The sequence below is a fragment of the Sinohyriopsis cumingii genome, unplaced genomic scaffold (genome assembly GCF_028554795.1).
Source record: "Sinohyriopsis cumingii isolate HCF-2022 unplaced genomic scaffold, ASM2855479v2 utg002203l, whole genome shotgun sequence".
NCBI lineage: Eukaryota > Metazoa > Mollusca > Bivalvia > Unionida > Unionidae > Sinohyriopsis > Sinohyriopsis cumingii.
In genome coordinates, this window is record NW_028316157.1 from 251,598 (window position 1) to 315,707 (window position 64,110).

The window sequence follows — 64,110 nt, forward strand, 5'->3', positions numbered from 1 at the left end:
AATACTTGATACAAATAGCTTGTGGTAAATCATAATCAACTCATTTCGTAAAAACATATCACATGTACACTCATCTAGAATACGCTTTATACAAAATGCGAATAGACTATTACTCCTGATGCCATGCTATCACTAAACAATGGTAACACAGTGTGTACCGATGGTACCTATCTTAGTGTTGGAGAGACACCTCCGAATCTGGCACTCTTCATTTCAAATTCACACAGTGAATGGTATTTTATTCTTCCAAACTTTTAAAAGCAAACATGTGTCGAAATGTGAGTAAAGAAAGCTAAACTAAAACAAAACAATAAAACAACTCTCCCAACTGTGGTGTACAATTTTTTTTAACATGGAATCACAAAAAGCTTGTCAAATCCAAAGTATTAAAAGTTTGTTTTGTCTTGGGTAGGTCTTCGAATAATTCAGCTTCGTAAATCAATATTTTTAGTGAACAAGGATGAACTCTGAGCCCATTGTTTTGGAGTTCACTTTTTAATTAACACGTATCACGTGTACTTTTTGTAATACAAAAATGGGTACCTTATACTGTACCTATCACTCCTATGACCTTTCATGAATATTATACTTATTTGTGAAAGGTGTGTTTATGATCAATAATTAACCACGCTCTTCTTGAAACGGCACATTTTTGTCTCATAGTTAATTCCCCGTTGGTGGTTCTCCTGCTCCGCCCACTTTATTGTTTTAATAACTATATGCTATTGTAATGTCTTTCACTGTAGTCTTGTATTCAAACCTTCCTCTTGAACATTTAAACGCGGATATTAATTGATGTGTTGCTTTTTGAATTCTGACGTTGAGGCCATATTCGTGCAAACAATGAACCTGTGTCACTATAGTATTATTATGTAACCACATATCTTCGTTATCTGCAATGAATACCAACTAGTTAACAAATCTTTTAGAGTATCAATCTTATGCTCGGTAAACCCCCTCCTGCCTTGATTTGGTCGTCATTCGAGATTCAGTACGGCTATATTTCAGCGGCCACGTGTTCTACTTATAGCGCGAACGCTAATGCAACTATCGCTATTACTTCAACCTTAACTCAGCTACTACTGCAAAGAATGTATAAGTAAATGTAGGCAACACATGCACTTGGGAAAGAATGTTATACTCCGCTCTTGTGATGCTACGAATAAATATCTTTATCCTGATATAGCTGAAAATTATAAACATGTTTTAAAACACTTTAAATTTCACGTATATCCATGCATAAAAGCACTCCAATTAATGGAACTTTGAAAATCTAGTGAGCTTTTTAGCAAAAAACGCCATCGCAAGGACCAGATTTTAATGAGACTTAAACGACACTTGCAGTGTTGACACATCGATGGCCAATGTAAGGCTGAATTTTCCCTAAGTAGGAAACATTGTCAAATGAAAACTAAACGAATTAAACTGGGTTCAGCAGTTGTTTAATATCAATCATAACTGTTACAAATAGATCTGATTTCGAATCACATGGGTTCACTTAAATGCAGTGCTCATTTAAATGTACTATTGGTCCGCCATGTCAGTTATTACAATATTAGTGTACATTGATTTATAAATTACAACGATTCTGATATTAAGTTTTACGAGTTCAACAGAAGAAAATCCCATAACGTAAGATTTAAACCAAAACAAATACTTTATCACACATCGGCATCTTTTTGTCTTGTTATTTTTGTATATATTACGTATGTTGCGTTAATGATATAAAACCAGATGTATACATTTTTCATTAAAAGTAAGCGAGGCACGCCGAGTTTCCTTTTAATGAAAATGCTATACAACGAATAGTATATCATTAATACAGCATACATAGTATACTTATATTTTATTTATATCACATAGAAATGGATATATTTTCCCAATGAATATAGTTCAGATTTACTAAATTCAAACGTGTATTGACCGAGTGAATGAACTCCGTACATCCTTGCCTAGTGTGGGTTGCTACAAAATGCAGTTGTATGCCTTTTGTGGCTATTCACGATCACCTTGCATATTTCTTACTTGATTCTTTTCTCATTTGAGTCTCTAATTTTCTTCACATTGATTAACTCAACATAATATAAACTTATGATTTAAACTTGAAAGATTGATTCAGTGAAGTTAGTAGAACACTACAAGCATATGGTTGTCTGCGCAGTTCACATCAACGTTAGTCATTCACGTACCTTGCGCATGGAAATTAGCGTGAAATAAGAAACTAAGCAAAATTACTAACCAAAAAGAGGTAATTCAAATATTTTAATATATGTACAGTTGATCTAATGTATTATTCTGCTTTGAGAACAGGACTAACGATCATAAAATTCTCTCTCTCTCTCTCTCTCTATCTCTCTCTCTGTGGTATGTTTGACTTTAAAACTCTCCGTCTGTCTGTCTCTGTCTCTCTCTTTCTGTATCTCTCGAACTCTTTCTCTCTCTCCCTCTTATCCTGTGGTCGGTTTGACGTAAGGTTTACTATCATTAGTAAGTCCAGATACATCGTGGGATGACACAAACAAAAATCCTCTACGCTCGTCTTAAATAGATTTTCACCTCTATCTTGTTCCAGAGAGAGAGAGAGAGAGAGAGAGAGAGAGAGAGAGAAGAAGAAGGGGGTGGTTGCCTTTGGACATTTTCATATTTAACTTATAATACGCAATTGTTAGAACATTATAATATTTTTTTTGACACAATAACAGCATGAAAATATTAAATACATCACAGCATGTGTACCTCGTAACCGAGAAGCTCGTATAATGTCGACAGGGTTGCCACATTTGTATTAATGGATTATATAAACAGTGTAGATTAATCCCAAGGAAAGTCAACACATATCGTTACGATGAAGCAAATACTTTTGTATTTTGCCTCGTGTGAGTTCAAGTTTAAGGTTTTCATCCATCCCTATTTCTTTTTCTCTCTCACTCCAAATTTCTGCTCAGTTTTGAGACGGGAGGGTGGAACAGAAAGCAGAAAGGAATGCGTTGAAATTGTAAACCATATTACATTTATTTAGAAAAGGGATTATTCATACATTGTATCGTTATTTTCGTACGTCAATAAAGATGAATGTTTAGAAATTCATCATTGATTTAGGAAGAACAGCACACGGTTGAGAGTGTGTTATTAATGCGTTTTACTGCGCCATGGGCGATTCCCATTTTGTAATGCCAATAAAATTCGTATATCACCTTGATTTATTCCAACACTTTAAAAAACATGTTATTTTTAAAGCATAAATATATATGTCTATCTATCTATCAAACTAATACATACATACATACATACATACATACATACATCCATGCATACAGGCATGCAACCATGAACGCACACACACATGAAGGTATGATCGCATAACGTAGATAAATTTCTTTAGAAATGATATAAAATCCCGTCTAGCATTTAAGGTCGAATTTCATGGGTTGTTATAAGAAGCGATTGTAATAAAAGTAATCCATAAATATTACAAATCTCAAATAAACTGAATTCGTTTATCACCCAGAACATGTATGATGATGAAAGTTCAAGCACTAATATTTTGTCAGGATTGACTTTCACCTCTGAATTTCATCTCAAATATTAATATTACGACCTATGATAAGATCCAAATACCCTCATGCTTTTGGATTTGTATAACTAGAAAGTGATTCATATGAATACATAAATAAGACAACGGATTTTAAGAATTCACATGTTATCGGTTTGAAAACTTTATATATATATATATATATATATATATATATATATATATATATATATATATATATATATATATATATATATATATATATATATATATATATATATATATATATTTAATACAATACAATAAATGGTGAGTTACCAATCACTGAACTGGATGCTAAAACCATGTTTACTATTTTCGAAATATGTGTGAATCAGTGACATGATCATTAAAACGCGTCATCCTATCTACTTCTTCATCTATTGAATTATTTAGTACTGACCTTTATTTCATTTAAAATAAACATTTAATTCAAAGAAGTAACAGTATTAGAGACTGACGCGCATTGTTTCAGGATCTTGAGGAAAAGCAATGTTTCTATCACGCGATTTTCCCATTCGCTATCGTGTTTTCCTGGCTTGTATTATTGAGTAAGGTATATAGTATGTTGTCCTTGGCTGTGCGGGGTCATGCAAATTTATTCTTCTGCGAGAAGTCATGTTCCACTCAAGATTCGATCTTATCATCTGATTAATAGAACTAAATGCATAATACTTGCATCTAGTGTTATTGGACATTATTTCATGATTCCTGTCTAGCACTGACCAATGCATTAGTTTGCCTGGGAAATAATTAAGAGGATTTCTTCAGTAACACTGATCGATGAATCCTTAGCTCATGTTTCTAAAGTTCAACCTTGTTTATAAATATTGATTCAAACTGAAAATTGGATCATGGTCACGTTTGCTAATTTGATGAAACATATAGTTACGAAGAGACCAAATTTGAAAGCACAGTAAGGTCCTTATGCTGTCTTATATTTTGAAACGAATATTTTTTAAAACGAAAATATCAATACCTTAATTAAAAACACTAGAGTTGTATTTTAGGAGATAAATGAATTCAGTTTAATGACGTGGTCTTTTTGGAAAAATGGAGCAGAAGTTTCAATACACATCATTTCCATATTTACAAGTCTTTATGGGTAGTTCTTTTCAATCTAATATGGTTATTAGGTTACAAATCACAAGTAGTCTCTTCATTGATATCAGGCGCGAGCTACTTAACATATTACATAGTCACGTGTCAACTTTTCACACTGTGCTGTAATGCAATGTATCCACAATTTCTTGAGATAATGGCTAAATTCTTCACAGGAAAATACTTTCTGTCTTGGCCTTCCTCTGCTAAAATCCATGCATATGTGAATGCAAGGGAATGAAACGGCATAGCAGCGCAATCCTGGTTAGATGGTGTTGTTTAAAATAGAAGCTGGCTATCGTACATTCCAGTGAAAAATACAATTGTCTCATCGAAAGAAAGAAACCGGATTTACAGTTTGGTATATCAGTGGAGACATATTTGTATGACATTTATCAAACACAAACTCTTTACACTAGGCTAAGTCAACGCTGTCCCTTGGTTCGCCTTTAGATTTTGGACCTAGTTTGGTTGCCTTTCTTTCGACATAATTCAGGTCATCGCTGTAGTCGTATCGCAATTGCCGATCAGAGGCTCGAGATATGCATAACTGCTGCTGGAGTAATTTAAACGAACCTGTAACCGTTCTTGAGGCAGCTCAGCCTAAGGGACCCAAGAAATGTTGGCATCATGGGTTTTGAGCTGTAGGCAGTTTGTACGACCCTGCACTGTCAGATAGACATTGAGATTTTGAGTGGTGTAAAGATTGATCTCAAAAGAGAATGTTTTGGGGACGACTATTATCGCAGGGATGAAATGTTGCGTTGTCGTCTGCAACAGCGGAATGCCAATATATTAGTGTATGCATTGTAACTGCGAAAAATCCTTCTGAGACAATACTGTAGTTGTATATTCCATGAAACACTCATGTGGCTAGGTACGGGCCAGCCAGTACACCAAATGAGCTCATATTTTCCTATTTGAAAGCTAAAAGCAACAAACATTTTGAACTGAGATAAATTTGGCCCGTCTCTATGAAATGTACATTTATCAATGTATGTTTTTACATGTAGATTTATCACTTTAATTGTATCAGATTTTGACATTTTTAAGTTTTATATGTCAACAAGAAAACCTTAGCCAGTCCCGATCTGCTAAATTTCCAAAGTGAAAATTTCATTGCATTTTTCGAAGTGGATACCTCATTGATTCCCGTCCATTTTTCACATATAACAATGCAGACCGTTTTATTTCTTGTAATGGTATACACGTCAATCTTTAATAAGGATATTGCAGAAATCAATCGTAATAATATACAACTTATTTGTGCAGGATTTTATCGTTACAACTAATATTAGTCGAGAATCTGTTTTCTAAACTAAGGAACGTATCCAGAAACCATCAACATTAATAAAGAAATTCACTAAGCTAATGCTATGAGAAAGAATGGTTTGTGAAACACAGTTTTGCCCTCTAGCGATATAAATAGTGCAAAAAGACTTTCAGCTGTGGCATTTTTTTAATGATCTACGTATATCAAAATATAATTCAATGACATCTAACTAAGCTGTTTTGAAAATCCTCTCCAGTGTTTTGAGAAATTCTGATTAAAAAACAAAGAAATGAAAAGAAAGAAATTTGATACTGAAAATTGTAAGAAACATTTGTAATTAGAATAATCTGACAATTTTGTTTTAAAGCGTGTAATTTTCAACGAAATCAGAAACGCATATATATATATATATATATATATATATATATATATATATATATATATATATATATATATATATATAGCAAAATATCTGGCAACCTCAAGGAACGCGTCTTTTAGAAAAGACTTTGTTACCACCGTATGACCTAAATTTTTGTTAATCATGTATTAACGATGCGAGCACAATATATAGAAAGTGGTCTTAAAAAGGGACGGTTTAAATAACTAGTTTCTTTTCATGTGTGATGTTAAACGACATGCGTTAAGATATGAAATTAGTGGATATGATAATATTGCTGACACACTTAGCTGGTTCACCTTCTTGCTAGTTTATGTTTAAAAATTACTTTATGAGATGTTCATCCATTGAAATGGTAAAACTGAAGTCCATTTTCATCATAATTCACAAAACAGTGTGAACAAATTATTGTCGAAAACTGACATGGGTGACTAATGGTACATTTAAATGAGCGATGAATGGAAGTGGATCGTAATGATTCAAAATCTGCTCTTTTAGTGGTTCAAAACCAGATTTATTTACAAGAACTGTGACTCATATTAAACAGTTGTAGACTCCAATTTTAAACGTTGAGTTTTGATTTGGCCATGTTTTTAACTTAAGGAAAATTCAATCAAACATCGGCCCTCGATGACTGTAGTCCAGAGAGAGAGAGAGAGAGAGAGAGAGAGAGAGAGAGAGAAAGGGTGGGGGTAGAGGAGTGGGATAATCGACATAAAATAATTATATAAAGCCCCTTTGTTTTCTTTGATCTATTATGTTTATTTTTGAAGTATGTACAAATACTAACATAACAAAAATTCTGATACGGCATCATTTTCCGCTGACAGTCCTCTCATGTTATGGATATATTTGTTCCTAATATATGTCAAAAGGGAGCACATTAAAAGCATTTGCACCAGACGACTGGCCAAAACAATACAATATCGATGATATATTTATCTATATATCTTGAAGAGACTATGTGTGTGAATACTTCGAACTGTAAGCGCAACTAGATGTAATGACTCAGTAGAAATTGAAATAGACAAGCTAATGTGTAACTAGTAGAATGAGGCCGTGCTGTAACATGCTTTAGAATTGTTAACGTTGAAGATTAAATACCCTTACTTTATAGGATATCCACCATATCCACCATAACGTCCATATCCACCTTATCAACCATATCCTAGATTCCCACCATAGCCACCATAACCTCCGTATACTCCATAAGCCCCATATCCGCCGTAGCCACCTAACGAATGGGCAGCGACAGTAGCACCTACTAAGCAGACTAGAAGATAATTTGTAGTTGAATGTCTGAATCGCAGAACCTGTATCAATTTGTTGCGACCAGTTATGTATTGTGACTAACGTAAACTCCGCTTACAAAGCATATATAACATTTTTGATCATCGAGATCTGAAAGGACAGTTAAAACAAACTAAAACAAATTTGGATTTATTTCTTGAACATTCATCAATTACAGGCCTAGCATTTTGTCTCTTTGGCAAGTAATTAAATAACGCTACCCTTTATCGGTACCTTGATTAGCACTTGATGTGAGGCGCTTGTGACATACGATATTCTTTTCATTCCCTAATTTACAATGATATACAGCCAAATGCTTCCGAAATAAATGTAGTCAAACGTTACTAATTGTGGGTCACTGGGAATGAAAACGATACCTAAATTGTTTGATTGGCTCGAGATTTATAGATCATTGTATACGACCCTTGACTTGGGAATGGCGGAGAATAAGTGAGTTACAAAGGGAAGGAATTTTACTGTAAACCAGAAATGACGAAAATATATATTTGGATCTATGAATACATCTATGACAGGGTTTCTTGCTTTTAACGTAAAACAATGAATGGTTCAATTTGAAGCTGGCATTGTGTCATACATGATATGAATTGCATCACATAGGTCTTAGAAGTCATGGATGATGCAATCAAAAATAAGCTTACATCAATCTGCTGAACAAATTGCCCCACATCAGCTTCAGAAATCATACAGTGTCGTGCTCTCTTATTTGTCAGTGTTTGATGTTGCAAAGAGACCTATTTGCATTTTGCCAAAGTGAGCAGAGATGCCTAGTACTTGCGTAAACAATGCAGATAACTTTTGTTATGTTTGTGGTGAAGTGACTTTTGCATAACAAAAGCGCAGTGTAACCACTATGGTTAAGACACATATCACCTTTATTTTGGCTGAAACCTTGGAGATCAGGACAAGAGGTGGGCCCCACACATGTGCTGCAACAAAGGGCAACATATCTTCGCCATTGCTTGAAGAGAAAAAGGAAAGCTATGTCGTTTGTGACCACCGTATATAGACCGCTCGTGTGGCCTAGTGGTTAGAGTGTCCGCCTTGGATGCTGGAGGTGTTGGGTTCGATCCCCCTAGTCGTACCAAAGACTTACAAAAATGGTACTAACAGCTGCCTCGCTTGGCGCTCAGTACTAAAGGTTATTGTTAGGACTGGTCAACCTGGTGTCAGAAAATGTGACTGGGTGTCACATCTTGCTACATGCGTGAGACATGATGCCCTTAGTGCTAGGCATCACTATAAACTGCCACACTGCAGACATCGTAGCGAAATGACTGAAAAATTCTTAAAGATACGTTAAAAATCAAAACCACACACACAAACACATACACACACAAACACACACCAACATATATAAATATCAGACAGATCAGAAAGTGATATCAGTGGATTATATATGAGAGTGCTTGATAATTGTTGGCGTAATTACTATTCATTACAAATAATAATATCATGTCAATGTTTTGCACTCTGTGATGATTCGAAAACAGGTCCGCGATATCAACGGCACCAATTGCCTTGCCTGCCCATATTCAATCACGAGTAAGCACCCAGCACCAAAGCACCACAAATGATACGACATCATCTGTGTTATACATACTCGCATGCAGCAGACACACCGGCAAGACGACGAAGTAATTAACGTATGTATGTATCTATGTATGTATGTATGCATATGTATGCATGCATGCATGTATGTATGCATGTATGTATATATGTATGTATGTATGTATGTATAAATGTATGTATGTAAGTATGTATGTTGTATGCATGTATGTATGTATGTATGTATGTATGTATTGATGTATGAATTGATGTATGTGTGTGTTCATTCGTGCGTGTGTGCGTGTGTGTGTGCGTGCATGGTTGCATGACTGTTTGGATGTATGTATGTATGTATGTATGTATGTATGTATGCATGTATGTATGTATGTATGTATGTATGCATGTATGTATGTATGTATAAGTTTGATAGATAGATAGATAGATAGATAGATAGATAGATAGATAGATAGACATATATAATTATACTTTAACAATAATATGTTTTTTAAAGTGTTGGAATAAATCAAGTTGATATACGAATTTTATTGGCATTACAAAATGGGAATCGCCCATGGCGCAATAAAACGCATTTATAAACACACTCTCAACCGTGTGCTGTTCTTCCTAAATCAATGATGAATTTCTAAACATTCATCTTTATTGACGTACGAAAATAACGATACAATGTATGAATAATCCCCTTTACTAAATAAATTTAATATGGTTTACAATTTCAACGCAATCCTTTCTGCTTTCTGTTCCACCCTCCCGTCTCAAAACTGAGCAGAAAGTTGGAGTGAGAGAGAAAAAGAAATAGGGATGGATGAAAACCTTAAACTTGAACTCACACGAGGCAAAATACAAAAATATTTGCTTCATCGTAACGATATGTGTTGACTTTCCTTGGGATTAATCTACACTGTTTATATAATCCATTAATATAAATGTGGTAACCCTGTCGACATTATCCGGTGAGTTTCTCGGTTACGAGGTACACATGCTGTGATGTATTTAATATTTTCATGCTGTTATTGTGTCAAAAAACATATTATAATGTTCCAACAATTGCGTATCATAAGTTAAATATGAAAATGTCCAAAGGAAACCACCCCCTTCTTCTCTCTCTCTCTATCTCTCTCTCTCTCTCTCTCTCTCTCTCTCTCTCTCTGGAACAAGATAGAGGTGAAAATCTATTTAAGACGAGCGTAGAGGATTTTTGTTTGTGTCATCCCACGATGTATCTGGACTTACTAATGATAGTAAACCTTACGTCAAACCGACCACAGGATAAGAGGGAGAGAGAGAAAGAGTTCGAGAGATACAGAAAGAGAGAGACAGAGACAAACAGACGGAGAGTTTTAAAGTCAAACTTACCACAGAGAGAGAGAGAGAATTTTATGATCGTTAGTCCTGTTCTCAAAGCAGAATAATACATTAGATCAATTGTACATATATTAAAATATTTGAATTACCTCTTTTTGGTTAGTAATTTTGCTTAGTTTCTTATTCCACGCTAATTTCCATGCGTAAGGTACGTGAATGACTAACGTTGATGTGAACTGCGCAGACAACCATATGCTTGTAGTGTTCTACTAACTTCACTGAATCAATCTTTCAAGTTTAAATCACAAGTTTATATTATGTTGAGTTAATCAATGTGAAGAAAATTAGAAACTCAAATGAGAAAAGAATCAACTAAGAAATATGCAAGGTAATCGTGAATAGCCACAAAAGGCATACAACTGCATTTTGTAGCAACCCACACTAGGCAAGGATGTACGGAGTTCATTCACTCGGTCAATACACGTTTGAATTTAGTAAATCTGAACTATATTCATTGGGAAAATATATCCATTTCTATGTGATATAAATAAAATATAAGTATACTATGTATGCTGTATTAATGATATACTATTCGTTGTATAACATTTTCATTAAAAGGAAACTCGGCGTGCCTCGCTTACTTTTAATGAAAAATGTATACATCTGGTTTTATATCATTAACGCAACATACGTAATATATACAAAAATAACAAGACAAAAAGATGCCGATGTGTGATAAAGTATTTGTTTTGGTTTAAATCTTACGTTATGGGATTTTCTTCTGTTGAACTCGTAAAACTTAATATCAGAATCGTTGTAATTTATAAATCAATGTACACTAATATTGTAATAACTGACATGGCGGACCAATAGTACATTTAAATGAGCACTGCATTTAAGTGAACCAATGTGATTCGAAATCAGATCTATTTGTAACAGTTGTGACTGATATTAAACAACTGCTGAACCCAGTCTAATTCGTTTAGTTTTCATTTGACAATGTTTTCTACATAGGGAAAATTCAGCCTTACATTGGCCATCGATGTGTCAACACTGCAAGTGTCGTTTAAGTCTCATTAAAATCTGGTCCTGGCGATGGCGTTTTTTGCAAAAAAGCTCACTAGATTGTCAAAGTTCCATTAATTCGAGTGCTTTATGCATGGATATACGTGAAATTTAAAGTGTTTTAAATCATGCTTATAATTTTCAGTTATATCAGGATAAAGATATTTATTCGTAGCATCTCAAGAGCGGAGTATAACATTCTTTCCCAAGTGAATGTTTGCCTACATTTACTTAAATATTTCACTCATTGATTCAGTCCCATTTTACGTCAAGAATCGTTCACTTTAAAACATTTGGCAGTATGTCATCACAATTGCAGTCAAAGTAGAATATAAACTCGTGGCAATATTATAATTGTGTGTGTCAGAGAGAGACAGAGACAGACAGACATACTGACTGACAGACAGAGGAAGTGAGATAATAGAAATAAAATAGTGATAAAGCCAATTTAGTGTCTTCGATCAAATATGTTTATTGATGTAGTATGTACAAATACTGCTAATCTAGTAATCGAGATATGGAGTCATATTCCTTTCGCTCTCTTGTCAGTCCTTGGATCATTTTGTTTGTCTTAATATCTGTAAAAAGGAACAAATTTAGAGCATTTTCGCAAGCTCACTTGCCCAAACAATACAATATTGATAAAATATTGATATTCATCTTGACGAAACGACGTTATGGCTACTTCGAATTGTAAGCACAAAGACATGTAATGAGTCAGTAGAAATGAAGTGGATAAGCTAATGGTTAAATTGTAAAAATGTCGTCATACCGTAACATGTAACAGACTTATCAAGGATGACTAATATTTATTCTTACTTTTTATGGTGTCTACTGTAACCGTAATCAAACTTAGGAAAGTGGTGTCCAAATCCCCAGTTGTATCCCCTGAGTACACCACCTAAGTACGATCCGTATCCACCATATCCACCAGCTAATCCAAAGCCGTATCCACCTAATCCACCATATAATCCATATCCTCCATATCCACCATGTCCAGGATACCATCCATATCCACCATATCCAGGATGCCATCCATAGCCACCATATCCGCCGTTGCCACCATAACCTCCATATCCACCATAACTGCCATATCCGCCACCAAACGGATAGGTAGCAATGGCAGCACCTACTAAGCAGGCTACAAGAACAATTACGGCCTTCATTTTCCTCTGCAAAATGAAATGTAAGTTCACAAAATAACAGTTAGCGTTTAATGTTTTGTATGGGAGCGTAGTTTAGACGGTAAACAGAAAGCAAGTTGATGTTACATTTTCTGACATTTTCAATGAATAAAGACCGGGCGTGAATGCATATTATTTGAATTGTACGGTGGTGACAAATGTTTCAATTGTACACTAGAAACGAGAAAATAAATACAGTTTTAATTTTGAAGATTAGGCTCTCGCTCATACGGGATTTCACTGGCAACCTTTGATTTGTAAACAAAGTACATCCTATACCGTCTCCAGATTGCAAAATATATACGTTCCAAGTTTAGGAGTGGCGCTTTAGGGCGATTGACTGTGCAACGTCTTATGGAAACACACATTCATATCCAGATTTGTAATACTGTGATGCTTGAAAGTAATTGTGTGAGCTGTTCGTATACATTATCTTGAAAAAGGAATAAAGGCGATGGTTGCGAAAGGCCGTATGACCTTTATATGGAAACTTAATGGCGTTTTCAAAAGTGACTTACACTGACAACAATGATTCAGTTTTATTCTATGTTCTATCTTACGATACATAAACTCTAAACATGGCGTAAAAGAGAGTAGATTCACCTGACAGTGAATTGTTATTTTGTGTGACGCAGTGTAATAACTTAGATCAAACCATGGAAAGGTCCACTATGTGAATGATTGCCACAACGTTTCGTGATGTTAGGCAGTATGAAGAATGATACCCAAGTGGACAATAAAATAATTTTCAAACCGGATATTTAAATAAAACATGATTTGGATTTAGGATCACTTTTTTCGGTTCGGTTCTATGAGTAATATATTTTAGATCATCTATTTGTCTATACATGAAATTAAAACAAATTAATTAATTGTAAAGATTGGTTGTCATATATACGCATGTATATCTCTTAAAGACAATATGGTTATACATATATTACCGATAATGTGGTTCTTCTTGTAGAACATATTGTTTTCGTTACAAAATTAAACTGTTTCGCAGTTAGCTGGTATGTAAAATTGATATACTACCAAAATTAGAGACCCTTTGTATGATCCCCCAAAAAGACTTGAATGCTGCTAATAGAGAAAAAACAAAAATAGGAGAGCATGAATATAACTGAAACGTATCTTGCGTCCAGAAATGATAATTCAAATGTATACAAGCTCATGTCTCCACATTCGGAAATTGTAAGCATGGCATAAGTTAAAAGAACCATGCGTGATGTATAGGTTATTAACGAACGATAATTTCTATGTCGCATACAATCACTTACCTGGATGACAACAATGTCAAGCAAATTTTGAAGTAGGATCAGAAATTGTGACACCAGTCTGGCAAATGCCTGTGCTGAATCGTCGAATATCCAGTCCTTTTATATCCGTGAGGACCTTATTTTGCATGCATGTTAACTTAAGTAAACACGATGATTGATAGTTAATACATTCAGCAAATTAAATAATTGATGACTAAGAAATACCAGAAACGTATTTTGTTTATGTTGTTTAATTGTATGGATGTAAATTTCCGTTTGCAATGCAGACATGTTTGTTTTTACAATTATGAAAAAATAATCCATGTGATGGATTTGATAAATCATTTTTTATGCATTTTCCACTTAATATTTTCAAGCAACATTTTGACAAATTTAATTCATACAATGTCTCGATCTATCATGAAGAATTTCCAAAATATAATATATTTGAATTCTATATACTTTATTTAAAATTACATTTGTCAGTAGATTGTACCTGTTAAGCACTGTCTATTAAATTGTCGTGTCGCCTAACAGTGTTACGTTGGGGCATGTTAATGTTGGTACCTCTCTTCCATATATGTAAAACGTTTCTTAAATTGGTAATATTATTTTCTTTCAGCGGTCACATTCCAAGCAAACTTAGTAAAGTAAACACCAATGAGAGAAAAATGTTCGTTTAGAGGTGTAAAGATCATTCACACGCTTCTTGAAAATAATTTTCAAAATCTTATTTCAAAGTACCAGGTAAGGCATTCAATTTTGTCTGAATAATTCTACACGTACGATATGATTCCATTTGTAAGCGGATTGTTTTTTTATTGTGTGGATACATGAACATTGATTGTGTTAATAGTGAAAATATACTGTTCTTTTCCTATTGATTGATTGTGTTAATAGTGAAAATATACTGTTCTTTTCCTATTGATTGATTGTGTTAATAGTGAAAAAATACTGTTCTTAGGGCCGAGAGAAAACCAGTCCTATTGGTCGATTGATGAATCATCGCAGCATATTACAGATCTGTGTCCTATGAATGATTAGAACCAATCAGAATAAACCAGATATTAAATCATTTATGTATATAATACAATTATTGCATAAATTGTGATCATACGTTTGATATATTGCAAGTAGATGTAGGAAGCGTAGAACCTGCATGATTTTGCTCTGACCAGTTGTTTATTATGACTCAAAGTATACTCTACTTAGAAAGCATGTGATCTAGTTTTGATCATCACGATATTACATGATGTAATAATAATTTCTATCAAAGTGTTGTATTTATTCCATGATTATGGATCGATTATTGTCCTTGTAGTTTGGCTCCGATGCAACACTTTATTTAAATAACGTAAACCTTTATTGGCGGATTAGTTCATCGTAATACTTGATACAAATAGCTTGTGGTAAATCATAATCAACTCATTTCGTAAAAACATATCACATGTACACTCATCTAGAATACGCTTTATACAAAATGCGAATAGACTATTACTCCTGATGCCATGCTATCACTAAACAATGGTAACACAGTGTGTACCGATGGTACCTATCTTAGTGTTGGAGAGACACCTCCGAATCTGGCACTCTTCATTTCAAATTCACACAGTGAATGGTATTTTATTCTTCCAAACTTTTAAAAGCAAACATGTGTCGAAATGTGAGTAAAGAAAGCTAAACTAAAACAAAACAATAAAACAACTCTCCCAACTGTGGTGTACAATTTTTTTTAACATGGAATCACAAAAAGCTTGTCAAATCCAAAGTATTAAAAGTTTGTTTTGTCTTGGGTAGGTCTTCGAATAATTCAGCTTCGTAAATCAATATTTTTAGTGAACAAGGATGAACTCTGAGCCCATTGTTTTGGAGTTCACTTTTTAATTAACACGTATCACGTGTACTTTTTGTAATACAAAAATGGGTACCTTATACTGTACCTATCACTCCTATGACCTTTCATGAATATTATACTTATTTGTGAAAGGTGTGTTTATGATCAATAATTAACCACGCTCTTCTTGAAACGGCACATTTTTGTCTCATAGTTAATTCCCCGTTGGTGGTTCTCCTGCTCCGCCCACTTTATTGTTTTAATAACTATATGCTATTGTAATGTCTTTCACTGTAGTCTTGTATTCAAACCTTCCTCTTGAACATTTAAACGCGGATATTAATTGATGTGTTGCTTTTTGAATTCTGACGTTGAGGCCATATTCGTGCAAACAATGAACCTGTGTCACTATAGTATTATTATGTAACCACATATCTTCGTTATCTGCAATGAATACCAACTAGTTAACAAATCTTTTAGAGTATCAATCTTATGCTCGGTAAACCCCCTCCTGCCTTGATTTGGTCGTCATTCGAGATTCAGTACGGCTATATTTCAGCGGCCACGTGTTCTACTTATAGCGCGAACGCTAATGCAACTATCGCTATTACTTCAACCCTAACTCAGCTACTACTGCAAAGAATGTATAAGTAAATGTAGGCAACACATGCACTTGGGAAAAATGTTATACTCCGCTCTTGTGATGCTACGAATAAATATCTTTATCCTGATATATCTGAAAATTATAAACATGTTTTAAAACACTTTAAATTTCACGTATATCCATGCATAAAAGCACTCCAATTAATGGAACTTTGAAAATCTAGTGAGCTTTTTAGCAAAAAACGCCATCGCAAGGACCAGATTTTAATGAGACTTAAACGACACTTGCAGTGTTGACACATCGATGGCCAATGTAAGGCTGAATTTTCCCTAAGTAGGAAACATTGTCAAATGAAAACTAAACGAATTAAACTGGGTTCAGCAGTTGTTTAATATCAATCATAACTGTTACAAATAGATCTGATTTCGAATCACATGGGTTCACTTAAATGCAGTGCTCATTTAAATGTACTATTGGTCCGCCATGTCAGTTATTACAATATTAGTGTACATTGATTTATAAATTACAACGATTCTGATATTAAGTTTTACGAGTTCAACAGAAGAAAATCCCATAACGTAAGATTTAAACCAAAACAAATACTTTATCACACATCGGCATCTTTTTGTCTTGTTATTTTTGTATATATTACGTATGTTGCGTTAATGATATAAAACCAGATGTATACATTTTTCATTAAAAGTAAGCGAGGCACGCCGAGTTTCCTTTTAATGAAAATGCTATACAACGAATAGTATATCATTAATACAGCATACATAGTATACTTATATTTTATTTATATCACATAGAAATGGATATATTTTCCCAATGAATATAGTTCAGATTTACTAAATTCAAACGTGTATTGACCGAGTGAATGAACTCCGTACATCCTTGCCTAGTGTGGGTTGCTACAAAATGCAGTTGTATGCCTTTTGTGGCTATTCACGATCACCTTGCATATTTCTTACTTGATTCTTTTCTCATTTGAGTCTCTAATTTTCTTCACATTGATTAACTCAACATAATATAAACTTATGATTTAAACTTGAAAGATTGATTCAGTGAAGTTAGTAGAACACTACAAGCATATGGTTGTCTGCGCAGTTCACATCAACGTTAGTCATTCACGTACCTTGCGCATGGAAATTAGCGTGAAATAAGAAACTAAGCAAAATTACTAACCAAAAAGAGGTAATTCAAATATTTTAATATATGTACAGTTGATCTAATGTATTATTCTGCTTTGAGAACAGGACTAACGATCATAAAATTCTCTCTCTCTCTCTCTCTCTATCTCTCTCTCTGTGGTATGTTTGACTTTAAAACTCTCCGTCTGTCTGTCTCTGTCTCTCTCTTTCTGTATCTCTCGAACTCTTTCTCTCTCTCCCTCTTATCCTGTGGTCGGTTTGACGTAAGGTTTACTATCATTAGTAAGTCCAGATACATCGTGGGATGACACAAACAAAAATCCTCTACGCTCGTCTTAAATAGATTTTCACCTCTATCTTGTTCCAGAGAGAGAGAGAGAGAGAGAGAGAAGAAGAAGGGGGTGGTTGCCTTTGGACATTTTCATATTTAACTTATAATACGCAATTGTTAGAACATTATAATATTTTTTTTGACACAATAACAGCATGAAAATATTAAATACCTCACAGCATGTGTACCTCGTAACCGAGAAGCTCGTATAATGTCGACAGGGTTGCCACATTTGTATTAATGGATTATATAAACAGTGTAGATTAATCCCAAGGAAAGTCAACACATATCGTTACGATGAAGCAAATACTTTTGTATTTTGCCTCGTGTGAGTTCAAGTTTAAGGTTTTCATCCATCCCTATTTCTTTTTCTCTCTCACTCCAAATTTCTGCTCAGTTTTGAGACGGGAGGGTGGAACAGAAAGCAGAAAGGAATGCGTTGAAATTGTAAACCATATTACATTTATTTAGAAAAGGGATTATTCATACATTGTATCGTTATTTTCGTACGTCAATAAAGATGAATGTTTAGAAATTCATCATTGATTTAGGAAGAACAGCACACGGTTGAGAGTGTGTTATTAATGCGTTTTACTGCGCCATGGGCGATTCCCATTTTGTAATGCCAATAAAATTCGTATATCACCTTGATTTATTCCAACACTTTAAAAAACATGTTATTTTTAAAGCATAAATATATATGTCTATCTATCTATCAAACTAATACATACATACATACATACATACATACATACATCCATGCATACAGGCATGCAACCATGAACGCACACACACATGAAGGTATGATCGCATAACGTAGATAAATTTCTTTAGAAATGATATAAAATCCCGTCTAGCATTTAAGGTCGAATTTCATGGGTTGTTATAAGAAGCGATTGTAATAAAAGTAATCCATAAATATTACAAATCTCAAATAAACTGAATTCGTTTATCACCCAGAACATGTATGATGATGAAAGTTCAAGCACTAATATTTTGTCAGGATTGACTTTCACCTCTGAATTTCATCTCAAATATTAATATTACGACCTGTGATAAGATCCAAATACCCTCATGCTTTTGGATTTGTATAACTAGAAAGTGATTCATATGAATACATAAATAAGACAACGGATTTTAAGAATTCACATGTTATCGGTTTGAAAACTTTATATATATATATATATATATATATATATATATATATATATATATATATATATATATATATATATATATATATATATATATATATATATTTAATACAATACAATAAATGGTGAGTTACCAATCACTGAACTGGATGCTAAAACCATGTTTACTATTTTCGAAATATGTGTGAATCAGTGACATGATCATTAAAACGCGTCATCCTATCTACTTCTTCATCTATTGAATTATTTAGTACTGACCTTTATTTCATTTAAAATAAACATTTAATTCAAAGAAGTAACAGTATTAGAGACTGACGCGCATTGTTTCAGGATCTTGAGGAAAAGCAATGTTTCTATCACGCGATTTTCCCATTCGCTATCGTGTTTTCCTGGCTTGTATTATTGAGTAAGGTATATAGTATGTTGTCCTTGGCTGTGCGGGGTCATGCAAATTTATTCTTCTGCGAGAAGTCATGTTCCACTCAAGATTCGATCTTATCATCTGATTAATAGAACTAAATGCATAATACTTGCATCTAGTGTTATTGGACATTATTTCATGATTCCTGTCTAGCACTGACCAATGCATTAGTTTGCCTGGGAAATAATTAAGAGGATTTCTTCAGTAACACTGATCGATGAATCCTTAGCTCATGTTTCTAAAGTTCAACCTTGTTTATAAATATTGATTCAAACTGAAAATTGGATCATGGTCACGTTTGCTAATTTGATGAAACATATAGTTACGAAGAGACCAAATTTGAAAGCACAGTAAGGTCCTTATGCTGTCTTATATTTTGAAACGAATATTTTTTAAAACGAAAATATCAATACCTTAATTAAAAACACTAGAGTTGTATTTTAGGAGATAAATGAATTCAGTTTAATGACGTGGTCTTTTTGGAAAAATGGAGCAGAAGTTTCAATACACATCATTTCCATATTTACAAGTCTTTATGGGTAGTTCTTTTCAATCTAATATGGTTATTAGGTTACAAATCACAAGTAGTCTCTTCATTGATATCAGGCGCGAGCTACTTAACATATTACATAGTCACGTGTCAACTTTTCACACTGTGCTGTAATGCAATGTATCCACAATTTCTTGAGATAATGGCTAAATTCTTCACAGGAAAATACTTTCTGTCTTGGCCTTCCTCTGCTAAAATCCATGCATATGTGAATGCAAGGGAATGAAACGGCATAGCAGCGCAATCCTGGTTAGATGGTGTTGTTTAAAATAGAAGCTGGCTATCGTACATTCCAGTGAAAAATACAATTGTCTCATCGAAAGAAAGAAACCGGATTTACAGTTTGGTATATCAGTGGAGACATATTTGTATGACATTTATCAAACACAAACTCTTTACACTAGGCTAAGTCAACGCTGTCCCTTGGTTCGCCTTTAGATTTTGGACCTAGTTTGGTTGCCTTTCTTTCGACATAATTCAGGTCATCGCTGTAGTCGTATCGCAATTGCCGATCAGAGGCTCGAGATATGCATAACTGCTGCTGGAGTAATTTAAACGAACCTGTAACCGTTCTTGAGGCAGCTCAGCCTAAGGGACCCAAGAAATGTTGGCATCATGGGTTTTGAGCTGTAGGCAGTTTGTACGACCCTGCACTGTCAGATAGACATTGAGATTTTGAGTGGTGTAAAGATTGATCTCAAAAGAGAATGTTTTGGGGACGACTATTATCGCAGGGATGAAATGTTGCGTTGTCGTCTGCAACAGCGGAATGCCAATATATTAGTGTATGCATTGTAACTGCGAAAAATCCTTCTGAGACAATACTGTAGTTGTATATTCCATGAAACACTCATGTGGCTAGGTACGGGCCAGCCAGTACACCAAATGAGCTCATATTTTCCTATTTGAAAGCTAAAAGCAACAAACATTTTGAACTGAGATAAATTTGGCCCGTCTCTATGAAATGTACATTTATCAATGTATGTTTTTACATGTAGATTTATCACTTTAATTGTATCAGATTTTGACATTTTTAAGTTTTATATGTCAACAAGAAAACCTTAGCCAGTCCCGATCTGCTAAATTTCCAAAGTGAAAATTTCATTGCATTTTTCGAAGTGGATACCTCATTGATTCCCGTCCATTTTTCACATATAACAATGCAGACCGTTTTATTTCTTGTAATGGTATACACGTCAATCTTTAATAAGGATATTGCAGAAATCAATCGTAATAATATACAACTTATTTGTGCAGGATTTTATCGTTACAACTAATATTAGTCGAGAATCTGTTTTCTAAACTAAGGAACGTATCCAGAAACCATCAACATTAATAAAGAAATTCACTAAGCTAATGCTATGAGAAAGAATGGTTTGTGAAACACAGTTTTGCCCTCTAGCGATATAAATAGTGCAAAAAGACTTTCAGCTGTGGCATTTTTTTAATGATCTACGTATATCAAAATATAATTCAATGACATCTAACTAAGCTGTTTTGAAAATCCTCTCCAGTGTTTTGAGAAATTCTGATTAAAAAACAAAGAAATGAAAAGAAAGAAATTTGATACTGAAAATTGTAAGAAACATTTGTAATTAGAATAATCTGACAATTTTGTTTTAAAGCGTGTAATTTTCAACGAAATCAGAAACGCATATATATATATATATATATATATATATATATATATATATATATATATATATATATATAGCAAAATATCTGGCAACCTCAAGGAACGCGTCTTTTAGAAAAGACTTTGTTACCACCGTATGACCTAAATTTTTGTTAATCATGTATTAACGATGCGAGCACAATATATAGAAAGTGGTCTTAAAAAGGGACGGTTTAAATAACTAGTTTCTTTTCATGTGTGATGTTAAACGACATGCGTTAAGATATGAAATTAGTGGATATGATAATATTGCTGACACACTTAGCTGGTTCACCTTCTTGCTAGTTTATGTTTAAAAATTACTTTATGAGATGTTCATCCATTGAAATGGTAAAACTGAAGTCCATTTTCATCATAATTCACAAAACAGTGTGAACAAATTATTGTCGAAAACTGACATGGGTGACTAATGGTACATTTAAATGAGCGATGAATGGAAGTGGATCGTAATGATTCAAAATCTGCTCTTTTAGTGGTTCAAAACCAGATTTATTTACAAGAACTGTGACTCATATTAAACAGTTGTAGACTCCAATTTTAAACGTTGAGTTTTGATTTGGCCATGTTTTTAACTTAAGGAAAATTCAATCAAACATCGGCCCTCGATGACTGTAGTCCAGAGAGAGAGAGAGAGAGAGAGAGAGAGAGAGAGAGAGAGAGAAAGGGTGGGGGTAGAGGAGTGGGATAATCGACATAAAATAATTATATAAAGCCCCTTTGTTTTCTTTGATCTATTATGTTTATTTTTGAAGTATGTACAAATACTAACATAACAAAAATTCTGATACGGCATCATTTTCCGCTGACAGTCCTCTCATGTTATGGATATATTTGTTCCTAATATATGTCAAAAGGGAGCACATTAAAAGCATTTGCACCAGACGACTGGCCAAAACAATACAATATCGATGATATATTTATCTATATATCTTGAAGAGACTATGTGTGTGAATACTTCGAACTGTAAGCGCAACTAGATGTAATGACTCAGTAGAAATTGAAATAGACAAGCTAATGTGTAACTAGTAGAATGAGGCCGTGCTGTAACATGCTTTAGAATTGTTAACGTTGAAGATTAAATACCCTTACTTTATAGGATATCCACCATATCCACCATAACGTCCATATCCACCTTATCAACCATATCCTAGATTCCCACCATAGCCACCATAACCTCCGTATACTCCATAAGCCCCATATCCGCCGTAGCCACCTAACGAATGGGCAGCGACAGTAGCACCTACTAAGCAGACTAGAAGATAATTTGTAGTTGAATGTCTGAATCGCAGAACCTGTATCAATTTGTTGCGACCAGTTATGTATTGTGACTAACGTAAACTCCGCTTACAAAGCATATATAACATTTTTGATCATCGAGATCTGAAAGGACAGTTAAAACAAACTAAAACAAATTTGGATTTATTTCTTGAACATTCATCAATTACAGGCCTAGCATTTTGTCTCTGAGGCAAGTAATTAAATAACGCTACCCTTTATCGGTACCTTGATTAGCACTTGATGTGAGGCGCTTGTGACATACGATATTCTTTTCATTCCCTAATTTACAATGATATACAGCCAAATGCTTCCGAAATAAATGTAGTCAAACGTTACTAATTGTGGGTCACTGGGAATGAAAACGATACCTAAATTGTTTGATTGGCTCGAGATTTATAGATCATTGTATACGACCCTTGACTTGGGAATGGCGGAGAATAAGTGAGTTACAAAGGGAAGGAATTTTACTGTAAACCAGAAATGACGAAAATATATATTTGGATCTATGAATACATCTATGACAGGGTTTCTTGCTTTTTACGTAAAACAATGAATGGTTCAATTTGAAGCTGGCATTGTGTCATACATGATATGAATTGCATCACATAGGTCTTAGAAGTCATGGATGATGCAATCAAAAATAAGCTTACATCAATCTGCTGAACAAATTGCCCCACATCAGCTTCAGAAATCATACAGTGTCGTGCTCTCTTATTTGTCAGTGTTTGATGTTGCAAAGAGACCTATTTGCATTTTGCCAAAGTGAGCAGAGATGCCTAGTACTTGCGTAAACAATGCAGATAACTTTTGTTATGTTTGTGGTGAAGTGACTTTTGCATAACAAAAGCGCAGTGTAACCACTATGGTTAAGACACATATCACCTTTATTTTGGCTGAAACCTTGGAGATCAGGACAAGAGGTGGGCCCCACACATGTGCTGCAACAAAGGGCAACATATCTTCGCCATTGCTTGAAGAGAAAAAGGAAAGCTATGTCGTTTGTGACCACCGTATATAGACCGCTCGTGTGGCCTAGTGGTTAGAGTGTCCGCCTTGGATGCTGGAGGTGTTGGGTTCGATCCCCCTAGTCGTACCAAAGACTTACAAAAATGGTACTAACAGCTGCCTCGCTTGGCGCTCAGTACTAAAGGTTATTGTTAGGACTGGTCAACCTGGTGTCAGAAAAATCTGACTGGGTGTCACATCTTGCTACATGCGTGAGACATGATGCCCTTAGTGCTAGGCATCACTATAAACTGCCACACTGCAGACATCGTAGCGAAATGACTGAAAAATTCTTAAAGATACGTTAAAAATCAAAACCACACACACAAACACATACACACACAAACACACACCAACATATATAAATATCAGACAGATCAGAAAGTGATATCAGTGGATTATATATGAGAGTGCTTGATAATTGTTGGCGTAATTACTATTCATTACAAATAATAATATCATGTCAATGTTTTGCACTCTGTGATGATTCGAAAACAGGTCCGCGATATCAACGGCACCAATTGCCTTGCCTGCCCATATTCAATCACGAGTAAGCACCCAGCACCAAAGCACCACAAATGATACGACATCATCTGTGTTATACATACTCGCATGCAGCAGACACACCGGCAAGACGACGAAGTAATTAACGTATGTATGTATCTATGTATGTATGTATGCATATGTATGCATGCATGCATGTATGTATGCATGTATGTATATATGTATGTATGTATGTATGTATAAATGTATGTATGTAAGTATGTATGTTGTATGCATGTATGTATGTATGTATGTATGTATGTATGTATTGATGTATGAATTGATGTATGTGTGTGTTCATTCGTGCGTGTGTGCGTGTGTGTGTGCGTGCATGGTTGCATGACTGTTTGCATGTATGTATGTATGTATGTATGTATGTATGCATGTATGTATGTATGTATGTATGTATGCATGTATGTATGTATGTACAAGTTTGATAGATAGATAGATAGATAGATAGATAGATAGATAGATAGATAGATAGATAGATAGATAGACATATATAATTATACTTTAACAATAATATGTTTTTTAAAGTGTTGGAATAAATCAAGTTGATATACGAATTTTATTGGCATTACAAAATGGGAATCGCCCATGGCGCAATAAAACGCATTTATAAACACACTCTCAACCGTGTGTTGTTCTTCCTAAATCAATGATGAATTTCTAAACATTCATCTTTATTGACGTACGAAAATAACGATACAATGTATGAATAATCCCCTTTACTAAATAAATTTAATATGGTTTACAATTTCAACGCAATCCTTTCTGCTTTCTGTTCCACCCTCCCGTCTCAAAACTGAGCAGAAAGTTGGAGTGAGAGAGAAAAAGAAATAGGGATGGATGAAAACCTTAAACTTAAACTCACACGAGGCAAAATACAAAAATATTTGCTTCATCGTAACGATATGTGTTGACTTTCCTTGGGATTAATCTACACTGTTTATATAATCCATTAATATAAATGTGGTAACCCTGTCGACATTATCCGGTGAGTTTCTCGGTTACGAGGTACACATGCTGTGATGTATTTAATATTTTCATGCTGTTATTGTGTCAAAAAACATATTATAATGTTCCAACAATTGCGTATCATAAGTTAAATATGAAAATGTCCAAAGGAAACCACCCCCTTCTTCTCTCTCTCTCTCTCTATCTCTCTCTCTCTCTCTCTCTCTCTCTCTCTCTCTCTCTCTCTCTCTGGAACAAGATAGAGGTGAAAATCTATTTAAGACGAGCGTAGAGGATTTTTGTTTGTGTCATCCCACGATGTATCTGGACTTACTAATGATAGTAAACCTTACGTCAAACCGACCACAGGATAAGAGGGAGAGAGAGAAAGAGTTCGAGAGATACAGAAAGAGAGAGACAGAGACAAACAGACGGAGAGTTTTAAAGTCAAACTTACCACAGAGAGAGAGAGAGAGAATTTTATGATCGTTAGTCCTGTTCTCAAAGCAGAATAATACATTAGATCAATTGTACATATATTAAAATATTTGAATTACCTCTTTTTGGTTAGTAATTTTGCTTAGTTTCTTATTCCACGCTAATTTCCATGCGTAAGGTACGTGAATGACTAACGTTGATGTGAACTGCGCAGACAACCATATGCTTGTAGTGTTCTACTAACTTCACTGAATCAATCTTTCAAGTTTAAATCATAAGTTTATATTATGTTGAGTTAATCAATGTGAAGAAAATTAGAAACTCAAATGAGAAAAGAATCAACTAAGAAATATGCAAGGTAATCGTGAATAGCCACAAAAGGCATACAACTGCATTTTGTAGCAACCCACACTAGGCAAGGATGTACGGAGTTCATTCACTCGGTCAATACACGTTTGAATTTAGTAAATCTGAACTATATTCATTGGGAAAATATATCCATTTCTATGTGATATAAATAAAATATAAGTATACTATGTATGCTGTATTAATGATATACTATTCGTTGTATAACATTTTCATTAAAAGGAAACTCGGCGTGCCTCGCTTACTTTTAATGAAAAATGTATACATCTGGTTTTATATCATTAACGCAACATACGTAATATATACAAAAATAACAAGACAAAAAGATGCCGATGTGTGATAAAGTATTTGTTTTAGTTTAAATCTTACGTTATGGGATTTTCTTCTGTTGAACTCGTAAAACTTAATATCAGAATCGTTGTAATTTATAAATCAATGTACACTAATATTGTAATAACTGACATGGCGGACCAATAGTACATTTAAATGAGCACTGCATTTAAGTGAACCCATGTGATTCGAAATCAGATCTATTTGTAACAGTTGTGACTGATATTAAACAACTGCTGAACCCAGTCTAATTCGTTTAGTTTTCATTTGACAATGTTTTCTACATAGGGAAAATTCAGCCTTACATTGGCCATCGATGTGTCAACACTGCAAGTGTCGTTTAAGTCTCATTAAAATCTGGTCCTGGCGATGGCGTTTTTTGCAAAAAAGCTCACTAGATTGTCAAAGTTCCATTAATTCGAGTGCTTTATGCATGGATATACGTGAAATTTAAAGTGTTTTAAAACATGCTTATAATTTTCAGTTATATCAGGATAAAGATATTTATTCGTAGCATCTCAAGAGCGGAGTATAACATTCTTTCCCAAGTGAATGTTTGCCTACATTTACTTAAATATTTCACTCATTGATTCAGTCCCATTTTACGTCAAGAATCGTTCACTTTAAAACATTTGGCAGTACTTTCATCACAATTGCAGTCAAAGTAGAATATAAACTCGTGGCAATATTATAATTGTGTGTGTCAGAGAGAGACAGAGACAGACAGACATACTGACTGACAGACAGAGGAAGTGAGATAATAGAAATAAAATAGTGATAAAGCCAATTTAGTGTCTTCGATCAAATATGTTTATTGATGTAGTATGTACAAATACTGCTAATCTAGTAATCGAGATATGGAGTCATATTCCTTTCGCTCTCTTGTCAGTCCTTGGATCATTTTGTTTGTCTTAATATCTGTAAAAAGGAACAAATTTAGAGCATTTTCGCAAGCTCACTTGCCCAAACAATACAATATTGATAAAATATTGATATTCATCTTGACGAAACGACGTTATGGCTACTTCGAATTGTAAGCACAAAGACATGTAATGAGTCAGTAGAAATGAAGTGGATAAGCTAATGGTTAAATTGTAAAAAGGTCGTCATACCGTAACATGTAACAGACTTATCAAGGATGACTAATATTTATTCTTACTTTTTATGGTGTCTACTGTAACCGTAATCAAACTTAGGAAAGTGGTGTCCAAATCCCCAGTTGTATCCCCTGAGTACACCACCTAAGTACGATCCGTATCCACCATATCCACCAGCTAATCCAAAGCCGTATCCACCTAATCCACCATATAATCCATATCCTCCATATCCACCATGTCCAGGATACCATCCATATCCACCATATCCAGGATGCCATCCATAGCCACCATATCCGCCGTTGCCACCATAACCTCCATATCCACCATAACTGCCATATCCGCCACCAAACGGATAGGTAGCAATGGCAGCACCTACTAAGCAGGCTACAAGAACAATTACGGCCTTCATTTTCCTCTGCAAAATGAAATGTAAGTTCACAAAATAACAGTTAGCGTTTAATGTTTTGTATGGGAGCGTAGTTTAGACGGTAAACAGAAAGCAAGTTGATGTTACATTTTCTGACATTTTCAATGAATAAAGACCGGGCGTGAATGCATATTATTTGAATTGTACGGTGGTGACAAATGTTTCAATTGTACACTAGAAACGAGAAAATAAATACAGTTTTAATTTTGAAGATTAGGCTCTCGCTCATACGGGATTTCACTGGCAACCTTTGATTTGTAAACAAAGTACATCCTATACCGTCTCCAGATTGCAAAATATATACGTTCCAAGTTTAGGAGTGGCGCTTTAGGGCGATTGACTGTGCAACGTCTTATGGAAACACACATTCATATCCAGATTTGTAATACTGTGATGCTTGAAAGTAATTGTGTGAGCTGTTCGTATACATTATCTTGAAAAACGAATAAAGGCGATGGTTGCGAAAGGCCGTATGACCTTTATATGGAAACTTAATGGCGTTTTCAAAAGTGACTTACACTGACAACTATGATTCAGTTTTATTCTATGTTCTATCTTACGATACATAAACTCTAAACATGGCGTAAAAGAGAGTAGATTCACCTGACAGTGAATTGTTATTTTGTGTGACGCAGTGTAATAACTTAGATCAAACCATGGAAAGGTCCACTATGTGAATGATTGCCACAACGTTTCGTGATGTTAGGCAGTATGAAGAATGATACCCAAGTGGACAATAAAATAATTTTCAAACCGGATATTTAAATAAAACATGATTTGGATTTAGGATCACTTTTTTCGGTTCGGTTCTATGAGTAATATATTTTATATCATCTATTTGTCTATACATGAAATTAAAACAAATTAATTAATTGTAAAGATTGGTTGTCATATATACGCATGTATATCTCTTAAAGACAATATGGTTATACATATATTACCGATAATGTGGTTCTTCTTGTAGAACATATTGTTTTCGTTACAAAATTAAACTGTTTCGCAGTTAGCTGGTATGTAAAATTGATATACTACCAAAATTAGAGACCCTTTGTATGATTCCCCAAAAAGACTTGAATGCTGCTAATAGAGAAAAAACAAAAATAGGAGAGCATGAATATAACTGAAACGTATCTTGCGTCCAGAAATGATAATTCAAATGTATACAAGCTCATGTCTCCACATTCGGAAATTGTAAGCATGGCATAAGTTAAAAGAACCATGCGTGATGTATAGGTTATTAACGAACGATAATTTCTATGTCGCATACAATCACTTACCTGGATGACAACAATGTCAAGCAAATTTTGAAGTAGGATCAGAAATTGTGACACCAGTCTGGCAAATGCCTGTGCTGAATCGTCGAATATCCAGTCCTTTTATATCCGTGAGGACCTTATTTTGCATGCATGTTAACTTAAGTAAACACGATGATTGATAGTTAATACATTCAGCAAATTAAATAATTGATGACTAAGAAATACCAGAAACGTATTTTGTTTATGTTGTTTAATTGTATGGATGTAAATTTCCGTTTGCAATGCAGACATGTTTGTTTTTACAATTATGAAAAAATAATCCATGTGATGGATTTGATAAATCATTTTTTATGCATTTTCCACTTAATATTTTCAAGCAACATTTTGACAAATTTAATTCATACAATGTCTCGATCTATCATGAAGAATTTCCAAAATATAATATATTTGAATTCTATATACTTTATTTAAAATTACATTTGTCAGTAGATTGTACCTGTTAAGCACTGTCTATTAAATTGTCGTGTCGCCTAACAGTGTTACGTTGGGGCATGTTAATGTTGGTACCTCTCTTCCATATATGTAAAACGTTTCTTAAATTGGTAATATTATTTTCTTTCAGCGGTCACATTCCAAGCAAACTTAGTAAAGTAAACACCAATGAGAGAAAAATGTTCGTTTAGAGGTGTAAAGATCATGCACACGCTTCTTGAAAATAATTTTCAAAATCTTATTTCAAAGTACCAGGTAAGGCATTCAATTTTGTCTGAATAATTCTACACGTACGATATGATTCCATTTGTAAGCGGATTGTTTTTTTATTGTGTGGATACATGAACATTGATTGTGTTAATAGTGAAAATATACTGTTCTTTTCCTATTGATTGATTGTGTTAATAGTGAAAATATACTGTTCTTTTCCTATTGATTGATTGTGTTAATAGTGAAAAAATACTGTTCTTAGGGCCGAGAGAAAACCAGTCCTATTGGTCGATTGATGAATCATCGCAGCATATTACAGATCTGTGTCCTATGAATGATTAGAACCAATCAGAATAAACCAGATATTAAATCATTTATGTATATAATACAATTATTGCATAAATTGTGATCATACGTTTGATATATTGCAAGTAGATGTAGGAAGCGTAGAACCTGCATGATTTTGCTCTGACCAGTTGTTTATTATGACTCAAAGTATACTCTACTTAGAAAGCATGTGATCTAGTTTTGATCATCACGATATTACATGATGTAATAATAATTTCTATCAAAGTGTTGTATTTATTCCATGATTATGGATCGATTATTGTCCTTGTAGTTTGGCTCCGATGCAACACTTTATTTAAATAACGTAAACCTTTATTGGCGGATTAGTTCATCGTAATACTTGATACAAATAGCTTGTGGTAAATCATAATCAACTCATTTCGTAAAAACATATCACATGTACACTCATCTAGAATACGCTTTATACAAAATGCGAATAGACTATTACTCCTGATGCCATGCTATCACTAAACAATGGTAACACAGTGTGTACCGATGGTACCTATCTTAGTGTTGGAGAGACACCTCCGAATCTGGCACTCTTCATTTCAAATTCACACAGTGAATGGTATTTTATTCTTCCAAACTTTTAAAAGCAAACATGTGTCGAAATGTGAGTAAAGAAAGCTAAACTAAAACAAAACAATAAAACAACTCTCCCAACTGTGGTGTACAATTTTTTTTAACATGGAATCACAAAAAGCTTGTCAAATCCAAAGTATTAAAAGTTTGTTTTGTCTTGGGTAGGTCTTCGAATAATTCAGCTTCGTAAATCAATATTTTTAGTGAACAAGGATGAACTCTGAGCCCATTGTTTTGGAGTTCACTTTTTAATTAACACGTATCACGTGTACTTTTTGTAATACAAAAATGGGTACCTTATACTGTACCTATCACTCCTATGACCTTTCATGAATATTATACTTATTTGTGAAAGGTGTGTTTATGATCAATAATTAACCACGCTCTTCTTGAAACGGCACATTTTTGTCTCATAGTTAATTCCCCGTTGGTGGTTCTCCTGCTCCGCCCACTTTATTGTTTTAATAACTATATGCTATTGTAATGTCTTTCACTGTAGTCTTGTATTCAAACCTTCCTCTTGAACATTTAAACGCGGATATTAATTGATGTGTTGCTTTTTGAATTCTGACGTTGAGGCCATATTCGTGCAAACAATGAACCTGTGTCACTATAGTATTATTATGTAACCACATATCTTCGTTATCTGCAATGAATACCAACTAGTTAACAAATCTTTTAGAGTATCAATCTTATGCTCGGTAAACCCCCTCCTGCCTTGATTTGGTCGTCATTCGAGATTCAGTACGGCTATATTTCAGCGGCCACGTGTTCTACTTATAGCGCGAACGCTAATGCAACTATCGCTATTACTTCAACCCTAACTCAGCTACTACTGCAAAGAATGTATAAGTAAATGTAGGCAACACATGCACTTGGGAAAAATGTTATACTCCGCTCTTGTGATGCTACGAATAAATATCTTTATCCTGATATAGCTGAAAATTATAAACATGTTTTAAAACACTTTAAATTTCACGTATATCCATGCATAAAAGCACTCCAATTAATGGAACTTTGAAAATCTAGTGAGCTTTTTAGCAAAAAACGCCATCGCAAGGACCAGATTTTAATGAGACTTAAACGACACTTGCAGTGTTGACACATCGATGGCCAATGTAAGGCTGAATTTTCCCTAAGTAGGAAACATTGTCAAATGAAAACTAAACGAATTAAACTGGGTTCAGCAGTTGTTTAATATCAATCATAACTGTTACAAATAGATCTGATTTCGAATCACATGGGTTCACTTAAATGCAGTGCTCATTTAAATGTACTATTGGTCCGCCATGTCAGTTATTACAATATTAGTGTACATTGATTTATAAATTACAACGATTCTGATATTAAGTTTTACGAGTTCAACAGAAGAAAATCCCATAACGTAAGATTTAAACCAAAACAAATACTTTATCACACATCGGCATCTTTTTGTCTTGTTATTTTTGTATATATTACGTATGTTGCGTTAATGATATAAAACCAGATGTATACATTTTTCATTAAAAGTAAGCGAGGCACGCCGAGTTTCCTTTTAATGAAAATGTTATACAACGAATAGTATATCATTAATACAGCATACATAGTATACTTATATTTTATTTATATCACATAGAAATGGATATATTTTTCCAATGAATATAGTTCAGATTTACTAAATTCAAACGTGTATTGACCGAGTGAATGAACTCCGTACATCCTTGCCTAGTGTGGGTTGCTACAAAATGCAGTTGTATGCCTTTTGTGGCTATTCACGATCACCTTGCATATTTCTTACTTGATTCTTTTCTCATTTGAGTCTCTAATTTTCTTCACATTGATTAACTCAACATAATATAAACTTATGATTTAAACTTGAAAGATTGATTCAGTGAAGTTAGTAGAACACTACAAGCATATGGTTGTCTGCGCAGTTCACATCAACGTTAGTCATTCACGTACCTTGCGCATGGAAATTAGCGTGAAATAAGAAACTAAGCAAAATTACTAACCAAAAAGAGGTAATTCAAATATTTTAATATATGTACAGTTGATCTAATGTATTATTCTGCTTTGAGAACAGGACTAACGATCATAAAATTCTCTCTCTCTCTCTCTCTCTATCTCTCTCTCTGTGGTATGTTTGACTTTAAAACTCTCCGTCTGTCTGTCTCTGTCTCTCTCTTTCTGTATCTCTCGAACTCTTTCTCTCTCTCCCTCTTATCCTGTGGTCGGTTTGACGTAAGGTTTACTATCATTAGTAAGTCCAGATACATCGTGGGATGACACAAACAAAAATCCTCTACGCTCGTCTTAAATAGATTTTCACCTCTATCTTGTTCCACAGAGAGAGAGAGAGAGAGAGAGAGAGAGAGAGAAGAAGGGGGTGGTTGCCTTTGGACATTTTCATATTTAACTTATAATACGCAATTGTTAGAACATTATAATATTTTTTTTGACACAATAACAGCATGAAAATATTAAATACATCACAGCATGTGTACCTCGTAACCGAGAAGCTCGTATAATGTCGACAGGGTTGCCACATTTGTATTAATGGATTATATAAACAGTGTAGATTAATCCCAAGGAAAGTCAACACATATCGTTACGATGAAGCAAATACTTTTGTATTTTGCCTCGTGTGAGTTCAAGTTTAAGGTTTTCATCCATCCCTATTTCTTTTTCTCTCTCACTCCAAATTTCTGCTCAGTTTTGAGACGGGAGGGTGGAACAGAAAGCAGAAAGGAATGCGTTGAAATTGTAAACCATATTACATTTATTTAGAAAAGGGATTATTCATACATTGTATCGTTATTTTCGTACGTCAATAAAGATGAATGTTTAGAAATTCATCATTGATTTAGGAAGAACAGCACACGGTTGAGAGTGTGTTATTAATGCGTTTTACTGCGCCATGGGCGATTCCCATTTTGTAATGCCAATAAAATTCGTATATCACCTTGATTTATTCCAACACTTTAAAAAACATGTTATTTTTAAAGCATAAATATATATGTCTATCTATCTATCAAACTAATACATACATGCATACATACATACATACATACATACATCCATGCATACAGGCATGCAACCATGAACGCACACACACATGAAGGTATGATCGCATAACGTAGATAAATTTCTTTAGAAATGATATAAAATCCCGTCTAGCATTTAAGGTCGAATTTCATGGGTTGTTATAAGAAGCGATTGTAATAAAAGTAATCCATAAATATTACAAATCTCAAATAAACTGAATTCGTTTATCACCCAGAACATGTATGATGATGAAAGTTCAAGCACTAATATTTTGTCAGGATTGACTTTCACCTCTGAATTTCATCTCAAATATTAATATTACGACCTATGATAAGATCCAAATACCCTCATGCTTTTGGATTTGTATAACTAGAAAGTGATTCATATGAATACATAAATAAGACAACGGATTTTAAGAATTCACATGTTATCGGTTTGAAAACTTTATATATATATATATATATATATATATATATATATATATATATATATATATATATATATATATATATATTTAATACAATACAATAAATGGTGAGTTACCAATCACTGAACTGGATGCTAAAACCATGTTTACTATTTTCGAAATATGTGTGAATCAGTGACATGATCATTAAAACGCGTCATCCTATCTACTTCTTCATCTATTGAATTATTTAGTACTGACCTTTATTTCATTTAAAATAAACATTTAATTCAAAGAAGTAACAGTATTAGAGACTGACGCGCATTGTTTCAGGATCTTGAGGAAAAGCAATGTTTCTATCACGCGATTTTCCCATTCGCTATCGTGTTTTCCTGGCTTGTATTATTGAGTAAGGTATATAGTATGTTGTCCTTGGCTGTGCGGGGTCATGCAAATTTATTCTTCTGCGAGAAGTCATGTTCCACTCAAGATTCGATCTTATCATCTGATTAATAGAACTAAATGCATAATACTTGCATCTAGTGTTATTGGACATTATTTCATGATTCCTGTCTAGCACTGACCAATGCATTAGTTTGCCTGGGAAATAATTAAGAGGATTTCTTCAGTAACACTGATCGATGAATCCTTAGCTCATGTTTCTAAAGTTCAACCTTGTTTATAAATATTGATTCAAACTGAAAATTGGATCATGGTCACGTTTGCTAATTTGATGAAACATATAGTTACGAAGAGACCAAATTTGAAAGCACAGTAAGGTCCTTATGCTGTCTTATATTTTGAAACGAATATTTTTTAAAACGAAAATATCAATACCTTAATTAAAAACACTAGAGTTGTATTTTAGGAGATAAATGAATTCAGTTTAATGACGTGGTCTTTTTGGAAAAATGGAGCAGAAGTTTCAATACACATCATTTCCATATTTACAAGTCTTTATGGGTAGTTCTTTTCAATCTAATATGGTTATTAGGTTACAAATCACAAGTAGTCTCTTCATTGATATCAGGCGCGAGCTACTTAACATATTACATAGTCACGTGTCAACTTTTCACACTGTGCTGTAATGCAATGTATCCACAATTTCTTGAGATAATGGCTAAATTCTTCACAGGAAAATACTTTCTGTCTTGGCCTTCCTCTGCTAAAATCCATGCATATGTGAATGCAAGGGAATGAAACGGCATAGCAGCGCAATCCTGGTTAGATGGTGTTGTTTAAAATAGAAGCTGGCTATCGTACATTCCAGTGAAAAATACAATTGTCTCATCGAAAGAAAGAAACCGGATTTACAGTTTGGTATATCAGTGGAGACATATTTGTATGACATTTATCAAACACAAACTCTTTACACTAGGCTAAGTCAACGCTGTCCCTTGGTTCGCCTTTAGATTTTGGACCTAGTTTGGTTGCCTTTCTTTCGACATAATTCAGGTCATCGCTGTAGTCGTATCGCAATTGCCGATCAGAGGCTCGAGATATGCATAACTGCTGCTGGAGTAATTTAAACGAACCTGTAACCGTTCTTGAGGCAGCTCAGCCTAAGGGACCCAAGAAATGTTGGCATCATGGGTTTTGAGCTGTAGGCAGTTTGTACGACCCTGCACTGTCAGATAGACATTGAGATTTTGAGTGGTGTAAAGATTGATCTCAAAAGAGAATGTTTTGGGGACGACTATTATCGCAGGGATGAAATGTTGCGTTGTCGTCTGCAACAGCGGAATGCCAATATATTAGTGTATGCATTGTAACTGCGAAAAATCCTTCTGAGACAATACTGTAGTTGTATATTCCATGAAACACTCATGTGGCTAGGTACGGGCCAGCCAGTACACCAAATGAGCTCATATTTTCCTATTTGAAAGCTAAAAGCAACAAACATTTTGAACTGAGATAAATTTGGCCCGTCTCTATGAAATGTACATTTATCAATGTATGTTTTTACATGTAGATTTATCACTTTAATTGTATCAGATTTTGACATTTTTAAGTTTTATATGTCAACAAGAAAACCTTAGCCAGTCCCGATCTGCTAAATTTCCAAAGTGAAAATTTCATTGCATTTTTCGAAGTGGATACCTCATTGATTCCCGTCCATTTTTCACATATAACAATGCAGACCGTTTTATTTCTTGTAATGGTATACACGTCAATCTTTAATAAGGATATTGCAGAAATCAATCGTAATAATATACAACTTATTTGTGCAGGATTTTATCGTTACAACTAATATTAGTCGAGAATCTGTTTTCTAAACTAAGGAACGTATCCAGAAACCATCAACATTAATAAAGAAATTCACTAAGCTAATGCTATGAGAAAGAATGGTTTGTGAAACACAGTTTTGCCCTCTAGCGATATAAATAGTGCAAAAAGACTTTCAGCTGTGGCATTTTTTTAATGATCTACGTATATCAAAATATAATTCAATGACATCTAACTAAGCTGTTTTGAAAATCCTCTCCAGTGTTTTGAGAAATTCTGATTAAAAAACAAAGAAATGAAAAGAAAGAAATTTGATACTGAAAATTGTAAGAAACATTTGTAATTAGAATAATCTGACAATTTTGTTTTAAAGCGTGTAATTTTCAACGAAATCAGAAACGCATATATATATATATATATATATATATATATATATATATATATATATATATATATATATATATATATATATATATATATATATAGCAAAATATCTGGCAACCTCAAGGAACGCGTCTTTTAGAAAAGACTTTGTTACCACCGTATGACCTAAATTTTTGTTAATCATGTATTAACGATGCGAGCACAATATATAGAAAGTGGTCTTAAAAAGGGACGGTTTAAATAACTAGTTTCTTTTCATGTGTGATGTTAAACGACATGCGTTAAGATATGAAATTAGTGGATATGATAATATTGCTGACACACTTAGCTGGTTCACCTTCTTGCTAGTTTATGTTTAAAAATTACTTTATGAGATGTTCATCCATTGAAATGGTAAAACTGAAGTCCATTTTCATCATAATTCACAAAACAGTGTGAACAAATTATTGTCGAAAACTGACATGGGTGACTAATGGTACATTTAAATGAGCGATGAATGGAAGTGGATCGTAATGATTCAAAATCTGCTCTTTTAGTGGTTCAAAACCAGATTTATTTACAAGAACTGTGACTCATATTAAACAGTTGTAGACTCCAATTTTAAACGTTGAGTTTTGATTTGGCCATGTTTTTAACTTAAGGAAAATTCAATCAAACATCGGCCCTCGATGACTGTAGTCCAGAGAGAGAGAGAGAGAGAGAGAGAGAGAGAGAGAGAGAGAGAGAAAGGGTGGGGGTAGAGGAGTGGGATAATCGACATAAAATAATTATATAAAGCCCCTTTGTTTTCTTTGATCTATTATGTTTATTTTTGAAGTATGTACAAATACTAACATAACAAAAATTCTGATACGGCATCATTTTCCGCTGACAGTCCTCTCATGTTATGGATATATTTGTTCCTAATATATGTCAAAAGGGAGCACATTAAAAGCATTTGCACCAGACGACTGGCCAAAACAATACAATATCGATGATATATTTATCTATATATCTTGAAGAGACTATGTGTGTGAATACTTCGAACTGTAAGCGCAACTAGATGTAATGACTCAGTAGAAATTGAAATAGACAAGCTAATGTGTAACTAGTAGAATGAGGCCGTGCTGTAACATGCTTTAGAATTGTTAACGTTGAAGATTAAATACCCTTACTTTATAGGATATCCACCATATCCACCATAACGTCCATATCCACCTTATCAACCATATCCTAGATTCCCACCATAGCCACCATAACCTCCGTATACTCCATAAGCCCCATATCCGCCGTAGCCACCTAACGAATGGGCAGCGACAGTAGCACCTACTAAGCAGACTAGAAGATAATTTGTAGTTGAATGTCTGAATCGCAGAACCTGTATCAATTTGTTGCGACCAGTTATGTATTGTGACTAACGTAAACTCCGCTTACAAAGCATATATAACATTTTTGATCATCGAGATCTGAAAGGACAGTTAAAACAAACTAAAACAAATTTGGATTTATTTCTTGAACATTCATCAATTACAGGCCTAGCATTTTGTCTCTTTGGCAAGTAATTAAATAACGCTACCCTTTATCGGTACCTTGATTAGCACTTGATGTGAGGCGCTTGTGACATACGATATTCTTTTCATTCCCTAATTTACAATGATATACAGCCAAATGCTTCCGAAATAAATGTAGTCAAACGTTACTAATTGTGGGTCACTGGGAATGAAAACGATACCTAAATTGTTTGATTGGCTCGAGATTTATAGATCATTGTATACGACCCTTGACTTGGGAATGGCGGAGAATAAGTGAGTTACAAAGGGAAGGAATTTTACTGTAAACCAGAAATGACGAAAATATATATTTGGATCTATGAATACATCTATGACAGGGTTTCTTGCTTTTTACGTAAAACAATGAATGGTTCAATTTGAAGCTGGCATTGTGTCATACATGATATGAATTGCATCACATAGGTCTTAGAAGTCATGGATGATGCAATCAAAAATAAGCTTACATCAATCTGCTGAACAAATTGCCCCACATCAGCTTCAGAAATCATACAGTGTCGTGCTCTCTTATTTGTCAGTGTTTGATGTTGCAAAGAGACCTATTTGCATTTTGCCAAAGTGAGCAGAGATGCCTAGTACTTGCGTAAACAATGCAGATAACTTTTGTTATGTTTGTGGTGAAGTGACTTTTGCATAACAAAAGCGCAGTGTAACCACTATGGTTAAGACACATATCACCTTTATTTTGGCTGAAACCTTGGAGATCAGGACAAGAGGTGGGCCCCACACATGTGCTGCAACAAAGGGCAACATATCTTCGCCATTGCTTGAAGAGAAAAAGGAAAGCTATGTCGTTTGTGACCACCGTATATAGACCGCTCGTGTGGCCTAGTGGTTAGAGTGTCCGCCTTGGATGCTGGAGGTGTTGGGTTCGATCCCCCTAGTCGTACCAAAGACTTACAAAAATGGTACTAACAGCTGCCTCGCTTGGCGCTCAGTACTAAAGGTTATTGTTAGGACTGGTCAACCTGGTGTCAGAAAATGTGACTGGGTGTCACATCTTGCTACATGCGTGAGACATGATGCCCTTAGTGCTAGGCATCACTATAAACTGCCACACTGCAGACATCGTAGCGAAATGACTGAAAAATTCTTAAAGATACGTTAAAAATCAAAACCACACACACAAACACATACACACACAAACACACACCAACATATATAAATATCAGACAGATCAGAAAGTGATATCAGTGGATTATATATGAGAGTGCTTGATAATTGTTGGCGTAATTACTATTCATTACAAATAATAATATCATGTCAATGTTTTGCACTCTGTGATGATTCGAAAACAGGTCCGCGATATCAACGGCACCAATTGCCTTGCCTGCCCATATTCAATCACGAGTAAGCACCCAGCACCAAAGCACCACAAATGATACGACATCATCTGTGTTATACATACTCGCATGCAGCAGACACACCGGCAAGACGACGAAGTAATTAACGTATGTATGTATCTATGTATGTATGTATGCATATGTATGCATGCATGCATGTATGTATGCATGTATGTATATATGTATGTATGTATGTATGTATAAATGTATGTATGTAAGTATGTATGTTGTATGCATGTATGTATGTATGTATGTATGTATGTATGTATTGATGTATGAATTGATGTATGTGTGTGTTCATTCGTGCGTGTGTGCGTGTGTGTGTGCGTGCATGGTTGCATGACTGTTTGCATGTATGTATGTATGTATGTATGTATGTATGTATGTATGCATGTATGTATGTATGTATGTATGTATGTATGCATGTATGTATGTATGTATAAGTTTGATAGATAGATAGATAGATAGATAGATAGATAGATAGACATATATAATTATACTTTAACAATAATATGTTTTTTAAAGTGTTGGAATAAATCAAGTTGATATACGAATTTTATTGGCATTACAAAATGGGAATCGCCCATGGCGCAATAAAACGCATTTATAAACACACTCTCAACCGTGTGCTGTTCTTCCTAAATCAATGATGAATTTCTAAACATTCATCTTTATTGACGTACGAAAATAACGATACAATGTATGAATAATCCCCTTTACTAAATAAATTTAATATGGTTTACAATTTCAACGCAATCCTTTCTGCTTTCTGTTCCACCCTCCCGTCTCAAAACTGAGCAGAAAGTTGGAGTGAGAGAGAAAAAGAAATAGGGATGGATGAAAACCTTAAACTTAAACTCACACGAGGCAAAATACAAAAATATTTGCTTCATCGTAACGATATGTGTTGACTTTCCTTGGGATTAATCTACACTGTTTATATAATCCATTAATATAAATGTGGTAACCCTGTCGACATTATCCGGTGAGTTTCTCGGTTACGAGGTACACATGCTGTGATGTATTTAATATTTTCATGCTGTTATTGTGTCAAAAAACATATTATAATGTTCCAACAATTGCGTATCATAAGTTAAATATGAAAATGTCCAAAGGAAACCACCCCCTTCTTCTCTCTCTCTCTCTATCTCTCTCTCTCTCTCTCTCTCTCTCTCTCTCTCTCTCTCTCTCTCTCTCTGGAACAAGATAGAGGTGAAAATCTATTTAAGACGAGCGTAGAGGATTTTTGTTTGTGTCATCCCACGATGTATCTGGACTTACTAATGATAGTAAACCTTACGTCAAACCGACCACAGGATAAGAGGGAGAGAGAGAAAGAGTTCGAGAGATACAGAAAGAGAGAGACAGAGACAAACAGACGGAGAGTTTTAAAGTCAAACTTACCACAGAGAGAGAGAGAGAATTTTATGATCGTTAGTCCTGTTCTCAAAGCAGAATAATACATTAGATCAATTGTACATATATTAAAATATTTGAATTACCTCTTTTTGGTTAGTAATTTTGCTTAGTTTCTTATTCCACGCTAATTTCCATGCGTAAGGTACGTGAATGACTAACGTTGATGTGAACTGCGCAGACAACCATATGCTTGTAGTGTTCTACTAACTTCACTGAATCAATCTTTCAAGTTTAAATCATAAGTTTATATTATGTTGAGTTAATCAATGTGAAGAAAATTAGAAACTCAAATGAGAAAAGAATCAACTAAGAAATATGCAAGGTAATCGTGAATAGCCACAAAAGGCATACAACTGCATTTTGTAGCAACCCACACTAGGCAAGAATGTACGGAGTTCATTCAATCGGTCAATACACGTTTGAATGTAGTAAATCTGAACTATATTCATTGGGAAAATATATCCATTTCTATGTGATATAAATAAAATATAAGTATACTATGTATGCTGTATTAATGATATACTATTCGTTGTATAACATTTTCATTAAAAGGAAACTCGGCGTGCCTCGCTTACTTTTAATGAAAAATGTATACATCTGGTTTTATATCATTAACGCAACATACGTAATATATACAAAAATAACAAGACAAAAAGATGCCGATGTGTGATAAAGTATTTGTTTTAGTTTAAATCTTACGTTATGGGATTTTCTTCTGTTGAACTCGTAAAACTTAATATCAGAATCGTTGTAATTTATAAATCAATGTACACTAATATTGTAATAACTGACATGGCGGACCAATAGTACATTTAAATGAGCACTGCATTTAAGTGAACCCATGTGATTCGAAATCAGATCTATTTGTAACAGTTGTGACTGATATTAAACAACTGCTGAACCCAGTCTAATTCGTTTAGTTTTCATTTGACAATGTTTTCTACATAGGGAAAATTCAGCCTTACATTGGCCATCGATGTGTCAACACTGCAAGTGTCGTTTAAGTCTCATTAAAATCTGGTCCTGGCGATGGCGTTTTTTGCAAAAAAGCTCACTAGATTGTCAAAGTTCCATTAATTCGAGTGCTTTATGCATGGATATACGTGAAATTTAAAGTGTTTTAAAACATGCTTATAATTTTCAGTTATATCAGGATAAAGATATTTATTCGTAGCATCTCAAGAGCGGAGTATAACATTCTTTCCCAAGTGAATGTTTGCCTACATTTACTTAAATATTTCACTCATTGATTCAGTCCCATTTTACGTCAAGAATCGTTCACTTTAAAACATTTGGCAGTACTTTCATCACAATTGCAGTCAAAGTAGAATATAAACTCGTGGCAATATTATAATTGTGTGTGTCAGAGAGAGACAGAGACAGACAGACATACTGACTGACAGACAGAGGAAGTGAGATAATAGAAATAAAATAGTGATAAAGCCAATTTAGTGTCTTCGATCAAATATGTTTATTGATGTAGTATGTACAAATACTGCTAATCTAGTAATCGAGATATGGAGTCATATTCCTTTCGCTCTCTTGTCAGTCCTTGGATCATTTTGTTTGTCTTAATATCTGTAAAAAGGAACAAATTTAGAGCATTTTCGCAAGCTCACTTGCCCAAACAATACAATATTGATAAAATATTGATATTCATCTTGACGAAACGACGTTATGGCTACTTCGAATTGTAAGCACAAAGACATGTAATGAGTCAGTAGAAATGAAGTGGATAAGCTAATGGTTAAATTGTAAAAAGTCGTCATACCGTAACATGTAACAGACTTATCAAGGATGACTAATATTTATTCTTACTTTTTATGGTGTCTACTGTAACCGTAATCAAACTTAGGAAAGTGGTGTCCAAATCCCCAGTTGTATCCCCTGAGTACACCACCTAAGTACGATCCGTATCCACCATATCCACCAGCTAATCCAAAGCCGTATCCACCTAATCCACCATATAATCCATATCCTCCATATCCACCATGTCCAGGATACCATCCATATCCACCATATCCAGGATGCCATCCATAGCCACCATATCCGCCGTTGCCACCATAACCTCCATATCCACCATAACTGCCATATCCGCCACCAAACGGATAGGTAGCAATGGCAGCACCTACTAAGCAGGCTACAAGAACAATTACGGCCTTCATTTTCCTCTGCAAAATGAAATGTAAGTTCACAAAATAACAGTTAGCGTTTAATGTTTTGTATGGGAGCGTAGTTTAGACGGTAAACAGAAAGCAAGTTGATGTTACATTTTCTGACATTTTCAATGAATAAAGACCGGGCGTGAATGCATATTATTTGAATTGTACGGTGGTGACAAATGTTTCAATTGTACACTAGAAACGAGAAAATAAATACAGTTTTAATTTTGAAGATTAGGCTCTCGCTCATACGGGATTTCACTGGCAACCTTTGATTTGTAAACAAAGTACATCCTATACCGTCTCCAGATTGCAAAATATATACGTTCCAAGTTTAGGAGTGGCGCTTTAGGGCGATTGACTGTGCAACGTCTTATGGAAACACACATTCATATCCAGATTTGTAATACTGTGATGCTTGAAAGTAATTGTGTGAGCTGTTCGTATACATTATCTTGAAAAACGAATAAAGGCGATGGTTGCGAAAGGCCGTATGACCTTTATATGGAAACTTAATGGCGTTTTCAAAAGTGACTTACACTGACAACTATGATTCAGTTTTATTCTATGTTCTATCTTACGATACATAAACTCTAAACATGGCGTAAAAGAGAGTAGATTCACCTGACAGTGAATTGTTATTTTGTGTGACGCAGTGTAATAACTTAGATCAAACCATGGAAAGGTCCACTATGTGAATGATTGCCACAACGTTTCGTGATGTTAGGCAGTATGAAGAATGATACCCAAGTGGACAATAAAATAATTTTCAAACCGGATATTTAAATAAAACATGATTTGGATTTAGGATCACTTTTTTCGGTTCGGTTCTATGAGTAATATATTTTATATCATCTATTTGTCTATACATGAAATTAAAACAAATTAATTAATTGTAAAGATTGGTTGTCATATATACGCATGTATATCTCTTAAAGACAATATGGTTATACATATATTACCGATAATGTGGTTCTTCTTGTAGAACATATTGTTTTCGTTACAAAATTAAACTGTTTCGCAGTTAGCTGGTATGTAAAATTGATATACTACCAAAATTAGAGACCCTTTGTATGATTCCCCAAAAAGACTTGAATGCTGCTAATAGAGAAAAAACAAAAATAGGAGAGCATGAATATAACTGAAACGTATCTTGCGTCCAGAAATGATAATTCAAATGTATACAAGCTCATGTCTCCACATTCGGAAATTGTAAGCATGGCATAAGTTAAAAGAACCATGCGTGATGTATAGGTTATTAACGAACGATAATTTCTATGTCGCATACAATCACTTACCTGGATGACAACAATGTCAAGCAAATTTTGAAGTAGGATCAGAAATTGTGACACCAGTCTGGCAAATGCCTGTGCTGAATCGTCCAATATCCAGTCCTTTTATATCCGTGAGGACCTTATTTTGCATGCATGTTAACTTAAGTAAACACGATGATTGATAGTTAATACATTCAGCAAATTAAATAATTGATGACTAAGAAATACCAGAAACGTATTTTGTTTATGTTGTTTAATTGTATGGATGTAAATTTCCGTTTGCAATGCAGACATGTTTGTTTTTACAATTATGAAAAAATAATCCATGTGATGGATTTGATAAATCATTTTTTATGCATTTTCCACTTAATATTTTCAAGCAACATTTTGACAAATTTAATTCATACAATGTCTCGATCTATCATGAAGAATTTCCAAAATATAATATATTTGATTTCTATATACTTTATTTAAAATTACATTTGTCAGTAGATTGTACCTGTTAAGCACTGTCTATTAAATTGTCGTGTCGCCTAACAGTGTTACGTTGGGGCATGTTAATGTTGGTACCTCTCTTCCATATATGTAAAACGTTTCTTAAATTGGTAATATTATTTTCTTTCAGCGGTCACATTCCAAGCAAACTTAGTAAAGTAAACACCAATGAGAGAAAAATGTTCGTTTAGAGGTGTAAAGATCATGCACACGCTTCTTGAAAATAATTTTCAAAATCTTATTTCAAAGTACCAGGTAAGGCATTCAATTTTGTCTGAATAATTCTACACGTACGATATGATTCCATTTGTAAGCGGATTGTTTTTTTATTGTGTGGATACATGAACATTGATTGTGTTAATAGTGAAAATATACTGTTCTTTTCCTATTGATTGATTGTGTTAATAGTGAAAATATACTGTTCTTTTCCTATTGATTGATTGTGTTAATAGTGAAAAAATACTGTTCTTAGGGCCGAGAGAAAACCAGTCCTATTGGTCGATTGATGAATCATCGCAGCATATTACAGATCTGTGTCCTATGAATGATTAGAACCAATCAGAATAAACCAGATATTAAATCATTTATGTATATAATACAATTATTGCATAAATTGTGATCATACGTTTGATATATTGCAAGTAGATGTAGGAAGCGTAGAACCTGCATGATTTTGCTCTGACCAGTTGTTTATTATGACTCAAAGTATACTCTACTTAGAAAGCATGTGATCTAGTTTTGATCATCACGATATTACATGATGTAATAATAATTTCTATCAAAGTGTTGTATTTATTCCATGATTATGGATCGATTATTGTCCTTGTAGTTTGGCTCCGATGCAACACTTTATTTAAATAACGTAAACCTTTATTGGCGGATTAGTTCATCGTAATACTTGATACAAATAGCTTGTGGTAAATCATAATCAACTCATTTCGTAAAAACATATCACATGTACACTCATCTAGAATACGCTTTATACAAAATGCGAATAGACTATTACTCCTGATGCCATGCTATCACTAAACAATGGTAACACAGTGTGTACCGATGGTACCTATCTTAGTGTTGGAGAGACACCTCCGAATCTGGCACTCTTCATTTCAAATTCACACAGTGAATGGTATTTTATTCTTCCAAACTTTTAAAAGCAAACATGTGTCGAAATGTGAGTAAAGAAAGCTAAACTAAAACAAAACAATAAAACAACTCTCCCAACTGTGGTGTACAATTTTTTTTAACATGGAATCACAAAAAGCTTGTCAAATCCAAAGTATTAAAAGTTTGTTTTGTCTTGGGTAGGTCTTCGAATAATTCAGCTTCGTAAATCAATATTTTTAGTGAACAAGGATGAACTCTGAGCCCATTGTTTTGGAGTTCACTTTTTAATTAACACGTATCACGTGTACTTTTTGTAATACAAAAATGGGTACCTTATACTGTACCTATCACTCCTATGACCTTTCATGAATATTATACTTATTTGTGAAAGGTGTGTTTATGATCAATAATTAACCACGCTCTTCTTGAAACGGCACATTTTTGTCTCATAGTTAATTCCCCGTTGGTGGTTCTCCTGCTCCGCCCACTTTATTGTTTTAATAACTATATGCTATTGTAATGTCTTTCACTGTAGTCTTGTATTCAAACCTTCCTCTTGAACATTTAAACGCGGATATTAATTGATGTGTTGCTTTTTGAATTCTGACGTTGAGGCCATATTCGTGCAAACAATGAACCTGTGTCACTATAGTATTATTATGTAACCACATATCTTCGTTATCTGCAATGAATACCAACTAGTTAACAAATCTTTTAGAGTATCAATCTTATGCTCGGTAAACCCCCTCCTGCCTTGATTTGGTCGTCATTCGAGATTCAGTACGGCTATATTTCAGCGGCCACGTGTTCTACTTATAGCGCGAACGCTAATGCAACTATCGCTATTACTTCAACCCTAACTCAGCTACTACTGCAAAGAATGTATAAGTAAATGTAGGCAACACATGCACTTGGGAAAAATGTTATACTCCGCTCTTGTGATGCTACGAATAAATATCTTTATCCTGATATAGCTGAAAATTATAAACATGTTTTAAAACACTTTAAATTTCACGTATATCCATGCATAAAAGCACTCCAATTAATGGAACTTTGAAAATCTAGTGAGCTTTTTAGCAAAAAACGCCATCGCAAGGACCAGATTTTAATGAGACTTAAACGACACTTGCAGTGTTGACACATCGATGGCCAATGTAAGGCTGAATTTTCCCTAAGTAGGAAACATTGTCAAATGAAAACTAAACGAATTAAACTGGGTTCAGCAGTTGTTTAATATCAATCATAACTGTTACAAATAGATCTGATTTCGAATCACATGGGTTCACTTAAATGCAGTGCTCATTTAAATGTACTATTGGTCCGCCATGTCAGTTATTACAATATTAGTGTACATTGATTTATAAATTACAACGATTCTGATATTAAGTTTTACGAGTTCAACAGAAGAAAATCCCATAACGTAAGATTTAAACCAAAACAAATACTTTATCACACATCGGCATCTTTTTGTCTTGTTATTTTTGTATATATTACGTATGTTGCGTTAATGATATAAAACCAGATGTATACATTTTTCATTAAAAGTAAGCGAGGCACGCCGAGTTTCCTTTTAATGAAAATGCTATACAACGAATAGTATATCATTAATACAGCATACATAGTATACTTATATTTTATTTATATCACATAGAAATGGATATATTTTTCCAATGAATATAGTTCAGATTTACTAAATTCAAACGTGTATTGACCGAGTGAATGAACTCCGTACATCCTTGCCTAGTGTGGGTTGCTACAAAATGCAGTTGTATGCCTTTTGTGGCTATTCACGATCACCTTGCATATTTCTTACTTGATTCTTTTCTCATTTGAGTCTCTAATTTTCTTCACATTGATTAACTCAACATAATATAAACTTATGATTTAAACTTGAAAGATTGATTCAGTGAAGTTAGTAGAACACTACAAGCATATGGTTGTCTGCGCAGTTCACATCAACGTTAGTCATTCACGTACCTTGCGCATGGAAATTAGCGTGAAATAAGAAACTAAGCAAAATTACTAACCAAAAAGAGGTAATTCAAATATTTTAATATATGTACAGTTGATCTAATGTATTATTCTGCTTTGAGAACAGGACTAACGATCATAAAATTCTCTCTCTCTCTCTCTCTCTATCTCTCTCTCTGTGGTATGTTTGACTTTAAAACTCTCCGTCTGTCTGTCTCTGTCTCTCTCTTTCTGTATCTCTCGAACTCTTTCTCTCTCTCCCTCTTATCCTGTGGTCGGTTTGACGTAAGGTTTACTATCATTAGTAAGTCCAGATACATCGTGGGATGACACAAACAAAAATCCTCTACGCTCGTCTTAAATAGATTTTCACCTCTATCTTGTTCCACAGAGAGAGAGAGAGAGAGAGAGAGAGAGAGAGAGAAGAAGGGGGTGGTTGCCTTTGGACATTTTCATATTTAACTTATAATACGCAATTGTTAGAACATTATAATATTTTTTTTGACACAATAACAGCATGAAAATATTAAATACATCACAGCATGTGTACCTCGTAACCGAGAAGCTCGTATAATGTCGACAGGGTTGCCACATTTGTATTAATGGATTATATAAACAGTGTAGATTAATCCCAAGGAAAGTCAACACATATCGTTACGATGAAGCAAATACTTTTGTATTTTGCCTCGTGTGAGTTCAAGTTTAAGGTTTTCATCCATCCCTATTTCTTTTTCTCTCTCACTCCAAATTTCTGCTCAGTTTTGAGACGGGAGGGTGGAACAGAAAGCAGAAAGGAATGCGTTGAAATTGTAAACCATATTACATTTATTTAGAAAAGGGATTATTCATACATTGTATCGTTATTTTCGTACGTCAATAAAGATGAATGTTTAGAAATTCATCATTGATTTAGGAAGAACAGCACACGGTTGAGAGTGTGTTATTAATGCGTTTTACTGCGCCATGGGCGATTCCCATTTTGTAATGCCAATAAAATTCGTATATCACCTTGATTTATTCCAACACTTTAAAAAACATGTTATTTTTAAAGCATAAATATATATGTCTATCTATCTATCAAACTAATACATACATACATACATACATACATACATACATACATCCATGCATACAGGCATGCAACCATGAACGCACACACACATGAAGGTATGATCGCATAACGTAGATAAATTTCTTTAGAAATGATATAAAATCCCGTCTAGCATTTAAGGTCGAATTTCATGGGTTGTTATAAGAAGCGATTGTAATAAAAGTAATCCATAAATATTACAAATCTCAAATAAACTGAATTCGTTTATCACCCAGAACATGTATGATGATGAAAGTTCAAGCACTAATATTTTGTCAGGATTGACTTTCACCTCTGAATTTCATCTCAAATATTAATATTACGACCTATGATAAGATCCAAATACCCTCATGCTTTTGGATTTGTATAACTAGAAAGTGATTCATATGAATACATAAATAAGACAACGGATTTTAAGAATTCACATGTTATCGGTTTGAAAACTTTATATATATATATATATATATATATATATATATATATATATATATATATATATATATATATATATATATATATATATATATATATATATATATATTTAATACAATACAATAAATGGTGAGTTACCAATCACTGAACTGGATGCTAAAACCATGTTTACTATTTTCGAAATATGTGTGAATCAGTGACATGATCATTAAAACGCGTCATCCTATCTACTTCTTCATCTATTGAATTATTTAGTACTGACCTTTATTTCATTTAAAATAAACATTTAATTCAAAGAAGTAACAGTATTAGAGACTGACGCGCATTGTTTCAGGATCTTGAGGAAAAGCAATGTTTCTATCACGCGATTTTCCCATTCGCTATCGTGTTTTCCTGGCTTGTATTATTGAGTAAGGTATATAGTATGTTGTCCTTGGCTGTGCGGGGTCATGCAAATTTATTCTTCTGCGAGAAGTCATGTTCCACTCAAGATTCGATCTTATCATCTGATTAATAGAACTAAATGCATAATACTTGCATCTAGTGTTATTGGACATTATTTCATGATTCCTGTCTAGCACTGACCAATGCATTAGTTTGCCTGGGAAATAATTAAGAGGATTTCTTCAGTAACACTGATCGATGAATCCTTAGCTCATGTTTCTAAAGTTCAACCTTGTTTATAAATATTGATTCAAACTGAAAATTGGATCATGGTCACGTTTGCTAATTTGATGAAACATATAGTTACGAAGAGACCAAATTTGAAAGCACAGTAAGGTCCTTATGCTGTCTTATATTTTGAAACGAATATTTTTTAAAACGAAAATATCAATACCTTAATTAAAAACACTAGAGTTGTATTTTAGGAGATAAATGAATTCAGTTTAATGACGTGGTCTTTTTGGAAAAATGGAGCAGAAGTTTCAATACACATCATTTCCATATTTACAAGTCTTTATGGGTAGTTCTTTTCAATCTAATATGGTTATTAGGTTACAAATCACAAGTAGTCTCTTCATTGATATCAGGCGCGAGCTACTTAACATATTACATAGTCACGTGTCAACTTTTCACACTGTGCTGTAATGCAATGTATCCACAATTTCTTGAGATAATGGCTAAATTCTTCACAGGAAAATACTTTCTGTCTTGGCCTTCCTCTGCTAAAATCCATGCATATGTGAATGCAAGGGAATGAAACGGCATAGCAGCGCAATCCTGGTTAGATGGTGTTGTTTAAAATAGAAGCTGGCTATCGTACATTCCAGTGAAAAATACAATTGTCTCATCGAAAGAAAGAAACCGGATTTACAGTTTGGTATATCAGTGGAGACATATTTGTATGACATTTATCAAACACAAACTCTTTACACTAGGCTAAGTCAACGCTGTCCCTTGGTTCGCCTTTAGATTTTGGACCTAGTTTGGTTGCCTTTCTTTCGACATAATTCAGGTCATCGCTGTAGTCGTATCGCAATTGCCGATCAGAGGCTCGAGATATGCATAACTGCTGCTGGAGTAATTTAAACGAACCTGTAACCGTTCTTGAGGCAGCTCAGCCTAAGGGACCCAAGAAATGTTGGCATCATGGGTTTTGAGCTGTAGGCAGTTTGTACGACCCTGCACTGTCAGATAGACATTGAGATTTTGAGTGGTGTAAAGATTGATCTCAAAAGAGAATGTTTTGGGGACGACTATTATCGCAGGGATGAAATGTTGCGTTGTCGTCTGCAACAGCGGAATGCCAATATATTAGTGTATGCATTGTAACTGCGAAAAATCCTTCTGAGACAATACTGTAGTTGTATATTCCATGAAACACTCATGTGGCTAGGTACGGGCCAGCCAGTACACCAAATGAGCTCATATTTTCCTATTTGAAAGCTAAAAGCAACAAACATTTTGAACTGAGATAAATTTGGCCCGTCTCTATGAAATGTACATTTATCAATGTATGTTTTTACATGTAGATTTATCACTTTAATTGTATCAGATTTTGACATTTTTAAGTTTTATATGTCAACAAGAAAACCTTAGCCAGTCCCGATCTGCTAAATTTCCAAAGTGAAAATTTCATTGCATTTTTCGAAGTGGATACCTCATTGATTCCCGTCCATTTTTCACATATAACAATGCAGACCGTTTTATTTCTTGTAATGGTATACACGTCAATCTTTAATAAGGATATTGCAGAAATCAATCGTAATAATATACAACTTATTTGTGCAGGATTTTATCGTTACAACTAATATTAGTCGAGAATCTGTTTTCTAAACTAAGGAACGTATCCAGAAACCATCAACATTAATAAAGAAATTCACTAAGCTAATGCTATGATAAAGAATGGTTTGTGAAACACAGTTTTGCCCTCTAGCGATATAAATAGTGCAAAAAGACTTTCAGCTGTGGCATTTTTTTAATGATCTACGTATATCAAAATATAATTCAATGACATCTAACTAAGCTGTTTTGAAAATCCTCTCCAGTGTTTTGAGAAATTCTGATTAAAAAACAAAGAAATGAAAAGAAAGAAATTTGATACTGAAAATTGTAAGAAACATTTGTAATTAGAATAATCTGACAATTTTGTTTTAAAGCGTGTAATTTTCAACGAAATCAGAAACGCATATATATATATATATATATATATATATATATATATATATATATATATATATATATATATAGCAAAATATCTGGCAACCTCAAGGAACGCGTCTTTTAGAAAAGACTTTGTTACCACCGTATGACCTAAATTTTTGTTAATCATGTATTAACGATGCGAGCACAATATATAGAAAGTGGTCTTAAAAAGGGACGGTTTAAATAACTAGTTTCTTTTCATGTGTGATGTTAAACGACATGCGTTAAGATATGAAATTAGTGGATATGATAATATTGCTGACACACTTAGCTGGTTCACCTTCTTGCTAGTTTATGTTTAAAAATTACTTTATGAGATGTTCATCCATTGAAATGGTAAAACTGAAGTCCATTTTCATCATAATTCACAAAACAGTGTGAACAAATTATTGTCGAAAACTGACATGGGTGACTAATGGTACATTTAAATGAGCGATGAATGGAAGTGGATCGTAATGATTCAAAATCTGCTCTTTTAGTGGTTCAAAACCAGATTTATTTACAAGAACTGTGACTCATATTAAACAGTTGTAGACTCCAATTTTAAACGTTGAGTTTTGATTTGGCCATGTTTTTAACTTAAGGAAAATTCAATCAAACATCGGCCCTCGATGACTGTAGTCCAGAGAGAGAGAGAGAGAGAGAGAGAGAGAGAGAGAGAGAAAGGGTGGGGGTAGAGGAGTGGGATAATCGACATAAAATAATTATATAAAGCCCCTTTGTTTTCTTTGATCTATTATGTTTATTTTTGAAGTATGTACAAATACTAACATAACAAAAATTCTGATACGGCATCATTTTCCGCTGACAGTCCTCTCATGTTATGGATATATTTGTTCCTAATATATGTCAAAAGGGAGCACATTAAAAGCATTTGCACCAGACGACTGGCCAAAACAATACAATATCGATGATATATTTATATATATATCTTGAAGAGACTATGTGTGTGAATACTTCGAACTGTAAGCGCAACTAGATGTAATGACTCAGTAGAAATTGAAATAGACAAGCTAATGTGTAACTAGTAGAATGAGGCCGTGCTGTAACATGCTTTAGAATTGTTAACGTTGAAGATTAAATACCCTTACTTTATAGGATATCCACCATATCCACCATAACGTCCATATCCACCTTATCAACCATATCCTAGATTCCCACCATAGCCACCATAACCTCCGTATACTCCATAAGCCCCATATCCGCCGTAGCCACCTAACGAATGGGCAGCGACAGTAGCACCTACTAAGCAGACTAGAAGATAATTTGTAGTTGAATGTCTGAATCGCAGAACCTGTATCAATTTGTTGCGACCAGTTATGTATTGTGACTAACGTAAACTCCGCTTACAAAGCATATATAACATTTTTGATCATCGAGATCTGAAAGGACAGTTAAAACAAACTAAAACAAATTTGGATTTATTTCTTGAACATTCATCAATTACAGGCCTAGCATTTTGTCTCTTTGGCAAGTAATTAAATAACGCTACCCTTTATCGGTACCTTGATTAGCACTTGATGTGAGGCGCTTGTGACATACGATATTCTTTTCATTCCCTAATTTACAATGATATACAGCCAAATGCTTCCGAAATAAATGTAGTCAAACGTTACTAATTGTGGGTCACTGGGAATGAAAACGATACCTAAATTGTTTGATTGGCTCGAGATTTATAGATCATTGTATACGACCCTTGACTTGGGAATGGCGGAGAATAAGTGAGTTACAAAGGGAAGGAATTTTACTGTAAACCAGAAATGACGAAAATATATATTTGGATCTATGAATACATCTATGACAGGGTTTCTTGCTTTTTACGTAAAACAATGAATGGTTCAATTTGAAGCTGGCATTGTGTCATACATGATATGAATTGCATCACATAGGTCTTAGAAGTCATGGATGATGCAATCAAAAATAAGCTTACATCAATCTGCTGAACAAATTGCCCCACATCAGCTTCAGAAATCATACAGTGTCGTGCTCTCTTATTTGTCAGTGTTTGATGTTGCAAAGAGACCTATTTGCATTTTGCCAAAGTGAGCAGAGATGCCTAGTACTTGCGTAAACAATGCAGATAACTTTTGTTATGTTTGTGGTGAAGTGACTTTTGCATAACAAAAGCGCAGTGTAACCACTATGGTTAAGACACATATCACCTTTATTTTGGCTGAAACCTTGGAGATCAGGACAAGAGGTGGGCCCCACACATGTGCTGCAACAAAGGGCAACATATCTTCGCCATTGCTTGAAGAGAAAAAGGAAAGCTATGTCGTTTGTGACCACCGTATATAGACCGCTCGTGTGGCCTAGTGGTTAGAGTGTCCGCCTTGGATGCTGGAGGTGTTGGGTTCGATCCCCCTAGTCGTACCAAAGACTTACAAAAATGGTACTAACAGCTGCCTCGCTTGGCGCTCAGTACTAAAGGTTATTGTTAGGACTGGTCAACCTGGTGTCAGAAAATGTGACTGGGTGTCACATCTTGCTACATGCGTGAGACATGATGCCCTTAGTGCTAGGCATCACTATAAACTGCCACACTGCAGACATCGTAGCGAAATGACTGAAAAATTCTTAAAGATACGTTAAAAATCAAAACCACACACACAAACACATACACACACAAACACACACCAACATATATAAATATCAGACAGATCAGAAAGTGATATCAGTGGATTATATATGAGAGTGCTTGATAATTGTTGGCGTAATTACTATTCATTACAAATAATAATATCATGTCAATGTTTTGCACTCTGTGATGATTCGAAAACAGGTCCGCGATATCAACGGCACCAATTGCCTTGCCTGCCCATATTCAATCACGAGTAAGCACCCAGCACCAAAGCACCACAAATGATACGACATCATCTGTGTTATACATACTCGCATGCAGCAGACACACCGGCAAGACGACGAAGTAATTAACGTATGTATGTATCTATGTATGTATGTATGCATATGTATGCATGCATGCATGTATGTATGCATGTATGTATATATGTATGTATGTATGTATGTATAAATGTATGTATGTAAGTATGTATGTTGTATGCATGTATGTATGTATGTATGTATGTATGTATGTATTGATGTATGAATTGATGTATGTGTGTGTTCATTCGTGCGTGTGTGCGTGTGTGTGTGCGTGCATGGTTGCATGACTGTTTGCATGTATGTATGTATGTATGTATGTATGTATGCATGTATGTATGTATGTATGTATGTATGCATGTATGTATGTATGTATAAGTTTGATAGATAGATAGATAGATAGATAGATAGATAGATAGATAGATAGATAGACATATATAATTATACTTTAACAATAATATGTTTTTTAAAGTGTTGGAATAAATCAAGTTGATATACGAATTTTATTGGCATTACAAAATGGGAATCGCCCATGGCGCAATAAAACGCATTTATAAACACACTCTCAACCGTGTGCTGTTCTTCCTAAATCAATGATGAATTTCTAAACATTCATCTTTATTGACGTACGAAAATAACGATACAATGTATGAATAATCCCCTTTACTAAATAAATTTAATATGGTTTACAATTTCAACGCAATCCTTTCTGCTTTCTGTTCCACCCTCCCGTCTCAAAACTGAGCAGAAAGTTGGAGTGAGAGAGAAAAAGAAATAGGGATGGATGAAAACCTTAAACTTAAACTCACACGAGGCAAAATACAAAAATATTTGCTTCATCGTAACGATATGTGTTGACTTTCCTTGGGATTAATCTACACTGTTTATATAATCCATTAATATAAATGTGGTAACCCTGTCGACATTATCCGGTGAGTTTCTCGGTTACGAGGTACACATGCTGTGATGTATTTAATATTTTCATGCTGTTATTGTGTCAAAAAACATATTATAATGTTCCAACAATTGCGTATCATAAGTTAAATATGAAAATGTCCAAAGGAAACCACCCCCTTCTTCTCTCTCTCTCTCTATCTCTCTCTCTCTCTCTCTCTCTCTCTCTCTCTCTCTCTCTCTCTGGAACAAGATAGAGGTGAAAATCTATTTAAGACGAGCGTAGAGGATTTTTGTTTGTGTCATCCCACGATGTATCTGGACTTACTAATGATAGTAAACCTTACGTCAAACCGACCACAGGATAAGAGGGAGAGAGAGAAAGAGTTCGAGAGATACAGAAAGAGAGAGACAGAGACAAACAGACGGAGAGTTTTAAAGTCAAACTTACCACAGAGAGAGAGAGAGAATTTTATGATCGTTAGTCCTGTTCTCAAAGCAGAATAATACATTAGATCAATTGTACATATATTAAAATATTTGAATTACCTCTTTTTGGTTAGTAATTTTGCTTAGTTTCTTATTCCACGCTAATTTCCATGCGTAAGGTACGTGAATGACTAACGTTGATGTGAACTGCGCAGACAACCATATGCTTGTAGTGTTCTACTAACTTCACTGAATCAATCTTTCAAGTTTAAATCATAAGTTTATATTATGTTGAGTTAATCAATGTGAAGAAAATTAGAAACTCAAATGAGAAAAGAATCAACTAAGAAATATGCAAGGTAATCGTGAATAGCCACAAAAGGCATACAACTGCATTTTGTAGCAACCCACACTAGGCAAGGATGTACGGAGTTCATTCACTCGGTCAATACACGTTTGAATTTAGTAAATCTGAACTATATTCATTGGGAAAATATATCCATTTCTATGTGATATAAATAAAATATAAGTATACTATGTATGCTGTATTAATGATATACTATTCGTTGTATAACATTTTCATTAAAAGGAAACTCGGCGTGCCTCGCTTACTTTTAATGAAAAATGTATACATCTGGTTTTATATCATTAACGCAACATACGTAATATATACAAAAATAACAAGACAAAAAGATGCCGATGTGTGATAAAGTATTTGTTTTAGTTTAAATCTTACGTTATGGGATTTTCTTCTGTTGAACTCGTAAAACTTAATATCAGAATCGTTGTAATTTATAAATCAATGTACACTAATATTGTAATAACTGACATGGCGGACCAATAGTACATTTAAATGAGCACTGCATTTAAGTGAACCCATGTGATTCGAAATCAGATCTATTTGTAACAGTTGTGACTGATATTAAACAACTGCTGAACCCAGTCTAATTCGTTTAGTTTTCATTTGACAATGTTTTCTACATAGGGAAAATTCAGCCTTACATTGGCCATCGATGTGTCAACACTGCAAGTGTCGTTTAAGTCTCATTAAAATCTGGTCCTGGCGATGGCGTTTTTTGCAAAAAAGCTCACTAGATTGTCAAAGTTCCATTAATTCGAGTGCTTTATGCATGGATATACGTGAAATTTAAAGTGTTTTAAAACATGCTTATAATTTTCAGTTATATCAGGATAAAGATATTTATTCGTAGCATCTCAAGAGCGGAGTATAACATTCTTTCCCAAGTGAATGTTTGCCTACATTTACTTAAATATTTCACTCATTGATTCAGTCCCATTTTACGTCAAGAATCGTTCACTTTAAAACATTTGGCAGTACTTTCATCACAATTGCAGTCAAAGTAGAATATAAACTCGTGGCAATATTATAATTGTGTGTGTCAGAGAGAGACAGAGACAGACAGACATACTGACTGACAGACAGAGGAAGTGAGATAATAGAAATAAAATAGTGATAAAGCCAATTTAGTGTCTTCGATCAAATATGTTTATTGATGTAGTATGTACAAATACTGCTAATCTAGTAATCGAGATATGGAGTCATATTCCTTTCGCTCTCTTGTCAGTCCTTGGATCATTTTGTTTGTCTTAATATCTGTAAAAAGGAACAAATTTAGAGCATTTTCGCAAGCTCACTTGCCCAAACAATACAATATTGATAAAATATTGATATTCATCTTGACGAAACGACGTTATGGCTACTTCGAATTGTAAGCACAAAGACATGTAATGAGTCAGTAGAAATGAAGTGGATAAGCTAATGGTTAAATTGTAAAAAGGTCGTCATACCGTAACATGTAACAGACTTATCAAGGATGACTAATATTTATTCTTACTTTTTATGGTGTCTACTGTAACCGTAATCAAACTTAGGAAAGTGGTGTCCAAATCCCCAGTTGTATCCCCTGAGTACACCACCTAAGTACGATCCGTATCCACCATATCCACCAGCTAATCCAAAGCCGTATCCACCTAATCCACCATATAATCCATATCCTCCATATCCACCATGTCCAGGATACCATCCATATCCACCATATCCAGGATGCCATCCATAGCCACCATATCCGCCGTTGCCACCATAACCTCCATATCCACCATAACTGCCATATCCGCCACCAAACGGATAGGTAGCAATGGCAGCACCTACTAAGCAGGCTACAAGAACAATTACGGCCTTCATTTTCCTCTGCAAAATGAAATGTAAGTTCACAAAATAACAGTTAGCGTTTAATGTTTTGTATGGGAGCGTAGTTTAGACGGTAAACAGAAAGCAAGTTGATGTTACATTTTCTGACATTTTCAATGAATAAAGACCGGGCGTGAATGCATATTATTTGAATTGTACGGTGGTGACAAATGTTTCAATTGTACACTAGAAACGAGAAAATAAATACAGTTTTAATTTTGAAGATTAGGCTCTCGCTCATACGGGATTTCACTGGCAACCTTTGATTTGTAAACAAAGTACATCCTATACCGTCTCCAGATTGCAAAATATATACGTTCCAAGTTTAGGAGTGGCGCTTTAGGGCGATTGACTGTGCAACGTCTTATGGAAACACACATTCATATCCAGATTTGTAATACTGTGATGCTTGAAAGTAATTGTGTGAGCTGTTCGTATACATTATCTTGAAAAACGAATAAAGGCGATGGTTGCGAAAGGCCGTATGACCTTTATATGGAAACTTAATGGCGTTTTCAAAAGTGACTTACACTGACAACTATGATTCAGTTTTATTCTATGTTCTATCTTACGATACATAAACTCTAAACATGGCGTAAAAGAGAGTAGATTCACCTGACAGTGAATTGTTATTTTGTGTGACGCAGTGTAATAACTTAGATCAAACCATGGAAAGGTCCACTATGTGAATGATTGCCACAACGTTTCGTGATGTTAGGCAGTATGAAGAATGATACCCAAGTGGACAATAAAATAATTTTCAAACCGGATATTTAAATAAAACATGATTTGGATTTAGGATCACTTTTTTCGGTTCGGTTCTATGAGTAATATATTTTATATCATCTATTTGTCTATACATGAAATTAAAACAAATTAATTAATTGTAAAGATTGGTTGTCATATATACGCATGTATATCTCTTAAAGACAATATGGTTATACATATATTACCGATAATGTGGTTCTTCTTGTAGAACATATTGTTTTCGTTACAAAATTAAACTGTTTCGCAGTTAGCTGGTATGTAAAATTGATATACTACCAAAATTAGAGACCCTTTGTATGATTCCCCAAAAAGACTTGAATGCTGCTAATAGAGAAAAAACAAAAATAGGAGAGCATGAATATAACTGAAACGTATCTTGCGTCCAGAAATGATAATTCAAATGTATACAAGCTCATGTCTCCACATTCGGAAATTGTAAGCATGGCATAAGTTAAAAGAACCATGCGTGATGTATAGGTTATTAACGAACGATAATTTCTATGTCGCATACAATCACTTACCTGGATGACAACAATGTCAAGCAAATTTTGAAGTAGGATCAGAAATTGTGACACCAGTCTGGCAAATGCCTGTGCTGAATCGTCGAATATCCAGTCCTTTTATATCCGTGAGGACCTTATTTTGCATGCATGTTAACTTAAGTAAACACGATGATTGATAGTTAATACATTCAGCAAATTAAATAATTGATGACTAAGAAATACCAGAAACGTATTTTGTTTATGTTGTTTAATTGTATGGATGTAAATTTCCGTTTGCAATGCAGACATGTTTGTTTTTACAATTATGAAAAAATAATCCATGTGATGGATTTGATAAATCATTTTTTATGCATTTTCCACTTAATATTTTCAAGCAACATTTTGACAAATTTAATTCATACAATGTCTCGATCTATCATGAAGAATTTCCAAAATATAATATATTTGAATTCTATATACTTTATTTAAAATTACATTTGTCAGTAGATTGTACCTGTTAAGCACTGTCTATTAAATTGTCGTGTCGCCTAACAGTGTTACGTTGGGGCATGTTAATGTTGGTACCTCTCTTCCATATATGTAAAACGTTTCTTAAATTGGTAATATTATTTTCTTTCAGCGGTCACATTCCAAGCAAACTTAGTAAAGTAAACACCAATGAGAGAAAAATGTTCGTTTAGAGGTGTAAAGATCATGCACACGCTTCTTGAAAATAATTTTCAAAATCTTATTTCAAAGTACCAGGTAAGGCATTCAATTTTGTCTGAATAATTCTACACGTACGATATGATTCCATTTGTAAGCGGATTGTTTTTTTATTGTGTGGATACATGAACATTGATTGTGTTAATAGTGAAAATATACTGTTCTTTTCCTATTGATTGATTGTGTTAATAGTGAAAATATACTGTTCTTTTCCTATTGATTGATTGTGTTAATAGTGAAAAAATACTGTTCTTAGGGCCGAGAGAAAACCAGTCCTATTGGTCGATTGATGAATCATCGCAGCATATTACAGATCTGTGTCCTATGAATGATTAGAACCAATCAGAATAAACCAGATATTAAATCATTTATGTATATAATACAATTATTGCATAAATTGTGATCATACGTTTGATATATTGCAAGTAGATGTAGGAAGCGTAGAACCTGCATGATTTTGCTCTGACCAGTTGTTTATTATGACTCAAAGTATACTCTACTTAGAAAGCATGTGATCTAGTTTTGATCATCACGATATTACATGATGTAATAATAATTTCTATCAAAGTGTTGTATTTATTCCATGATTATGGATCGATTATTGTCCTTGTAGTTTGGCTCCGATGCAACACTTTATTTAAATAACGTAAACCTTTATTGGCGGATTAGTTCATCGTAATACTTGATACAAATAGCTTGTGGTAAATCATAATCAACTCATTTCGTAAAAACATATCACATGTACACTCATCTAGAATACGCTTTATACAAAATGCGAATAGACTATTACTCCTGATGCCATGCTATCACTAAACAATGGTAACACAGTGTGTACCGATGGTACCTATCTTAGTGTTGGAGAGACACCTCCGAATCTGGCACTCTTCATTTCAAATTCACACAGTGAATGGTATTTTATTCTTCCAAACTTTTAAAAGCAAACATGTGTCGAAATGTGAGTAAAGAAAGCTAAACTAAAACAAAACAATAAAACAACTCTCCCAACTGTGGTGTACAATTTTTTTTAACATGGAATCACAAAAAGCTTGTCAAATCCAAAGTATTAAAAGTTTGTTTTGTCTTGGGTAGGTCTTCGAATAATTCAGCTTCGTAAATCAATATTTTTAGTGAACAAGGATGAACTCTGAGCCCATTGTTTTGGAGTTCACTTTTTAATTAACACGTATCACGTGTACTTTTTGTAATACAAAAATGGGTACCTTATACTGTACCTATCACTCCTATGACCTTTCATGAATATTATACTTATTTGTGAAAGGTGTGTTTATGATCAATAATTAACCACGCTCTTCTTGAAACGGCACATTTTTGTCTCATAGTTAATTCCCCGTTGGTGGTTCTCCTGCTCCGCCCACTTTATTGTTTTAATAACTATATGCTATTGTAATGTCTTTCACTGTAGTCTTGTATTCAAACCTTCCTCTTGAACATTTAAACGCGGATATTAATTGATGTGTTGCTTTTTGAATTCTGACGTTGAGGCCATATTCGTGCAAACAATGAACCTGTGTCACTATAGTATTATTATGTAACCACATATCTTCGTTATCTGCAATGAATACCAACTAGTTAACAAATCTTTTAGAGTATCAATCTTATGCTCGGTAAACCCCCTCCTGCCTTGATTTGGTCGTCATTCGAGATTCAGTACGGCTATATTTCAGCGGCCACGTGTTCTACTTATAGCGCGAACGCTAATGCAACTATCGCTATTACTTCAACCCTAACTCAGCTACTACTGCAAAGAATGTATAAGTAAATGTAGGCAACACATGCACTTGGGAAAAATGTTATACTCCGCTCTTGTGATGCTACGAATAAATATCTTTATCCTGATATAGCTGAAAATTATAAACATGTTTTAAAACACTTTAAATTTCACGTATATCCATGCATAAAAGCACTCCAATTAATGGAACTTTGAAAATCTAGTGAGCTTTTTAGCAAAAAACGCCATCGCAAGGACCAGATTTTAATGAGACTTAAACGACACTTGCAGTGTTGACACATCGATGGCCAATGTAAGGCTGAATTTTCCCTAAGTAGGAAACATTGTCAAATGAAAACTAAACGAATTAAACTGGGTTCAGCAGTTGTTTAATATCAATCATAACTGTTACAAATAGATCTGATTTCGAATCACATGGGTTCACTTAAATGCAGTGCTCATTTAAATGTACTATTGGTCCGCCATGTCAGTTATTACAATATTAGTGTACATTGATTTATAAATTACAACGATTCTGATATTAAGTTTTACGAGTTCAACAGAAGAAAATCCCATAACGTAAGATTTAAACCAAAACAAATACTTTATCACACATCGGCATCTTTTTGTCTTGTTATTTTTGTATATATTACGTATGTTGCGTTAATGATATAAAACCAGATGTATACATTTTTCATTAAAAGTAAGCGAGGCACGCCGAGTTTCCTTTTAATGAAAATGCTATACAACGAATAGTATATCATTAATACAGCATACATAGTATACTTATATTTTATTTATATCACATAGAAATGGATATATTTTTCCAATGAATATAGTTCAGATTTACTAAATTCAAACGTGTATTGACCGAGTGAATGAACTCCGTACATCCTTGCCTAGTGTGGGTTGCTACAAAATGCAGTTGTATGCCTTTTGTGGCTATTCACGATCACCTTGCATATTTCTTACTTGATTCTTTTCTCATTTGAGTCTCTAATTTTCTTCACATTGATTAACTCAACATAATATAAACTTATGATTTAAACTTGAAAGATTGATTCAGTGAAGTTAGTAGAACACTACAAGCATATGGTTGTCTGCGCAGTTCACATCAACGTTAGTCATTCACGTACCTTGCGCATGGAAATTAGCGTGAAATAAGAAACTAAGCAAAATTACTAACCAAAAAGAGGTAATTCAAATATTTTAATATATGTACAGTTGATCTAATGTATTATTCTGCTTTGAGAACAGGACTAACGATCATAAAATTCTCTCTCTCTCTCTCTCTCTCTCTCTCTCTCTATCTCTCTCTCTGTGGTATGTTTGACTTTAAAACTCTCCGTCTGTCTGTCTCTGTCTCTCTCTTTCTGTATCTCTCGAACTCTT

General features: G+C 34.2%; 4 protein-coding genes across 4 annotated transcripts; all 4 read right to left on the reverse strand.

Annotated features, from left to right (window-relative positions):
- Positions 1 to 12,036: 12,036 nt before the first annotated feature.
- Positions 12,037 to 12,811, reverse strand: LOC149770939 (uncharacterized). The gene is made up of 2 exons (XM_089948966.1): positions 12,409 to 12,811; positions 12,037 to 12,167 (listed from the first exon to the last, which is right to left on the reverse strand). Exons 1-2 carry the CDS (start codon positions 12,753 to 12,755, stop codon positions 12,161 to 12,163), a joined length of 354 nt encoding a protein of 117 aa, XP_089805092.1. The 5' UTR covers positions 12,756 to 12,811; the 3' UTR covers positions 12,037 to 12,160.
- A 14,642-nt stretch (positions 12,812 to 27,453) lies between these two features.
- Positions 27,454 to 28,226, reverse strand: LOC149770940 (uncharacterized). The gene is made up of 2 exons (XM_089948973.1): positions 27,826 to 28,226; positions 27,454 to 27,584 (listed from the first exon to the last, which is right to left on the reverse strand). Exons 1-2 carry the CDS (start codon positions 28,170 to 28,172, stop codon positions 27,578 to 27,580), a joined length of 354 nt encoding a protein of 117 aa, XP_089805099.1. The 5' UTR covers positions 28,173 to 28,226; the 3' UTR covers positions 27,454 to 27,577.
- A 14,648-nt stretch (positions 28,227 to 42,874) lies between these two features.
- Positions 42,875 to 43,646, reverse strand: LOC149770941 (uncharacterized). Its single transcript, XM_089948975.1, has 2 exons — positions 43,246 to 43,646; positions 42,875 to 43,005 (listed from the first exon to the last, which is right to left on the reverse strand). The coding sequence occupies exons 1-2, from the start codon at positions 43,590 to 43,592 to the stop codon at positions 42,999 to 43,001; spliced, it is 354 nt and encodes a 117-aa protein (XP_089805101.1). The 5' UTR covers positions 43,593 to 43,646; the 3' UTR covers positions 42,875 to 42,998.
- Positions 43,647 to 58,288: 14,642 nt separating this feature from the next.
- Positions 58,289 to 59,061, reverse strand: LOC149770942 (uncharacterized). Its single transcript, XM_089948971.1, has 2 exons — positions 58,661 to 59,061; positions 58,289 to 58,419 (listed from the first exon to the last, which is right to left on the reverse strand). The coding sequence occupies exons 1-2, from the start codon at positions 59,005 to 59,007 to the stop codon at positions 58,413 to 58,415; spliced, it is 354 nt and encodes a 117-aa protein (XP_089805097.1). The 5' UTR covers positions 59,008 to 59,061; the 3' UTR covers positions 58,289 to 58,412.
- Between the last annotated feature and the right edge of the window lie 5,049 nt (positions 59,062 to 64,110).

What these genes read in the sequence shown, in the direction of transcription:
- LOC149770942 (XM_089948971.1), bottom strand. Translation starts at nt 59,007, where the DNA reads ATGAAGGCCGTAATTGTTCTTGTAGCCTGCTTAGTAGGTGCTGCCATT.
- LOC149770941 (XM_089948975.1), bottom strand. Translation starts at nt 43,592, where the DNA reads ATGAAGGCCGTAATTGTTCTTGTAGCCTGCTTAGTAGGTGCTGCCATT.
- LOC149770940 (XM_089948973.1), bottom strand. Translation starts at nt 28,172, where the DNA reads ATGAAGGCCGTAATTGTTCTTGTAGCCTGCTTAGTAGGTGCTGCCATT.
- LOC149770939 (XM_089948966.1), bottom strand. Translation starts at nt 12,755, where the DNA reads ATGAAGGCCGTAATTGTTCTTGTAGCCTGCTTAGTAGGTGCTGCCATT.